The sequence below is a fragment of the Martes martes genome (genome assembly GCF_963455335.1).
Source record: "Martes martes genome assembly, chromosome: 7".
Lineage (NCBI taxonomy): Eukaryota > Metazoa > Chordata > Mammalia > Carnivora > Mustelidae > Martes > Martes martes.
This window is the reverse complement of record NC_137894.1, coordinates 138,865,959-138,938,047: the sequence shown is the minus strand read 5'-3', so window position 1 is coordinate 138,938,047 and position 72,089 is coordinate 138,865,959.

The window sequence follows — 72,089 nt, the reverse complement described above, 5'->3', positions numbered from 1 at the left end:
TTTGTCCAGTTAAGAGGATTTCCTGAACAGCTACGACAGGCTGCAGGTGGGCTGTGCAGGGGAAACCTTGGAGGAGCACACAGGCTTGGGGAGTGGGCGGCGGGAGAACAGGTGCAAGGGAGGACCAGCCCCCCAAGCTCACGGTGGGAAGGCGGCGTGAATGGGAGGGAAGGTTCCCACACGGTGGGAGACGGGGCTGGGGGCTCAGTGCAGGACGGAGCATATACTCTTGGGGCTCCCACGCAGGTCTGCCGAGGAAGGGAGTCCATGGAGGCTGTGGGCGGGCACGCTGTGCGCCCCGGAGTCCTGGGAAGGTGGACGTGGCAGCCAGTGTGGGCCACAGAGGACAGGCAGCAGGATGGTGAAGGGTGGGAAGTGGGAAGCAGGCTGGGAACGGTGGCGGTAGCTGGGCAGGGGGCCATGGGGCTGTGAGTGGCTGCTGTGCGGAGAAGGACGAGGTCCTAGGAGGTGGATGTTAGGAGGTGAGAGGCAGTATGAGGTTGTACTTGCCAGCTCACGGAGGGACAGCGCGGGGTCCTTCTGAGTCGGGACGTCACAGAACACTGCCCACCAATGGGAATTCAGGCGTGGGAAAGGGTGTGTGCGCCTCTGAACAGGAGCTGTGACAGCTCAGAACAGCCCTCAGAATGCAGGCCACTGGGACAAAGAGCTGGAGACTCATCCTCCTCCAAGAAGCCTTCCTGCATTGCTTTAGTTCCGGGGACGATCCGACCCTTCTTCCCTCACGCCTGCCCCATGCCCTGGATACACATCTGCTCCCTGCACCTGCAGCTCGCCTCAGCCCAGGAGACACAGCAGGTGCCACCCTGTGGACTGTGGGCACCCTGAGGGCAGGGGTGAGTTGCAGTTCTCCTGTGGCTAGGATGCAACCCAGAACCAGGTGGTTACGGCCAGCCTGGTAACTGAGAAAGAAAGGGTTTCAGGGATGGGAGAGAGGGGGCAGGAGGGAAAGGGGGAAGAAAAGGAACAAAAGAAAAGAAGGACAGAGGTGGGGGGTACGGAGGAGAGGGAAGAGCAGAGGCTCAGAGGCTGACTTTGGCCCTAGTCCCCAGTTTGCCAAGGTCATTAGATTAAGAAGTCCCCCAGGGTAAGGGGAGGTGATGCAACGTGAGGAAAGGCCATTTCCCAGGGTGGCGAAGGACACCTTCTCAGGTGCCGTGGCTGCAGCTGCCATCTGTCTCCCCAATAAATGAGGGATCTGGGAGGCCCTATTACTGTCAAACAATGGCTGATAACTTTTTTTTTTCCTCCTGAGAGGGCTGTGGCTCTCTGGGTCGGAAGCACACACCTGTCGTGGAGAGATTGGGGCTGGGACACATCCAGGCCTGGGTAATTCCATTCATTTGCTTGGTCACTTATCCCTCATTCACTCACATGCCCAGCCAGTGCCAGCCGAGCTTGTAGGAGGCGTCAGGCACTGTGCTGGCGGCTGGGGATGCAGGGGTCGCTCTGGCCATGGAGGGAGCTGAGGGCTGGCAATCAGACAGCACCGTACCTGGCGAGCAGTAAATGCTCATCTAACAGGGGCTGTCAGTCATTATTGTAAGATTCCAGTGGAGGATATGGCGAGGGACCTACTCACACATTACACTGCAGAGTGACCGCTATTGTCAGGGGCCCTGAACCGTGTGCTTAGAAAGCAGTGAGAGTCCCACTGCCTGGGAGAGCCAGGGAGAATTCCAGAGAAGAAGTGATCATTGCTGCTTTAGGACATGAGGGTAGGAGAGATAGACAGACAGCCTTCTACATGAAGGCAGGTCAAGGTTCTGTCCAGGGGAAACCATGGAGCTCTGCAGGGGTCAGGCACCTCCCTCCTTGGATCCCCTCAAACTTTTACCCCCTCGAGATCGGGTCCACTTCTGCCCCATCCTGATTGCCAGAACTGGGACAGAGTGATGGATTAAACACAATTTTGGGGGGTGCTGGTATTTGCCATGAAGATTGCTTGCTGTGTTTTTAAGTCAAAACCTGTGATTTTATGTAGCACCTGGGTAGCTCAGTTGGCCAAGCGTCCGACTCTTGACTTTTGGCTCAGGTCATGATCTCACAGTTGTACGATGGAGTCTGGCATTGGGATCTGTGCTCATCAGGGAGTCTGCTTGAAGTTCTCCCTCTCCCTCTGCCTCTCCGCCCTCCCCATATATAAACTCTTAAAAAAAAAAAAACCACCCTTGTGATTTCATTTAATCAAAGTTCGTGTCATCCAATGTTTGAGATTGTGCCTACAAGGTGTGTAGTGGGGAGAGCAGGGCCATGGGTCACAGGGTCCAGTTTCAGGTTTCCCAAGAAAGCTACATGTCACACGCCTTATCTGGACACAACTTTGCATCTACTGCCTCTAAGCATCCTAGTCACACCGTGAGTACCATCATCTCCATTTCATAAGTAAGGAAATCAGCCCTCAGGGACAGCAAGTGGCCAAGGTTGGTCGGTGTCCTCCAAAAGCAGCCACCAGCAAGGTGACTAGGGGAGAGGGAGGCTACTCCTGAAGGATTCTAGAAATGCCACCAGGGCTGAAATCCAGCTGAGGGAATTGGGGCTGCCGAGATCCTGGAGAGGAAGAGTGGGGCTGGTGATCATCTCCCTGAGGCTGTCATGGCGTGGAAGAAAGCAGGCTGATTCCGGCAAGTCTAGGAGACCTCATGAGGACAGACTTCTCCAACCCAAGCAGGAGCTGCTCAGGGAGGCAGGAATCCTCCCCTGTCCTTGGATTTCCCGAGGATGCGGCCCAAGAGAACAATCTAGCATTGGAGTCACTCCCCAAGTGTCACCACGTTTGCAGAGCCGCACCGGGGTTCCACTTGCCCAGCATGGAGAACTGTGGGGCTCAAAGGCAGAGGCCGGAGGGACGCCGGAGACTTGGGGACGGTCCGTCAGCACGCAGGCACCTTTCTGGTGGCCCCGCCACAGGAGATCCTACGTTGGGTTAGCTTTGCCCCTCCCCACGGGCCATTCAGGCAGGTGGCTCCGTGAGAGAGGTAAGCTCTCCAGAGTGAGCATGAATGATGCCGGTAAGTGTTTCCTGCAGCCGTAAGGAGAGGCACAGAGAAGCACTGGGCTGGGGCCCGGGCAGGGGCGAGGTGCCGTCTGAGGCTGAGGGAAGGGAGCCAGCTCTGGGATGCAGAGTTCCAGTAAGGGTCCAGCCTGGCCACTTTCTAGAAGGCAGCTCAAGGGTGTCCCCTTGGCGTCCTTGTCCGTGAACTGGAGAGGCCGTGGAGGCCCCCCTCGTGGATGGATGGGAGGCACATGTGAGATAGAAGTCAGGAAAATGCTTTCTCAGCTCAAAAGGGCTGTCCAGATGCTAGCTATTATGATAGCGTGTTTGCAAAGCACTTAGCATGTTGCTTTGCTAAGTGCCTAATAAATGGGAACTATTATTATTATTATTATGATCATCATTATTATTACTACTACCATATTACAGTTTTGTCCTCAGGGCTGTTCTGCTTTCTGCAAAACTATTTGGCACCACCCGGTGCAGCCAGCAATAATTATATAGGAACTTGTAACCGCAATGCATTTTTTGCTCTCCCCAGTGAGATACTGAATAATGTGCAGATATGAAATTAATTCCGTTTCCTTGAGGGTGGGGGTTTCATGGCAATAGCTATCAGTTATTGAGAGCCCGGTTCATGCTGGGCCCTGTTCGGAAGCGATGTTCCTATAGTAATTCATTTCATGACCACAATGAAGCCATGAAGTAGGTACTATGACTGCCCCCATTTTATAGATAAGAACAGTGAGGCTCAGAGAGGGCCCATTGTGTGGAACTAGGACCTGAAGCAGGTGTTTTGTGCTAGTGCTTGTGTTCCTGTTACGCTGTGTGAGCCTGGGGTACGAGGAACTTGCTAGTGGTTGAACTGTATTTTATATGACTTCATGGCTCCTGTCCGTCATGAGCAATTATGGAGAGGAACGGGTCACGCACCCAAATTGGAAGAGTAACCTGAAACCAATATGGGGGATGGAGGTGTGCCAGGAGGCAAGTTGTGGAGTGAGCACGTACTCCAAAATGTCAGGCTGACCGGCTTCAAATCTTGACTCATCTGCTTGCTAGTGGTGTGAGGATGGGTACATCTCGGGTTGTCAGCTCTAATACACGAGGTTGGGCTGGCACGTGGTCACGCCCACTCACATACGCGTCATGTGTCTGCACGTGGCAAAGGCAGAGTTGAATGTTAGGAACAGCGGCTGTTGGGCCTGCAAAGCCTAAAATATTTACTCTCTCATCCCTTGTTGAAAAAGTTTGTCTATCCCTGGTGGACCGTTACTGCTCCCAAATCTCAGTTCGCTCAGTAAAAAATTAGTGGTGAGCCAATATTCATAGCAACAATGTCCACAATAGCCAAACCATGGAAACAATCCAGATGTCCACTGACAGATGAAAGGATAAAGAAGATGTGGTCCATATTCATAGTATTCAATGGAATACTATGCAGCCGCCAAAAAGAGTGAACACTTACCACTTACAATGACGTGGATGGAACTAGAGGTATTAAGCTAAGTGACGTAAGTCAGTCAGCGAAAGACAATTATCATATGGTTTCACTCATCTGTGGAATTTGAGAAACAAAACAGAGGATCATAGAAGAAGGAAGGGAAAAATAAAATAAGATGAAAACAGAGACGGAGCCAGATCATAAGAGACTCTTAACTACAGGGAAGAAACTGAGGTTGCTGAAGGAGAGGTGGGCGAGGGGATGGAACAATTGGGTGATGGACATCAAGGAGGGCAAGTGGTATAATGAGCACTGGGTGTGATAAAAGACCAATGAATAACTGAGCTCTACATCTGAAACTAATGATACACTATATGAGAACTAATTGAATTTAAATAAAATAAATTAAAAAAAATTAATGGTGAGGCTTGTGTGTGTGTGAGCCCCTGAGGATCTACCAGTGCTGGTTTGTGGCAGGCGCTGGTTAACAGATAGATGACATGGAAAGGCCAGTGGGGTGCCTCACGCCAGATGGGGCAGGCGAGGAGGGTGGTGAGGGGAAGACCTGTCTCAGGGAGGGGCAGACATGGGTCAAACTCTAACACTGCTCCTGGCCAGCCTGGGGACCTTGGGCAGGTTGCTTTACTCTTCCTGAGCCTCGGTTTTCCCATCTGTTGAATGGGAGTGATGACAGCCCATCTCTGGGTATCTGTCAGATTCCACAAGTTTTTCATGAAGCACATCATGTGGTTATCATAGAAGAGAAGACGGAGAAGTGTTGGTCAAAGTGTGGCGAAACCAGAACCTTCACTCATTGCTGGTGGGAATACACAAACGATGGGGCAGCCATTTTGGAAAATATGGTGGAGTTCTTCAAGAGACACATAAGCCCGCAATTTCCCTGCTAGATATCTGTCCAGGAGAAATAAAAACATATGTCTGCACAAAGACGTGCATGAGAGTGTCCATAGTATCATACCTCCAGAGTGGACACAAATGAAATATTCGTCACAAATGACGTACGTTATGTCCATCGGTGGGATATTACTCGGCAATAAAAAGGAACGAAGTCGTGATACGTGCCACAGAAAGCAAAAGCTCCAAGCCCAGGATGCTGAGTGAGAGAACCCACGCACCGAAGACCGCATACGCTTTAATTCCATTTGTGTGAGACAGGCAGAAGAGGGCAATCCAGAGAGAGAGGAAGTGGATCAGTGGTTGCTGGTGGCGGGTGGGGAACAGGGATTGCAAAAGGGCTGAAGAGATCTTTCTGGGGTGATACACATGTTCTAAACTTGGATTGTGGTGGTGGTTGCACAACCCTGAAAATCTACTCGGTATCACTGGATCATACACTGAGATGAGGGTAGAACTAAAGTCCACGAGTGGATTTTATGGTACGTGAGCAGAGTTGTTAAAACAAAGCCACCCTTGGCATTCTACCTGGTGTCCTGAGGCTCATGAAGGACATCCCCTCTCCCCACCGTGGCCCTGATGCCCAGGAGTGCACCTGTGCAGGAGCTCGACGTTGTTACGTGCTGATCGTTTCATGGATGAGGGATGGCGATGAATCCAGGGACAGGGTAGGGGCACATGCGTGAAATGGAAAGGGGACTTGGAGGGGGTCCCTATGAATCAAGACCCAGGGGCAGCCGTCAAAGGGGTGAAAAAGAAATACGGAGCAGTTGCTCTCACCTGAATGTAGGGCATGTGGAGAACAGGAGCAGAGCAAGGGCTGGGACGGGAAGCCTTACCACGGGTTGGCGGGTGGGGGGGGGGTGTCTCCCAGGCTGTAGCTACTAAGACAGGACTGGCCTCTGTGGGGGTCCCCCTAAGACTGTGGAGGGCACATGCTGGGGGAGGTAGGTGCCCTGTTCTTTTCCTCCCCAGGTCTGCCTGATGTGAACCACCTCCTGGGAGCTGGGGCACAGCCAGACTGGCTTCCAGAACCCACCACAGAAAGCACGGTCACTCTGCTCCCTATTTATGGGTCACTTTAAATTGAGCAAATATACTGAGCACGGGTGGCTGGATTGCTTTCTTCCTTGGAAAACGTGCTTGGCAAATACGCGCCTGTGCTGTTGTATCAGGATGGGCAGGGTCCGTCTAAACATTGGCATTTGATAATTGCCCCTGGAAGCAGTCATTCTGGTGCAAAACAGGTCAACAATGCCCTCACTCAGGAGCCCAGCAGCCTCCCAGGAGACCCTGGCTTCCCTCGGCCAGTAGTGTCCGTCCAGGAGCCAACTTTTCCCTGCACTGGAACATTTTTCCTTTGAAAGGGGTATTAGGTAAACCAGTTGCACGTTTCCAAATGACTTTAAAAACAGAGGGCTCTTTCCTCTCTGTGTTACTTTTTTTTCTTCTGCTGCTGAAATGAAAGGCTGGGCGGCCAACCTGGTTATAAATGTGGTGAATCCGGTCGCACGATGAATTCCAAGCTGTACTTTTAATTTAAAAAAAAATTTTTTTTTTCTTCAATAAAGGCTACTCGGGCCAAGAGAATTTTGGACTCAAAGAAGCATGTAAAAAGTGAGTCACCGTGAATAGGGTGAGCTCTTTGCTTTGGGATTAGGCCTAAACGACAGCGCCCCGGTCCCTTTATTCGTTGGGATTGTGCCAGCAGAATGCTTTGTGCCGCTCTGAAAAAGGCAGAATTAGGCTTTCCATTTACTCTATTGATCTTAATAACCTCATCTCATAAATACCTACTTTATGACATCAATAAGAGAGAAGTCGTGGCAACTCAGAACAATAGAAATTGTTACTTTGCCACTGAAGTGTTCCGCGGAGCACCTCAGTGAAATCCCGGAGCCTGGTGCTGGCGGGAGATTTTCCTGCCGGCTTTCTAAAGTATGTGCGGAAGGAGAGATTTCCACGCCATCCCCTGAAAATGCAAACACACCTCAGTGCTTGGGACGGGATGCTGGTCTCTTGCTGCTCAGAGTCCGGTGGTTTTCCTTTCTCGTGCGTCTTGGACTTAAGTTTTCGTTGGCAGTGACACGGGTCTGACTTTAGCCAGTGTCGGTAGACCAAAGGCTTCCCCACCAACAACGTCCTGAGGATAATCCTCTCTCCATGGGCTCAGCACAAAGGATGCTTAACACACGCGTGGTACTTGGAGGTGTCTCAAACACACCACCTCCTTCGTTCGTTCTCTCGGCTTAGAGAAGAGAAGCCTGAGGGTCAGAGAGGTGCCACGACTCTTTTGCACTCTAGCATTTCCTCTGAAACAGTGTTACCTCTACCCCATGCTCCTTCCCCTGGACTTTCCTGCTCTAAACAGCTTACTGCAGGCTGGGCTCAGGGACACCCCAACTGCTGTGCAGTGGGATCATCTCAGGGCCGGGACGCTCTATGGTTGCCTGTCGTGGTGCCTCGGGGACCCTCTCTCGCCCGACACCAGTCCTGTCCCAGAGAGAGAGAGGTCTCCGTTTGCCTGCCAACAACTGGTCACGGCGTAGCTGCGGTGGCGGCACCGTGAGGCTCTGCATTCTGGCACACGGATTGATGCTACTGGGGCAAATGGTCAGAGGGGCCGCACTTGAAGGGCTGCCCCCGGTGTTCCTGAAATCCGCCCTCAAGGACCTGTTTCACTAGAAAGAGCTTCAGATGCAGAGGAGAGTGGAGGGCCAGTGACAGGCGGAAGATTGAGGCTGGTTGTGTGCCAAGGCTGGGGCATCCCGGCCAACACCCCGCCGATGGCCAGACGTGTGAGTGATGCTGCCTTGGCCATCTCAGCCTCACCCATCTCCAGTGGAATGTGACCACAGGTGTGTCTGCAGGTGACACCACCATAGAAACTGCCCAGCCGACCCACAGGGTCGGGAGAAATAGTAGAGCATTGTGGTTTGAAGCCACTAAGCCTTAGGCTGGCTTGTTACGCAGCAGAGGCTGACCGAAGCGTCCTCGGAGAGCATTCCCTGCCCTCGCTCACCGCGCTCCAGCCGCACAGGCCTTACTCATGCCTCGGGGTGTGGGTCCCTGTGTCTTGCGTGCTCTTCCCCGTCTCCGTGTCACTCAGATATCATCTGAAATGTCAAATGCTAGTCTCCTCTGCTGCATGGGAACAGCATCCAAATCACACCCAGAGGGGTGGGCACAGAGGGGTTAAGTAATTTGCCTCAAGTCACACAGCGGTGATTTGAAACCAGGCTATCCAGCTTCCCAGTCCAAAGGCTGATGACAACATGCCTGTCGCTCTGTCTTCCCACTGCATCTAGTGACCCTGTGGGACAGGGGCTAACAGAGGAGCTGGTGCTTGAAATGACGCATGACACTGAAGACAGCGGCTCCCACATCTTCTTCTTCAAGTGCAGATTGCTTTCTTTAACATTTCCAGCCCAGAGGAGGAAAGGGCAGCCCTGCAGGGCACAGTGGCTTGCCTCCCTCACCTGTAGCAGGGCAGGCCCATGGTCCAGGGTCCTGGTCCAGGTCATGGCCTCTCCCATCCCACAGACACTGTGCACCCCTGCCTCCCCCTCCCCCCTCTCACCAGGAGGCATCTGCCCCGGACACCCTCTTGCTCTCACCTCCAGGCCTTGTTTGGGCCTGGCTCACCTGGTCTGTTCCCGTCTTCCAGCTCACTGCCTGGGTCCCCCAACCTCGGCTCCCTGATCACCAGGAAGGGTCCTTTCAGAGCTCAGCCTGCAGCCCACCGCCTCTGGCCAGAGGTCCTTCCTCAGCCTGCCAGCCCCACGGCCTTTCTGGAGCATCTCAGGCCTGGCCGTCCCTGCCCACTGCTGCTGGCTTGTCCTGTCCCGTGTTCTTCATTCTGCCTTTCCTCTCAGGCAGGACCTCTGGCTTCTGTTCTTCTCGTCCCCGCGGGGGACCAAAGCCCACCCATATTTATCTTCTGCCCCCTCTTTCCCTGCTCTGTTCTGTTCCTTCAATTCTCTTTTCTGCCCTGGGATGACATCTGGCCTCCAAGCTTACAGCCCTGGAGTCTGACCCCCACGTCTCCTCTGCCAGCTCCATCAGAGTGCCTGACCCCCTCCCCCCACACTGCTCTAGCACTTACTTCCACGAGAGCACCCGCCGCCAGGGCTTCCCCGTGACTCTCCGCTACTCCGGAGTAGGAACTCCACAGGGGCTTGCTGAAGGAGCCTAATGAGTGTCACGGCACAGCGCAACACCTTGCCCCTATGCTCCCTTTCGGAACGGGGGCTAGTATCTGTCGAACTCTGGGCGCCTGCCAGGCCGGGACTGACTTCTCACTGTGCCCCATGGGACACTATTACAGGGACTCCGTTTTGCACCAGAGGCGAACAGGCCTCAGAAGGTTTAAATATCAGACTTTGCTCTGCGACGCATGGGTCTAGAGTTCACATTTTCTTATTTTATTCTACTTTATTTGGTAAGCACACTTAGCATGAGATCCGCCCTCTTTACAGATCTCCAGGTGCACAATATGGTCTTGCCGCCTGCAGGCACGATGCTGTCAGCTGCTCTCTAGAACTTACACATCTTCGATAACTGACACTTGACACCCATTGAACGACTCCCGCTTTTCCGTGCCCAGCCCCATGGGACTACTGTTCTCCGCTTGCCCTGCGTGAGTTTGACGGTTCTAGTTCCATCGTCTAACTGGTACCATGTCCTCCACGTTCATCCATGTTGTTATCTGAGGCAGGATTGCCTTCGTTTTTAGGGCCAAATAATATTCCATGTTATATATATATACCATATCTTCTTCCCTGTCTTCTTTACTCAGGTCTGTGGATGGACACTTGGGTGGTTCCCAGGTCTCGGGTCCCATGAATAACACTGCGGTGCACATTGGAGTGTGCGTGTCTCTTTGACATTCTGATGTCATGACCTCCCATGTGATCCAGTAACCTCACTTCTGGTTTTTTATCCAAGACAGTGCACATTAAAATAAAACTTCAAACCCTCACAAAAACAGATGAATCTCCCCGTCCCCATTTCTGCTACAATAATTGTTAACTTACAGCCAACCCCTGTGTTGTTGTAGCCCACCCTAACCCCCTTGGGATTATTTGAAGGGAAATAATTTCATCAGCAAATACTTCCATCTGTCTTCCTAACAGATAAGAGCGTAAGGAGAAGCAGAACTTTAATTCAATGATCAAATGTGGCATAAAAGTAACAAGGGATCTTTAATAGTATCAACCGTCCCATGTTCAAGTTTTCCCAATAATCTCACAGTTTTATGAAATACACTTTTTATACTGGATTATTTTTGAATTAATGGAAAATCCAATAAACTACTCACCCCGTTTCCACTCCCTGTGACATTCTCATGTTGCATCATCCTGGTACCTTTGTCATAGCTAGGAAACCGGCAGTACCTTGAATTAAACTACAGCCTTCATTGGGTGTTCTAGTTTCTCCGTCAATGTCCCTTTTCTGTTTCGGGATCCTGTCCTGGGCACCATGTGGCATTTCATTCTCGTAGATTGTGCCCCCTCCTCAAGCATGAGCTCCTTGGGGGAGGTGGGGGATAGCTGCACCATTGTACCTGGCTCATCCGTGATCACCGCCCACACCGTGGAGGACGGAAGTCATGCCCCATTCACTCAGACATGTGTTTTCCCAATAATCCTGTCTTGTGCACTATTTGTCAGGCATGTGCTAGGCTCTGACAGTCCAAGGTAAAATGGAAGGTCCTGTCTATTCTCCCCCACCTCCCCAAAACAAATAAAGAGCTCAGCCATTGGAGGGGAGATGCATGGGCAAACTCACGATACCTCATGGTGCAATGACATGAGAACCAGCAGAGACCCCTCGTTGCTGGGGGTGCAGGATCAGGGGAAAGAGCCCAGAGCATAGTACTTCCTTTCTACATTGGTGCCTGCCACAGGGCCTTTGCTTATGCTTTCCTCTGCCTGGAATGCTCCACCCCGGTTTCTCCCCAGTTAACCTCTCTTCTTTCTGTTCTCTCCTCCAATTTCTATCCTCAGTAAGCCTTTCTGGGTTTGATGAATCCCTGCCCCACTGCTTTGCCTGGGTGAGCCTGGGCAGTAAACTCACTCTGTCTGTGCTTCTGTTCTAAAATGTGAATGAGGCTTAGTTCTTGGGGTGACAGTCAGGAATACACATCAAGCTCTTGAAACCACACCCAGCCTGCAGTGAGGCTGCACACCTCTGACCCTTATTAGTACTGTTCTTGTTCCTTCCCTTAGATTTACCCCCCCCGCCCTGCTTGCTGGCTCTCACCACGGGTGTTCCTGTCTGTTGATTTGCAGCGTTACTTGACTATTGTCTGGCCTGGTCCGTCACTCACATTCCATGAGGGCTGAGAGTATCAGTGCTTCTTGCTGGTACCCCCCGAGCCTGAAACAGGGCTTGGCTCATTCATGTTGTCCGGGGAACAGCGAAAGGGAATTATTTATGGGATCATCCCATTTTGCGGTGTCCTAGGGGCTACTGGGGTTGGGCTGACTAAATATTTATATTGATGAAGGGAGGAAGGAAAGAAAAGAAGGAGGTGCGGCGGGGAGACTCTGTTTCCTGGCACCTCCACCCCCCCAGGGTGTGGGCCGCCGGGGCCTGCTGTCTGATTGAGTCTATGCAGGAATGAGCACTGTAGCTTTGCTGCTTTGGGAGGCAAAACACCGGGGAGGCCGGGCCTGCCTCCACTGGGGTAGCAGTCCTGACACCTGCGTGTTTACTCAAGGCCCTGCAGCCCGCGGTGGCCTCTGTGGTGTGCAGACCTGCTTGAGCCGCCCCCACAGCTGGCCCGTGAGCCCACAAGACCAGCCCTGGGCTGGATGTGCTCAGAGCTGGGTCTGGTTTGGTCAGCCCAGCTCTGGCGGTCACTGGGAGTCAGTGAAGTTTCTTGATCTCATGTTTAGCCAAGGACAGAATCATTTCCTTTCAAAGCCCCAGAGTAGCACTCAGAGAGGTGCCCATTGACTATGTGTCTCTTCTTTTATCCTGCTCCGAAGAGATAGGCTCTCAGCAAGGAAAGGGAAACAATGAAGCCAGAATAAAGAGACAGGTACTATTTCAAAGGCACAGAGACGAGGCCTCTGCTGTGAGTCAAACTTCAGGCTGGAGGCTGGGATTCAGGCAAGGGAGATTGGCTCCTGCAAACACAGAGAGGAACAGGAGACTCTCCAAAATGGTCACAGCAGGGCTTCCCAAATGCTGTGCTAGACAAGGCACAGAGACTGTGGAGGCACAGAGACCATGGGAGCTCCGAGGGCCTTTCTGGAGAAGACAATGCCTGGGACCAGCGAAGAGAGGAAACAAGAAGCGAGAAGGAAGTCCAGACAGAAGGCAAAGCACAGGCAAGCAGTAGGAGGCGTGAAAGAATCAGGGATGGGGGCCACACGTAGCCTGTGCCGTTGGAACCAGAGGCAGGCTTGGCACGGGTGGGGGAGATGAGCTGGAGGGGCAGCCTGGGGCGGGTCAGGGGGACTTCATCCTGCAAACCCGTCAGCAAGTGTGAAGCAAAGGAACGACTGATAATGTACGTGATTTTGAAAGATCTGTCTGGTGGCCCCAAAGTGGAGATGGGGAGGAAGAAGGCAAGGAGACTGGTTAGGACGAGCCAAGACCACGAGGACGGAGCGGGAGCAGGGCATGGAAAAAAGGAAAGAAGGAGGCCAGATGCACGATTCCTGGTGCTGACCGACAGGTCCAGGGTGAGCCCAGTCTTTGATTAATAGTTGGGTTCTGCACATCATCACTGAAGTGAATTCACAGTTGACTCACTCATTATCATTTCACTCCTTTTTTTTTTTTTCTTGTCCTTAGGAATGTTTGGTCTCCTAAGTTTGAGGAGAAGATCTTCTCTGTTGTAATGTATCAAAAAGAAACAGGAGGCAACACACTACGTCACGGGGGCAGACGCCAGAGCCTCCTGGCCTCCACGATGCCTGGCGTGATTGGTGCATCCAGACCCCAGTTCTGGAGAGAGAGCTGGGTGCGGGGTCTGAGCTCTCCAGGGGAGTTACTTATCGGTTGTCTTTCCCTGTCACTGACCCCATAGCAAACTTTTTCACAGATATCTTTGCCTCCTTGTCTCACTTCTCTCTCTTACTGGGTCTGCTCCTGGGGCATCCCGACCTGAGATGCTCCCATTCTGGCAGCCTGGCTCATGTCCAAGATGCTCTGATGCCTCCTGGATTCCACGATTGCCCATCTCTTCCCTCTAAGTCTCTGTAGCTAAAGGGAACTGAAGTACACTTCAGAGACCCTAGAACTGGCCATGGAAATACGCTTTTTAAAAAACTCTGTGCTCAGGCTGATATAAGGAAATGCCACAGACTGTCTGGCTTATATCACAGAAATTAATTTTCTCGCAGTTCTGGAGGCTGAAGTCCGAGTTTAGGGAGCCAACATGCGCGGGTTCTGGTAAGATTGCTCTTTCTGGCTTGTGGAGGACCGACTTCCTGCTGTCCTCTTGTGCAGCGGAGAGAGCTCTCTCTCTCTCTTCTGCTGCTTCTAAGGCCACTAACCCAGTCTTGACAGCCCCACCTCCAAATGCCATCACACCGGGGACTAGGGCTTTAACATAGGATGCTGGGGGGTGGGGGGGGTGGGGCTGGGAGGCACAAATACTGACTCCACACTGAAAAGGAAGCAGGCATATTCTTAAACTGAAACTTCTCTCCTGTGACCGACCTCTTCTTTGAGCTGGATTTTTTTCCCCCTCAAGGAGAAAGGTTCATGGCTGTGCTTTTGCTGATAACAACCAGTGTCTGTGTATGGCCTTCAAGGCTCATCGTAGCTCCTTATGACCACAAAAGGCTATGTCTTGGCAGTTGTGGCAACTCCTTGGTAATTCTCCTGCCTTTTAATTTATTTTTAAGTGTTTTTCTGTCTCCCTTCAGGGAGTCCTTTGCTTTTCAGTTATTGCTAATGTAAGGTCCAGAAAACAGAAAGGACTGAATGCATTTTTACCATACCAAGGGTTCTCATACTTTTTTTTTTTCCCCTTTGCAGGTATTTTTATAAAATACATGTTAGCATAACCTGGCACAGCAGGTTTTATTATTTAATCGAAGAGATTGTATGATACAAAAACCATGTTCTAGATGGGAAAACTGAGGCTCAGAGAGCTAAATCCTTGCCCAGATACATGCAGCCATTAGAAACCTTTGTTGGTCTGACACCAGGTCCTAACCCCTCTGCTACCCTGTGGAAACTGCCAGTTTTAATCTGGCCATGGCCATGTCTCAAAGCGGATGGCATGTTACTGTCAGACTTTACCCAACACAGAGTTGACTTCTCAATTCAATGGACAGCAGTCCCTTCAGGGGTCAGCGGCTACCCCCACCCCGGACAGCTGTGATCCCTCTTACCTGAGGTCTCATCACCTTTCTGTCCTACGGCAAGTAGCTCAAACAGTCACAGGGACTGGCAAATATGGCCCATTTATTTTGTTGTTATTTTTTTAATTGTAAAAAACCCACAATGTAAAATTTACATTTTAGCCATGTTTAGGTGTACAGCTCAGTGGCACTAAGCACACGCACACTGCTGTTCGGCCATTAGCACCATCCATCTCGAGACTCTTTTCATCTCATAAGATTGATATTCTGTGCCCTTTAAATACTAACTCTCAGTTCTCTCCTACACCTGCAGATCTGATGCCTCCCCCTCCAATTCTACTTTCTGTCTCTGAATCTGACTACTCCAGGGACTTCATATAAGGGGGATCCCACAGTATTTGTCCTTCTGTGATGAGCTTATCTCACTCAGCATCATGTCCTCAAGTCTCATCCAAACATGTGTCTGAATGTCCTTCCTCTTTAAGGCTGCATAACACTCCGTTGCATGGATATACCTCATCTTGTTCATCATCCTTCTAGGGACACTCCAAGTGTTTATATCTTTGGCTGTTGTGAATAATGTGGCTATGAATAATGGGTACAGAAATCATTTATTTTTGTAAATAAATTTGTTTGGAAGACAATGATGCTCATTAGTTTATGTACCATTGAACAGATGAACAGAAAAATGAATAGACAAACAGAAAGGAGGGCTCCTGTCATACCATGAAATAAGCCTGGGATCCTGATATAGTTCCCAAACATTCTGGACAATGTGCCCAAACTGACCTTGCAGACAGATGCAATTGGAGTTTTCATGTGTCTTACAGAGTGTTAATTTATTTTAATTTTTTGGAGGCTTGCAGATGTGCAGTGGTGATATTTGTTTTTCTCATCCTGGATTAGGCAAGAGTGTGCCCGTGACTGTACTTGGGGCGTTTATTTGTCAGCTGGGCTCGGAGACTCGGGGCACCCCACGTGGAGCTGACCTTCAAGAGTGTAAACCGTCGGCCACCCCTCGCGATCAGTCCCTTTCGGCTTCAACGTCGCAGCCGGAGGAAGCAGCAGGCCCTGTCTCAAGGTGGACAGTGTATTTATGGGGAGGTAGATACTACTGCAATTCACATCAAAGAGCAAAGCTGTCTCACCTGAGAGAATGCGATAATAAGTCATTATTGTAAGGACATATGTCCAAAAAAAAAAAAAAAGGATATATGTAGATAAATCCATTGCTGCATCACAGACCCTAGAATTGACCGGTTACATTTCCAGTCTTGGTCGACCATGGCTGTTGTGGCCCCTTACCCCAAAGAACTCCTTCTATGTCCTGTGACAGTTTTCACCAGCCCAACAGACCAGTGCTGACGACCCTGGCACTTCTTCTGTGAAGCATAGCTTTAGCTGACGGACTTCTCATCTATGGCTTTGGTGATCCTTCGGTTTAGAATCTCTCCTCTCCCGAAGCGAAATGGATTCTGGTGTCTGCTCACCCCGGAGTTTCTCAAATTATGTGCTACCTCCTGGCTTGGATGGGTGTTGTGGCCTTGGCCATCTGGGGACCGCTGCTCCTGTTGTGACACAGCTCAGCCCCTTTGGTGCCCGGGACACAGTCTTGCCCTGCTGGCTCCCAGGGTTTTGTTTTCTGTTTCCTCTTTTTGGAACATCTTTGACCCAGGGGGTCAAATGAGCACTCCAACATCTCATTAGGGTCTCCAATATTCCCTTCTCAGAAAGGTTTTCTCTCTTCACGTACCTGAAATTGTAGCTTCTGCCAATTGGTATTATTTACCCTGTTCTACTTGGACTCGTGGCATGTCATTACCTGATCCTCTATTACGGGGATTAGCAAACTTTCTATAAAGGGACAGAGAGTAAATACCTTCAGCTTTGCAGGCTATGTGGGCTCTGTTCTAACTACTTATTCCTGGCGGGAAAATATCCTTCTGGCGGGAAAATATCCACAGATGATTTGTAAATGGATGAGCAAAGCTGTGTGTCAATAAAACTTTATTTGCAAAAGAGATAATGGGCTGGTTACTGTATCTCAGAACCTAGAACATAGTAGTCATTCAATGAATGTTGAAGGATAAACAAATGGATGTTTAAATCTATCCCTTCCCTTTTAAAATAGAGGTTTACAGAGTTGTAATTTGCATGTATCAAGTTCACCCATTTGAAGTATACAGTTCAGTGATTTTAGTGTATTTGCAAAGTTGTGCAACCACTGCAATCTAATTTTAGAACATTTTCATCACTCCAAAAAGAAACCCTGTGCTCATTTTGAACAGCTTTCTCCACTCCCCACATACCCTGTCCCCAGCCCCATGCAACTATTAATCTGCTTGTGTTTACATGTGTTTGCCTGTTCTGGCCATTTCAAATCAATGGACTCATACAATGTGTGGTCTTTCATGCCTGGCTTCCTTCACTTGGCATCATGTTTTCAAGGTTCATCTGTGATGTAGTCTCTGTCTGAACTCCATTCCTTTTTTGTTCCCGGATAATATTCCATTTCATGAATAGACCACATTTTATTTATCCATTCGCCAAGCAATAAACATTTGGGTTACTCCACTCTTCATTTATTTGGGAAAGCAGATGATGAAGAGTGCTGCTTGAACATTTGTGCACAAGCTTTGTGAGAACATGTTTTTATTTCTCTTGGGCATACAGATAGGGGTGGCATTGCTGGGTCATCCTGTAACACCATGCTGAACATTTTGAGGGACTGCCGACCTGTTTCCCACAGCAGCCGCACAGTTGCCCATTCCCACTGGGTGGTGGGAGTTCCCTGCAACCTCACCATCGTTGCTATGGTCCACCTTTGTGTTTCTAGCCACCTCGGGGGTGTAAAGTGGGGTCTCACTCTGGTGTTGAGTTGCATCTTCCTGATGATGACTAATGTTGGGCATCTTCTCATGTCCTTATTGGTCATTCATGTATTTTCTTTGTATGTATTTTCTTTGGAGAAAAGTCTATTCAGATCCTGTGCCCATTTTTAAATTAGGTTATGGATATTTTTACTACAGAGTAAAGTGTGTTGTATATTCCGGACACAAATCCCTTACGGGTATATGATTGACAAATATTGTTTTCTATTCTGTGGGTCATCTTTTCAACTTCTTGATGATGTCCTATGAAGCATAAAAGTTTTAAATTTAGACAAAGCACAATTTATCTTTTTTTTCCTTTTGTTGCTTGCACTTTTGTTGTCATACCTATGAAAACACTGCTCATAAGACTCCTACATTTTCTTCCGAGAGGTTTATAATTTAAGTCCTTGTATTTAGGTTCTTGAACATTTTGAGTTGATTTTTTTTTTTTTTTTTTTACGTAAGCTCCATACCCAGCATGGGGTCCAGCGTGGGGCTTGAACTCACAACCCTGAGGTCAAGACATGAGCTGAGATCAAGCGTTGGATGCTTAACCGATGGAGCCAACCACACACCCCTTTTGAGTTGATTTTTGTGTGTGAGAAGCAGGGGCATCCAGCTTCACTCTTTTGCATGTGGATGCCCTGTTGTCCTGGCTGGGAAGACGGCTCTTTCTCAAGTGCATTGTCTTAACGCCCTAGCCCAGAGTCAACTGACCATAAATGTGTGAGTTTATGTCAGGATTCTCATTTCTATTCCACTGATGTACGGTTGGTCCTTACACCAGCACCACACTGCTTGATTGCAGAACAGTGAGTTCTGAAATTGGCAAGTGTGAATCCCTCCACTTTATTCTTTCTCGAGGCTGTTCTGGTACCCACTTCCTTTTGACTCACAAGCCCACGAAAGGGCCGAGTGCCCTGCCCAGAGAACTTTTGAAATGTCTCGAAGGAGTGTTAAACCCTGTGCTTAACTAGGTCACTGCCTTTTCCGGTCATCAGAGATCTGTGATGGCATGTCTGTGGGTTCTAGTCTTGGCTCTGCCACTGACTGGCCACAGGCAGTCTCCACCCCTCGTTGCCTCGACTAGAGATGCTTTACCTCGAAATGAGAGATTCACACTAGATGACACCTTCTGTCCTCACTGGAACTGAGACTCTTTAGTCCTGTGACTTTCGAGATACCATCCAATCAGGAGAAAACATTATCGGGTCCGTTGGAGCTCCTCTACCCTTTAGGAGAAATGTTGAAAATGACAAATTCAGGGTGAGGTAAAGCAGATGATATTCATTTAATTGCCTGAAGAATTATTACATGTTTTTTTACCTCATTAGAAAGTTGTTGTTTTCAGCATTGACCTTAAAAATTAATGTGGGGTCTGTCAGATTCTATGGTAAGGGATTTGTTTGACAATTCGATGATTGTAATCCAGAGTTAATCTTTTTTTTTTTTTTTTGGTCTAAATTTATCCACTTATTTCCTTTCTTTTATTTGAATTCTGACCCAATTATTAAGGGACATTTTTTTTTTCAAATTGGCCTCAAGAAAGGAATTTAAAATCAGAGTAGGAGAGCCGGTGACACGGGTAGAGGCAGGAAGTGTCAGGTGCGTCCTTATCATTGTCCTCTGCTCACAAAGCGCATCTCAAAACAACTGACTCATCTAATCTTCAGGATAACCCTACAAAGTGGGCACGATTAATATTACCCTCACTTTGTAGATGTAAAAGTTGTGGTTGGGAGTTGGCAGACAGCTTGTCTGCCTCTCTTCTCATGGTTGAAATGCCTTTTCTCAGGCCACTCCACCTTGGAGAGAGGTCCCACTACTTATGCCCTCTGAGGACCATGGAGTAAGTAGCATCTTTATCTTATAAATAGTGCGGTGTCAATACCTCCTTTACTGATTCCCCAAGATTCCTTTGTGGTGTGTTCCGGGGCCTGAATTGTCTCCTCTCCTGGGTTTTGGATCAACTGTGGTCATGAGTACAAAGGGCAACGTTTCCATGGACTCGGTGGGAAAAGGGGAGGGACACATACCAAATAAAAACGTTAAAATGGAAGAAAGGCCAAGTGCTGTGCTGTGCAAACATGGATGAAAATGTAGTCTTGTACTTGCGTCTAAAATGAAAAAGGCACAAGAACTCACTCAAGAGGTAGAGCTTAGAGGAGCCAGCGAGAGGACTGTGATGATGTGGGTGCACAGCTGGGAGGATCGGAGTTGAGAGGGGTCACTGGGATGGACCTTGTTTGTGCTCCGCCCACATTCCTCAGCCAGCCCCTTCCCTTGGCTTCCCTGTGCTTTGGCTTCTTACCCGTGGCACCTGCACCTCTTTGAGGACTCTTGGAGGACTGCCTTCGGCTGCTGGGGCTGACTTGCCATCCCAGAAAGAGAAGGAACTGCCATGCAAGTTTATAACCCCTGGGGTTTCCTTGGCCAAAGCAATGACTGATGGGGAAGGAGTCAAGAGCTCCTATGCAGGGTCAGTCTGGATCTGCTTTTCCGGGTGCTTCACAGCCTTGCTGGGTTTCTTTCTTACTAGCTTCCCCTGGGAGAACACCTATAAGAAATCCATAGCCTATACATCTTCACCTCAGGGTCCACTTCTGGGAAACCTGATCTAAGACATCTGCCAAAGCGGTGTATGCTTTGGTTGGATCAACAGTAGTATGGTATTTAGAATGAGGGAGGTGAAAATTTTACTTTGTGCTGCTCAGACCACGACAGGAGAGTTGGGGTTGGTTGGTTAAAATGTTTATTAGAACATTTTAAGGAAGCATACATAGCAGGTTCAGCAAAAGGGGGTCATAGTGGTTCAAGAATTCCAAAGGAAGTTGCATGTGAAGGAGTCAAAGAACCTGAGATAACATCCTTGAGAAAACTTAGGAGGAACCAGACCACTGCCTTCAAATATCTGGAGCGATGTCAGGGAGATAGGGAAGTAGCTTATTCTAGGAGGCCCTAAAGGACAGAGTGAGAACTAGGGATCAAAAGCTGAAGAACGGTAAATCTGGTTCCATATGAGGAAAACCTTCTTAATAAAGTCATTCAAGGATGGGATCACCTGCCTAGGGAAATGTGGGATCCCCATCATGGGAGGCAATAGGACACATGCTACACAGCTGCCTCTTGGGGGCTATAGATGGGCGTCTCATACTTGATGGTGATTTCCTTTTCAGTTCCAAGATTGTTACTATTAATATTCTAACATACCCCTGGAACATAAAATCAGACCTTGTTCCTGCCCTCAAGGAGCTTCTTGTTTAGTGGGGAAGATACACACACACACACACACACACACACACACACACTGGAAAACGTGATGTGTCCTGAAGCTGCTATGATGAATATTTTCCTCATGTTGGTGGCAAGGAAGGCTTCTTGGAGGAGCAGGCAATTGATGGAGGTCTGGTAGATCAGAAGGAGTTAGGGAAATTGGGGAGCTCAGGAAGGGTACCCAAAGCCCAGGCATTGGCCAGTGTAGTGAGAAGACCCAGCAGAGTTGAGGCTTGTTGACAACTGAGCTGGTGAGTAGGGCAGCCATCAGCCTGGTTTGGGAGAGCCATTTTGATGACATGTGTGTAAGGATTTCCATTTTATTCTGAGAGCCTTGGAAGATCACTGAAGGGTTAGACACTGGGGACAAGGCGGTGGGGCTCTGGCTGTTGATGGGAGTAGAAATTTGTTCTGGAATTCTGCTGCGTGCCTGTCTTCCTGCTTGCAAGTGGAAAATGCAAAGCGACGTGGATGTTGGACTTGCTCACCTGCGTGGATGGTGGGGCTGTTTCATGAGATGGCACAACTGGGGAGGACGCTTTTTGGAGAAGTAGTTATTACAGCCTAGTTATGAGTTCTGTAATCCCTAATTTCTGTGCTTTTCTCCTCGCTAGACCAGGAGTGCCTACAGGGAGGGGCTGTATCTTCATCCCCTTGCACCACCTGAACAGCCCAATGGCAGATGAATGATTCCTTCATTCTATCATTGTCCCAGAGAGGAGAGTTTTCTTGAGTTCTGAAGTGACCCTAATGGGCCACGACTTTTCTCTCTGAAATTTTCTCTCCTGCCTACTATGACAGAATGCCTGCACACGTCATGGCCTCAGACCCCCAGGCCCTCGTTACTGTTAAGAGATTCTGTTCAAAGATTTTGCTTTTCCATTTGAAGACATTATCCCTCCTTATCTCTTGATCAAGACCAGATTGGCTTAATGGAAAACAAAAGTCCCTTTGGTGACCCAGGGCTGATGCTTGCCAGGTTATCTCTGGGCTATAGGGACTGGTGATGGTCCAGTGTGTGTTCTAACAAATAAGCCAGAGACCAGAGACAACGGTAGTGTGTGTGTGTGTGTGTGTGTGTGTGTGTGTGTGTGTGTGTGTTTAAGAAATTTGTCCTACATTCTCTACTTTAAAATTGTGGGGTTTTGGACACAAGCTTGTGGAGCAGTTGAAAATCATTTGAGCATCAGCTTGGGCAAGACTTCCAACTTCTAAAAACCATGCTTGAGGTGTTTTGAAGCGGGGAGACCAGTACCTACTCGGTTGAGTCTCTGTGCCATTCTGTTAAATACAAAGTGACTATGGAAAGGAGGTCAAGCCCCTTTGCCTTCCTGGCTACTGTGTTTCCTTCTGTACAATAGGAAGTGGGATTCAGGGATTTCTGGGGTATCTTCCCATAGAATGCTCATGTTAAAAATAACAACAATAAAGAAAAAAGTACCTTCTATATAAAACAAACAGTTACTGGTTAATGAAATTGGATTTTTTTTTTTTAAAGTAGGCTCCATGCTCAGTATGGAGCCCAGTGTGGGGTCTGAAGTCATGACCCTAGATCAAGACCTAAGCTGAGATCAAGAGTTGGACACCCAAACAACTGAGCCAACCAGGTGCCCCATGAAATCTGATTCTTAATGATGAGCACTTCAAAGAATTGTAAACACTCTGCAAAACCAGATGAAGGCTGTCGGTGGCCTGGGTCTGGCCTGCTCATTGAAATGCTGCTTCTCCTTGGAAAGCACCATGGGTGGAGTCTCCTGCAATGAGACATTCTTAGAGGATGATAGTAGGCCTTTCTCAGGTGGCAATGCCCAAGATGGCTCTTTACGAGGAGCGGAAGTAAAGGAGCAGAGAGCAAAGGGAGACCAGGTGGAGGGCAGGACACAGACCAGGGGTGTGTGTCCTATGGAGACGGAATGTTTGTGTCCCTGCAAAGTTCCTATGTTGAAACTCTAATCCCTGGTGTGTTGATTTTCAGCGATGGGGTCTTTGGCAGGTAACTGGGATTAGATGAGGTCATTCGGGTGGAGCCTTCAGGATGGGATTAGTGCCCTTACGAGGGACAGGAGAGCTTTCTCATTCTCCCCTCCCACCCCCACCCACGCCTCTTTCTCTGCCATGTGAGGACACAGCAAGCTGGAGGCGTGTACATACCAGGAGAGGATCTCTCGTCAGACTCTGGATCTGCCAGTACCTTCCCAGCCTCCAAACTGTGAGAAATAAATGTCTGTTGTTGAGTTCCCTGGTCTCTGCGGCCTGAGCAGACTAAGACAGTGCGGGAGTCAGTGAGCTGGGAGTTGAGGCACCAGAAGCTTATGAAATGTAGGTGGGGGACCCCGGATGCTTTCAAAGACAAGGGTGGGATACCTTCTCACCTTCCCCAAGGCTGGTGTGAGCCAGCCGGCCCCAGAGGTGACATCTGTGAGATTCTGGGAGAGGTGGGGGGACGCAGTGGGCCCCATGTGGCACTCAGCCAAACCTGCCTCAGGGGAAGTGGTGCCTCGTTTTGAGTTCCCAGAGACCCCTGAGCTTTCTGCACCCTTCATGATATTCAGGAGACCTTGCCTTAGGGTTCCCATCCCCTTGGGTACATGCGTCATTCCAGAGATAGCAGGAAGGGCTGTTGGAGGTGGACGCTGAGACTCAGAGAGGACAATGGCTGCTGCGTGACTCTGGGTTTGAAGGTACAATTCCAGAGGCACTTTCCACACCCACCCTCCCTTCTTCAGCTCAGCCCCGTGGTGGTTGTGGGCCCTGAGGATTCCTCCACCAGACGCTATTACTAAAGCCTTTCCAGGGAGCATGATCTCTGTCTTCTCCTTTTTGATCCCCCCTGCTTTTTAAACATCGGCAATTGTAATAGTTATTATTGGGTAATGTGAGAAGTAGTTTTCCCCTTTGGGGTATACTTTATATTTTCCTGGCATTCCATCAAGGCGACGCTGATAAACACAGGGAAGATGCTTTTTCAAGACACTCCCCTGTGAACTCGGGCCTTTTGTGAACACCGGTGACAGCCTGGTCCTCTCAGGGGGTTGAGGATGAAGTTCCAGTGCATTAAGGAAGAGTGTCTGTGGATCCCGGGCCCAGGGTCCAGGCAGAGCAGGTCAGCGCTCCCAGCTGCCCGGGGTGGTGACCGGGCCACCTCTCGCCCTGACTGGCAGGCAGAAGAAGAAAAGGGCCACCTGCAGTCATGAAGTCCCTGGGTGGGAGGTGGATGTGGCGGGCCTGTGTGCCCCAGGCCCCCATGGGCTGAGGAGCCGTGTCGCACAGCCTGGATGGCTACGTCTCTCCTCAGCTGTGTCACAGCAGCACAAGCAGGAACCCCTGAGCCTTCTCTGTCTGGAGCCTTGCACAGTACATGCAGGTTTGTGCATGTTATTGTGGGCTGACCTGGAACCTGTTGTGTGTGCAGCCTCAGCCCAAGGGTGACCCAGCTGGCACGGGCCAGAGTGGGCTGGGACCTAACTCCATCTGACCCCAAAACCCACATTCTCGCTACTGCAAGACAAGCTACTGCAGGCAGCAGGCCCCCGTCTAGTGCTCTTCTGCAGTGACAATGACAAAGGTAAGAGGGACAGCTAACATTAGTGACTCGCGCTGTGTGTGGGGCTCTACTCTGAGTGCTTCCCCTGGTTAATGCACTGGAACTTTATATATGAGGGGAATACCATCATCAACCCCATCTTACAGATGAGGAAGCTGAGTCACAGAAAGGTTGTGTAAGCCACCCAAGCTGGGCCTCAGACCCAAACTCTCTTATTCTAGGACTCATGTTCTTAGAGGGTCAGTTACATTCTGCATCTGGAGACTCTCTGTAGTTCCCTAAAGGCCCTTCCCAGCTTGTGAGCAGCTCGCACTGCGGGCCAGCCTTGTCCCCCGCTAGAATCACTGCTTGTCTTTCCAGCAGAGATGCTGCAAGCGTGTTGATGTGAGCCCAGCCAGATGGGAAGCTGGCTGGCGTGTCTGCGTTAGGCCCTCCGTAGGCAGAAGTTCCAACGTATTTGTCCTGTGACTCACCCTCCTAGCAACTCTCCAAGGTGACTATGTTCCGTCCATGTCATTGAGGGAGAAATGGAAGCACAGGGAGGAGAGTGACGTAGCCAGGATCACACAGCTGGAACACAGCACAGACGGTGTCAAACTGGATCTATGTAGGACACAAATCTGTCCCTCAGAACAACGCTCTCTGGCCAAGGGGAGGAGGAGGGAGTGAAATGCCCCAGCGAAGAAAAATCAGAACAAAAAGATGAAGCTCCGAGTCAGAAGGATGGGTGGGGGTGGCGGGGGCAGGGGTGCCTGTGACTGGCCATGCTCGCCACCCTGGCAGGGCCTCCCGTGTGTGGATTCTGGGGGTGCTCTGGGGCCCACCTGGGGAGCTCAGGGGCCGTGGTTGAGTCACACTGTGACTGCATGGAGAGAAAGCATGGCTGGGCCTGGGTACAAGGCGCTGGGATCCCAGGGCGGGCGGGCACGGCAGCCGTGCCTCTGGCTTTCTTTGTGGGAAATTATCGTGCAGTGGTGCGTTTATCCCACATTCCTTCTAGGGCATGTCTGGGAGGAGAAAGTGGGGGAAGAGGAAACTTTCCAGGACAGGATACAGGGCAGTGAGGACAGAGAGCTTGGGGGAGGTCCGGTGTCTGGCCTGGGGCCGGGGGGTTCTCTATAGGCTGAGGAAGTCTGGGGGGCACTCCAGTCCCTTCCTGGAGGTGGCAAAACCTGGGGGACGCACGGGAGAGGCCAGGCCAGGGTCTTTCTCTAGGTGCTTTGTCCAGCAAATGGGAATGAGAAGCGCTATACGGGGCCTCAATATGAGAAGTGGGTACAGAAAACCAGCTGTGGGATCAGGAGTGACCTGCAGTCCACAGAGGAACTGACCAGTAAGGAAGGACTGGTTCCCCAGGGTAGAGCGGCTGGCCATGGTGGTGTCCTCTTCACCTCACCCACCATCTCTGTGACAGTCCTGACCCTGTGTCTCCACCCACGAGATGCCCGCCAACCCTCGGGCTCCGCCGGGGTGGGTTTCTTTGGTCTTGTTCTCTCACTCCATGAGGTCATGAGCTCTATTTGGAGTCACAGGGTGGCCTGAGCCCTGGCCTCCTGCGTGTAGTTACAGAGGCGCGGGATGCAGGGGGAGTCTGTCTGCATCCTCACAGGGTGACCCACAGGGGCAGACCTTGGAGAGGGCGATACAAACTGGTGGACTCTCCCCTTGACGGGAGACACCTTTTATGTGTCATCCTGAAGCAGTTCTGGGATCTTTACAGCTGAGGGAGGTCCTGTAACGGAGTTGAGAGCTCCTGCCATCATTCGGACACGTGGGTTTCAGGCTGTCCCGCATCTGGTTCTGCCCTCCTGCATTTTTAAATTTGCGGCTCGAAGATTGGTGTCGGATACTGCACCCCCCACGTCGGTGTGGCGTGCGTGGCGCGTACGTGCGTGAGTGCAGGCATGTGCTTAGAACTCCACGGCTTTCTCAGAGACTGTAGACCCGTGTGGACACATTTTACCTTCTCTGCCCATTCAGGCGAGACACAGTTGGGTTTTCGCCAGGAGTATTTTGAGAACATCACTTCATGACGCCTGGACCCACCCTGAGACAACTCCGGCCATGTTGCAAAACCAGGGTGATAGGAGACTGAGGTCTTGGGGGTTTGTCTAAAGGGTAGACTATTTCTGCATAATACTTACAACCCCTCCTCCCCAAACACACACACACACACATCCGTTCAATCTATGCAAAACAGTGCAAAAACAAGACAAAACCCACTCGATTGGTAATCTGGAGAAGTAAGGTTGCGTTCATCTCCGCTGTTTATGTGAGCTTTGGCACGCGGCCTTCACACCTTCTCCCACAAAATGGGGACGAGTCTGTTGGCTCCACCCGACATGTCATGGGATGCAGCTCCAACTGACACTTGTCGTGGATGTAGGGCCCACTGGGCTAATCCAGATAACAAGTACGTTATCTGGAGATCCTTAACTTGATTATATCTGCAAAGACCCTTTTTCCAAATGAGATTCTATTTTTAGGTTCTGAATGGACTCACCTTCTGGGGAGGAGGTGCTGCCGTTCAACCCAGTCCAGGCAGGAACTGAGCACCCTCCCACTGCACAGACAGGATACCTGAGTTCGACAAAAGCAAAATAAGTTGTTCTAGACTTAATGCTTAGGGCAGAGCTGGAAGTTACTTTGGGTCCATCTGACTTCAAAACCCAGGCTCTAGGTGTCAAAGGGATGCTTTCCTCTCATTCCACATTCCTAGTAATAACAGCCACTGTTTATAGTATCTGGTATTTTCCTCAGACTTTTTCTGACCTTCATGTCAACCCTGGATGGTGGTATTACCATCCTCTTTGTGCAGCTGAGATCCATGAGATTGTAAAGGGCAATATATCAGCTTTAACACAGCTGGTAAGAGTTTGGACCCTCCCTAGGCCAACTCCAGACTTTGGACTCTTTCTTCCGACCTCTATGTAGTTTGCTGTCCAGTTGGGGTGTCAGCATTTGTCACTGCTCAACAAGGTGGTTGACCTGCTGGCTGACCCCCAGTGTAGACCACCCTGCCACCCAGTTCCACTTCCCCTTCATGATACCTCCTGATCCACTGGGACATGACAAGCGGGGATACGGGGTGTACATTTCATTGCCTCTGTCTTTATGGCTGTGTGCAGTAACTGAACGTGATTATTAAATTTGAGCCTCCTCCTGCGTCTGCTTGCTCCCAGGCTATGTTCTCTGGCCAAGTCCTCTGGGCAGGCCATGAACCAGATGTGAGGCTTCACATCTTTAGGACTGGAGTCTGTCACTTGGTTTGGATCACAGGAACAATTTCAGCCCATGGTCTTTGATGTTGGCTCTTTGGTTTCATAAAAATTATATGGAAAGTTATAAAAGAGTGATAAAGCCTTCCAGTTTTACCACCAAATGGAAAAGTTGTCCACACAAAGACTTTATAACCATCTTGTAGCAATTTCGAGGCTCTGCCATCATTTTAGCCGATTATGCATTAAAGACGTCTCTAACAGAAGGACTAACCTTTAGTGGACGAGATGGAAAGGAAGCTCCAAAGCTTCTGGGTTTCCAAGTTTGGACTCGGAAACTGGATTTTCTTGGAAGGAGTGGACATTCATCTTGGTGGATAAGACCGATTTCCACTGACCAGATACTGTATCTCTCGGCTAGGGCATCTTTGGGAAGTACGGCTATTTACAACCACTGTAACAGTCATACTGGTTGGGGGCAGCTCCTGTAGTGTTGAAAGACACCTCTGAGTTGGGAGGCTTGGGAATCCAACATTCACTAGCTGCTCCTGGGCTGTGGGGCTGCAGAACTTCACCTTCTAGGGCCTCAGTGTCTCTGCATGACAACACAGCCGCGATACCTTTGCAGTTCTGAGTGGAGGCAGCATGGGAGACATTGCTCTATCATTTTTGTGGGACAACCCAGATTTTTGTTAACACTGACTTCAACCGATACCGTCTGATAAAGTCCTTGGGCACTTATGTCCTATAAAACACTTGAGCTCATCTCCCTGGGATTAGGGTTCATAACGGTTTTTATTTAAAACCCTCACTGGTCTTGCTTTCTCAACCTAAGGTCTATTCACACAACCTATGTGGATGAACTGCTAGGCTGCCGTGACACATGACGGCAAACCGGGAGCCTTCATGCAACAAAAATTTATTCTCACAGGTCTGGAGGCCAGAAGTCGATCGAGGTGCAGGACTGTGCTCCCTTTGAAGGCTCTAGAGAAGACTCCATTTCTGTGTTCTCCTGGCGTCTGGTGGCCCTGGGATTTCATTGGCTTGTGGCTCTAGTGCTCTGATCTCTGTCTCTGTTTTCGCCTGTGTCTCAAAGCTCCTTGTGCCTTTCTTTTACGAGGACACTTGTTATGAAATCGGGTCTGCCCAGTCGATCAAGGATCTCATTTAAAGATCCTTAATTTAATTTTATCGGTAGAGACCCTTTTTCCAAATAAGGTCACATTCACAGCTTCCCAGTGGACCTGTCTTCTGAGGGGCCACAGTTCAACCGACGACACTGGGTATCTGTGAAAAATTAAGACCTCACTGTGACTGAAGGTAGCGTACCTCTGAAGAATGACCTTCTGAGCCACCCTGCTGTATCATTTCAAGGGGACACAAGCTTGCAGGAAACACGCACTTTTCTTTTTTGTTATGTTTCACCACAGAGCTTTCTGTTAGACAATTAGCCAGCAGAGTGGGAATTTAATGGAAGAAACCTTAATGTGCAGACAAAAATGCCCCTTCCTCCAGGGTTTGATAGGACAGTGCTGCTTTGAAAATAGGGACACTGCATTTCCTTATACCCACCAGCTCGGGACCTGTCAGCTGCAGGGTCCCCTTCACCTAACGACAGCCAGGTAGAGGTGAGAACAAAGCACCCTCCCAGTGTGGAAATGCAGCTCCATGTGTGTCTGAGTGTGAGCACACATGTTCTGAATGCTGGGGTTTCTCAAAGAGGCAAAGGCCCTGAAGACTACGGGGCAAGCATTGTGGGGTTTGGGGACATCACCCGTGTGAGAAATGTGTGGGATGCAAGACGGGAGGTGGACACAGAGGCCGGAAAAGCCTGGAGACTGTGACTTTCCCCAGGTCCCCAGGGGGCTCCTATGTGTGAGGTGCACGGGACGGCAGGCGCGTGGAAGTCTCTCCAGATGTGTCCTTTAGGACATCGAATGGCTCAGAGCTGAGGCTCAAATGCACATTTGAAAGCCGATGGACTCCCTGCCCAGGCATCACTGAGTACTCAAGACTGCCTCATACACGGCTCTCCCATGGGCTCTGTCAGGTGGGTATTACCCCCTTGTTCGCCCAGAAGCCGGAGCCATCCGGGCCCTCTGTGTCTCTCAGCCGGCATTCAGCTCACCAGGCCAGCTACCGTGCTCCCTGGCTGGTCTCTGGCATGCTTCTCCTTGATCCTCTGCAAACTCGCTGGGGCAGGCATTCCCTGGGAGTCCCTAAGGCTACCTGCCTCTGTCTCCCATCCTGGCCATCCTGTAATTCATGCACTCTCCTCTCTCTAGAAGGCACTCGTGATTGCGTTTCTCCTCCAGTACCTGTCCCTGGTGCGTCCCTACCCCTGTGGTCCTGGGGTCATCCTCCAAGGAAGCCCTTTGTGACCTGAGGTCTGGAGTTGTCAGCCTGGGTGCCCAGCATGTGGGTAGGACTTGGCCCATGGGAAGCTGAGCACATGTTTTGTGGGTGGACAGAGACACTCTCCCTGGTTTCAGAGCTCACTTGGTCTGTGTCCTGAGGCAGCACTGGCTCCTCCCCGATCCCCCTTTAAGGCTCAGGCCCAGGTGTGGCCCAGTGACCCCGTCTAATCTGCACACAACTGAGGTCAGTCTCCTTGGGTTTCAGCATGATTTATGGAGACCTGGGAGGGGTAGATGGAAATACTCCCAGGATCTCAGAACCCTGCAGCCTGTGGTCCCCCCAGAGGGTCTGTGTATTTCCGGTTCCCTGTCCACCCACACCCAGTGGACCTCATCCAGGTGACACCACTTCAGGCTGTGTCCCCTCCAGGTCTGAATTGAGACTCAGAAACCCAGGGGTCATGCAGTCCACTTCCCAGGTGGGGCCTTTTGCCCTCCTCAGCCCCACCCCTGCCCCTTGCTGATCAGGATCTATAATTTTACTACTTTCCTTCCTTCCATCCCTCTCCCCACCCCCAAAGGTACCATAACTTCCTGTAAGCTGAGACCTAGTTATAATTCTTCCATTGTAATCGGGAGCCGTATTGCAATCATGGGTCTCTAAGAGCTGAGAGGTGAAGACAGACAAACCATGAGCCAGCTGACATGCAGCATCTGAGTCCACACATGTGAGTCGTTCCTCCTCCTCAGAAGGGAGGTGGCCATTTCTCCCGTCTGGCCTGGCAGGACAAAGTAGGAAACTACAAGGTGGATTCTGGGTCTTGGTGGAGTAACATTGGCTCAGATCAAGAGTGGCCGACTACAAGCCCGGTGAGGACCAAGAACAGCCTGGCATGTACGGGGAGCTCAGGGGATCAGAGGCCTGGACCTGTGTCTGCACGAGGTCCTGGGGTGAGGCCGAGGAAGGCCGTCCAGGTCACAGCACTAGGTGGTCTTGCACTTGGGCAATCCGGCTCAGAGCATCTCTAATACGTAGGCGTGAGTGATTCCTGGGACTCACAGAGTCTGACCTTGACATCTGCCCCGTTCCAGGCTGTCACCTTTTTCCTGGGCACTTGTCACGGTTTTTTTAGGGTCAGCCACACCTGCTCTTGCCTGTGTCAATTTCTTTTCCATACTGTGCAGAACAAGCTTTTAAGAATACAGACCTGAGCATGTGTTCCCAAGCTTGGAACCTCAGTGTTTCCTGTGGCTCACGGGGTCAAGTCCCCTGACCTTAACTTATCTGTGAGCCTGGTGCTTCAGGAACCTGACTTGTACCTACCAAACCCCTTCCATCCCCTGACGGCATCCCTCTTTCAGTTCCCGGAAACCCTCCACCAGTCCCACCCCAGGGCCTTTGCTTATGCTGGTTGCTTCACCTGGAGTGCCCTTCCCCCCTCCTTTGCATGACTCATCTCTGTTCATTCTCTGGATCTCTGCAGACTTCCAGCTTGTTACCGGCCCTCACAGCCCACTGTGCTTTCCCTTCACAGATTTCGATTATATAGTCATTGGATTATTTTATTTGCAATTAGCTCACATGGTTATTTGGTTAATATCTGGCACTCTGGTCATCCCGGATTAAGTAATCCAACCATGTTTGTTGGGTACCTACTACGGGCTCGTGACGGTGCCAGCTCCAGCTGTTGCTGTGCAAACTTCATGCACGTGGGGACACTGCCTGCCCCGCTCACCGTACGCGGTGCCAGGTGGGACCTTGGAGCTCGGTAGATGTTTGCTGAATGAGTAAATGAACAGCGGAGCACATGGATGATCTCAGCACCCTGGGGAGGCCCCACAGGGCTTCCTGATCCAGGCGCAGCATCTTTCCCCAAGTTGCCTCCTCCGTGAGGTTCTCAAGAGGATTAATTTCTTTTCTTTTCTTTCTTTCTTTCTTTCTTTTATTTTTGTTTCAAATTTTTATTTAAATTCTAGTTAGTTAACATTTAGAGTAATACTGGTTTCAGGAGTAGAATTTAGTGATTCATCCCTCACATACAATCCCCACTGCTCATCACAGCAAGTGCCTTCCTTAATGCCCATCCCCCACCTAGCCCATCCCCCACCCACCTCCCTCCATCAACCCCCAGTTTGCTCTCTAGAGTCAGGGGGATTGATTTCCTGAGGGCAGCTGTATTTTGGTATTCACCACTTTGACAAAAGTGATCATGTTTGATGTCTCACGCCATGCTGTGACTCAGGTAAGCCTTCTCTGTTTTGTACACAATGAACTAGATGTCCACAAAGGTCAGACGCCAACAGAGCGGACCCTTGACGTTTCAAAGCACACATCCTCTCCACCAGGCATGATCGATAACCCCGCGGCCAAGCCGTTGACACTCCTGCGTCAATGGCTACTTTTGGTACACATTTACCTCAATGTTCCCTTAAAATTTAACACAGTGGTCAATGGGGGAAAGCCTCATGGTCAGAGTCATGAAGCCATACGCCCATGTCAGTCTGTGGTGCGGACATTTTGCTGTGAACTGCGGGCAACTGTTCTTGGCAGGAGCTCTTCTGGGTAACCATGCATGGGTCCCCTGCTCCCTCGGCCAGGATGAAGCTGTAGGAGCTAATATATTCTGAGTCAGACCAACTGCCGCTCATGAAGGGGGAAAAAAAAAGACTTGCTTGAGTAACCGTAATAATTGGAAAATTATTTTGATAGCCTGAAACAATCTAATATATTACAGAATTTTATTAAAATAATATCAAATCAAATTAACTGCTATTCCATAATGAATTAGGTAACAAGGTAGGCAGATATTAATCGGCCTTGGCTTCTAGGCAGGGGAGCCCGGAATTTATTAGTTCTTGCGGCTGGCATGAGGGTGTAGGCAGAAACCACTCTCGCCGCTGCCGAGAGGGAACCCCCTGAGACGGGCGGGCTTTTACTTTTTCTCTCCCCCCACCACTTCCACTTTCTAATCCATCATTAAACACTTGTATTTCTTTTATGTAGGGTCTTATGAAATTTTTAATTTTTTAATTGCTTTGTGATTTAATAATGAGGACTTTTCATTTTGCCCGAATAAGGAACGAGATGGGGATATTGAAATCCTTTCACCTTCTCCACCTCGATAACCTTCTTCCCCTCTCCCGGTCGTTTTCATTTCCCACGTCTAGATGGAAGTCGTCTAATCTTGGAGGGGACCGTTTGCAGGGGACGGTCTGCCGTGGAAGCAGGCGTGGGCTGCCTGGACGTTTGCTCTTTTGAAAAGCAGGTGGGAGCCCCCCACGTGGCATGCGGGGACAGTCTCGTAGAAGCCGTGGGTGAGCACCGGCGGGCAGGCTTCCTGCGGACTCAGTAAGCTGGAGCCCCTAAGTGATTCAGCCCCCATTTCACCTTGCGGGACTTTCTCAGCATTCCGGCTTGGTGCTTTCCTGCCGTTAACATGTCTTAACACCACGGAGAACGGTCGTGGCAACACTTTCAGGGCACACTGGGTGACTGGCTGGGGTTCCGCTTCCTCCAGGCTCTCCCTGGTTGCGGGAAGCCACACCTCTGGCCCTTTGAGGTCCACCGGTGGTGCACATGTTGGACAGCCCGCTGTGGCTGATGTTATCTCCAATGGTTTAGGCAGCCCGTGGGAACTGGAGGAGATTGCCAGCATTACAGATATCGGGGGTTGCCACGATTTCTCAGAACCTCAGTTTGCTCATCTGTTAAATGGACAATAAACAACCATGAAAAGTCATTATAAGGCATAGAAATATTGCCCTAGAAGCATAGTGCATAGCGTTCAGTCAGCTAGTGGCAGCTGGTTAAGTGCCACTGAGGTGGGACTTGGTGGGTGAGGACCTCTAGGTGCTACCGGGTGGAACCCGGAATCCTTGCTCAACATTGTGGAGCCAGAAGACGGTGCAGCAGCATCCAGAAACCAGTTCTGTCTGAGAGGAAGGCTCTTCCGCCACACTAAGCATCGAATGTTTCCTGCTTTTGATTTGGATTCTTTCTGATTTGGGTATGCCCCTTAAAGGAAGTTTGGTTCTAGATCAAAGTTGAAGCCGAAGATTAAACATTGAAGAGCCTCATAAATTCCGAGTAATAAGGAAAAAGTATTTCACTTCAAGAGAAACGTTGAGTGGAAAGAAAAACACGTGTTGTCACCACCCCCCCCCCCCCCCCGCAATACGGTATGGTCACATGTTCTGCATTTTTTGTCTTTATTGACAAGGACCTGTCAAAGCTCTTTGACAAATGTCCTGATTTAAGGAAACAGCATCTGCTCACCTGCAATATTTCACAGCGAGGGCGCATCTCGTTTTTGATGACGAGGTTGTGGCCATGGAGGAGGCGGCACGTTCTCTCAACAGCAGGGTAGGTTGGAATTATGAGCGCAGCTCAAACGCCCATGACAGCCCCCGGGGCTTGAGGATCTTCCTCACCCCCATGTTGGAGGGATTTGTCATTAATTTCTTTGGCACGGGCACCCTGACTTCTTTTGGGGGTAGGACTCTGCTGGATGTGTTATCAGACGGTCGACAATTAAGTGGCCCCTCTCGCCTTAGCCAAGGGTCAGACGAGTGACCTTCAATGGGTCATTTGGACTAATTACCCCCGACTTGTATCCCCAGGGGAAATGGGATAATGCAAGAGAAATAATATGAAAAAGCCAACCAACACTGAAAGGACAGTGGGGGCCCATTCGCCCCTGTCATCCCCTAAGGGGGCCTTGAGGAGGACCCGGGTTTAGGTCAGAAATGTTAAGAAAATGTTTACAAACCCAGTTGCGTGCAAAGATGATAGCACCACTCTTTACATGGAAGAGAGGCAAATACTGTCTGAAAAGTGGAAACCACCTTTGGCCAATGCCAAGTCCAGGACTGTAACTGAAATCCTTTTGTAGCGAATCCTGTGTTCCTCCTGCCAGCCCCTCTGTTCAAGGGGAGTGAGCCAGCCTCGGGCTAAGTGTGAGTGGACATACACACCACATGCACACGTGTGCACACGCACATGCATACACATACACACACACTCAGACACACACAAACATAGCAGATGAACACAGGGAACGTCACAGTCTACTGGCGGGAGGTAATTTAAGATGATTTAAGTCAGGAGGTGACCAGGGTCTCCCTCCCCATGTTTTTTTTTTCGCGGGGTGCTGGTGGATGGCTCTTTCTGGATTCATTGGGAGGATGGAGGGTGTTCTGGAGGAGGGGGAAAGCGGGTGAAGGCCCACGAGAGGCAGGAGGCGCCAGATTGAAAGGCAGAGGGGGCCGCTCCCAGTGCGGCGCCAAGTCCTGGGGGTGGGATCCTGCCTATTCACCAGGAAGTTTCCAGAAGCCTTGACTCTTTTACAAGCAGTCACCTTCCAAGAGGTGGTAGAAGGGGGCGGGCGGGGGCGGGGCACGCAGCAACAGATTTAATGAGCCACGGAGACCTGACAACTCACTTTTCTGTTTGTGATGGAGCGGAAAGTGTTTTCAAACCTCGGTCTCTCCACCACGGCAGCAGGTGGCCTCCCTGGGCAGAGGGTGCGGTCAGGGGGTGCACGACTGTTTTTCCTCATGGAGGGAAAAAGTGCCAGGACAAAAGGTAAAACTCAAATAAATCAGATAAAGAATGGTTCTCACGAATCATGAGTGTAGCTCATGGAGTTTGTTTATTTAGAAGCTATTTTCTCCTGTGTCTGAGCATTCACGGCCACCACTGCGGGGGGCGGGGGGCGCTGCATCTGCTTTCATGTTAAAAGGTGCCCAGTAAGACGGCCTCACGATAGGTGATGTGCCAGGACGGGTGGAGAGAGCGAAGGGCTCGGCGAGTCCTCCGAGAGGAGCTGATTTACTTGGGATGCAATTATGGCATCATTGGGAAGATAAGGCATAGCACCAGTCACTTCCCTAGTTGAGGAGCATTTTCCTGAGACAGTAAATATTTTGGCTAACAAGTCAGAAGGCAGACACAGGCAACTTTCGCACTCAGTGAGGAGACAAAATCGTGGTCTCCAAGAGTCACCAGCAGGGACGAACCTCGCCACCCTTTCTTGTATCTGGTTCCATCCTTCTGGCCAGTGCTTGAAGGGAGCTTGTGAAGCAGCCGAAGAGTTGATGACGTTTCTACCCACATGTGCACATGGTTGGGGTTTTTATTTCTTTATTTGAAAGAGAGAGAGAAGATAGCACACAAGGGGAGGAGGAGAGAAAAGGGTGGGAGGCGCAGAGAGAGAGGAGGAAGCAGGCTCCCCGCTGAATGTGGAGCCCAATGTGGGGCTCGATCCCAGGACCCCGAGATCATGACCCGAGCCAAAGGCAGACACCCAACTGACAGGAGCCACCCAGGTGTCCCTGGTTGGGATTTTTAGACAGTGTGGGACTGAAGCAGACAGAGGAGAAGTTCCCTAGATGCCAATAGGGGTGCACAAAAGGACACGAATTCTCATAGATTTAGCCACATTTCATAAAATTGATACAAATTATTTCAGTTGTGTCTTCCTTAATAACTACAAGACAGGAACTTTTTTTGTTTTGTTTCATTTTTTGAGTTTTTTTTTCAATACGGACGGTAATTGATTTAAAACATCATTACATTAAAGTCAAACACAGACATGTTATACAGTGGAATGCAATATTCACATGACATTTTAAGATACATGAGACTTTGTGCAGAAATTTTGTGTTTGTAATAGATTCTGTGGGGCTGGGTTAAGAAATGATCCTGAATCCACTCCTACCCTAGACATGAGGGACTCATATTTGAAAAAACAGGAAGGCATGAGGTAAGAAGATTTTGCAAATGTACGGGTAAGAGAGATTCTTTATAAAGGTTTTATCTATTTATTTTGGGGACAGAGAGAGAGAGAGAGAGAGAGAGAAGTGGGGGGGAGGAGCAGAGGGAGAGGGAAAAGCAGACTTTGCAATGAGTGTGAAGCCCGATGCAGGACTTGATCCCATGACCCTCCGATCATGACCTAAACCGAAACCAAGAGTCAGATACTTAACCCACTGAGCCACCCAGGTGCCCCAAGAGATATTCTTTTTTAGACCAAGTGATAATACTCTCTTTTCAAATTTGCAGACAGCGTGGGGTCTACAAGTTCTAAATTAATGGACAATTGAATAAAAACGTTGTATTTGGTCCATCAGGCTGCAAGAGAGCATGTGATGTAACAGATCTCCACTCTCCTAGTCTTCTTTCCAAGGCGGGCTCGGTCAACAAGCAGCCGAATCGAAATTCACGGCGAAGGACTTCCCAGTGTCTGAGCTACACAGGCAAAGTCAATTTTGTGCCTTTTTATCATGGTTTAGATATAAAATGCAGCCCAAATGAAGTGAACGCCTCTCTTGTGGATAATTGCTTCCAAAAGAATGAGTCCCAAACAACTCCCTTGGTGCTTACATGGGAAAAAATAATAATAAAAAGGATTTAAAATTAAGGACAAAAAGAATAAAAGGGTAGATAAAATCTGAAATGCATCGGAGGGAAGATAAAGTGACTTTTTGGCAGTGACTTTAATAGAAGCTTTGCTTCAAAAGTCATCTGACTGTGGTGTTAATCTGTGCCTTCTTTACTAAGCCTCCTGGATGCACGCGTCTTTGTTATCTCCACTAAAAAGGAGATATATCGCAAATCAGCATCGGCCGAAACTAGTTATTCCACATTTCCCATTCCTATCAGTGGGTAATGAAACATCATGCTGTTTAGCCCACCTTGGAATAGTTTATGAAGCAGCCTTTGGTTTTCTAAACCTGGCTCTGGGCCACCCCTGGGCGGAGGCCGCTTGGCATCTTCCAGGGGCGAGGCTGCGGAGAGGTTGGACGCTGGGACGGGGGAGACTTCGGGAGATCACAGCAAAGGAACAGCTTCCATTGCTTGTGCCTCGAGGGGGACATTATCCCCTGGACCTCACTGGAGCCTGTGGCTTAAGGGGTTGTGACAGCTTGCAGAGAAAAAATAGTTGGCCTGGTGAGTGACCAGCAGGGTAGGAATCCCCACACCGTTGGGCTTGCCCCATCCTTGGTTCCAGAATCATGTCTGGGGAGCAGGTGCTCATGGTACTAGCTCCCCGTCTTCCCTCCTTCCCACCAGGATGAGCCCCGGTTCAGCAGCCAGGAGTGGCCCCGGGGAACCTAGAAGAAAGATGGTCAGATGCAGCTACGGAGACGGAGCTGCATATGCCAAGGGCCACCGCTGTCTGATTTACCCCATCTGCAAAATGGGAGCAATGAATCTAGCTTCTAGACTTTGCAGATAAGGTGAACACATTCACCGGAACATCCTTTGTTTATGCTGCTGACAGGTCAGGGGGCCTTATCGTTTGTACACTTCTTCACAGACGTGAGGGCCGCAGCTCCTGTCACAATAGATGCCAGGGTCCCTTTGAAAAAAAAAATCCTAAGTAAAGGAGTTATTTCCTAGAACAAGGGACATTATCTTGAATCTTTTACTATAGACATGCCAAGGGAAAAAGAAATGGTTCCCTGGCGGTACAGTTTGCTTGGGTCTCATTCAACAACAAAGTATAACAAATCAAGTGGCTTTAACAACAGGACATTTGTTCTGTCATGGTTCTGGAGACTGGAAGCCTGGACCGAGGTGTCTGTAGGGCCATGCTCGCTCTGAGGGCTGTAAGCTCTAGGAAAGGGTGTGTTCCCGGTCTCCTTCTTAGCTTCTGGTGGTCTCTTTGCTCATGACGGCTTACCTCCAGTCTTCCATGGTGTTCTCCTTGTGTGCGTGTCGGTGTCCAAATTTCCTCTTTCTATAAGGACCCCGGTCATCTTGGTTCAGGGTCCGCTCTATTCCAATATGACTTCATCTTAACTAATTCTATTTGCAATAACCCTATTTCCAAATAAGATCACTCTTCAAGGTGTGTGTGGGGGGGTTAGGGCGTCAACATCAGAATTTTGGGAGACAGAGTTCAACCCAGAACAATGCCCAAAAATGAAACTCGGAGCAGTCTGCAGACTTTAGCTCCTTCTGGGGATTCACAGCTTGCTTTAGTGTACCTGAACGCGATGCGAGAGGAGACAAACCCGTATCATATTTTCCCCTGTTCATTTTAAATGTCTTCAACTTTCATTTTATTCTGATTTTTTTATTGTGGTAAAATGCAGAGCTTGATAATTTCTTACCGATGCAAAATCTGCGTAACCCATATTTCCTGAAGATTCCAGCCTCTCAGGGAGTTCTTCCTGCTCCTGGCCAGTTATCCCTCCTAAGAAACAGCCACTTGTCAATAATATTTCTTTCACCATAGATTAACCTGGCCCATTCTAGAACTTTCTATAATGGAGTTGTATAGGCACTCTGTTGTGTCTGTTTTCTTTCACACAGCGGGATGGCTTTGAGGTTCACCATGGTGCGGTGTTTATCCATAATTTGTTCCTTCTTATTAAGGGATAGAATTCTATTGTATGGGCTTAGCACAGTTTATCCATTTACCTGGTGAGGGACCTTTGGGTTGTTTCCAGATCTGCTATTAAAAATGAAGCAGCGGGGAAAATTCACGAGCCCACAATTTTATTTCTATATCTAGGAGTAGAAATGCTGGGTCATGAGGAGACTGTAACCTTAACTTTATATGCAACTACCACACAGTTTTCTAAAGTGGTTTGGCCAATTTACCTTCCCACCAGCAATGACTATGAGTTCTGTTACTCAACATATTTGCCAGCATTTGGTATTGTCAGTTTTTTTAGTTTTAGCCATTCTCATAGATGGGTAGCTGGATCTCCTCATGGTATTAATGTTAATATCTTTGATGACCAGTAAAAGCTACAGCAACCGAAACAGTGTAGTATTGATATAAAGACAGACACATGTAAGGGGGAACAGAATAGGAACTCAGAAATAGATGCACACTGATAAGGTCAACTGACTTGCAACAGAGACACCAAAGCAATTCCAAAGAGAAAAGTCTTTTCAAAAAAATGGTGCTGGAACTGTTGGATACCCACATGGAAAATAATGTGTCTTGGCCCATGCCTTACACTATATATGGGAAGTAAGTCAAGGTGGATCATAGTCCTAAACGTAAAAGGTTGAACTATAAAGAAAATATAGAAGGTTATTTTTCTGACCTCTAGACCAGGGAGACATATTTTTAAGGGGACACAGAAAGTATAAACTACTTTAAAAATTGATAAGTTGGTCTTCTTCAAAATGAAATACTTCTGCTCATCAAGGAAATGAACAGACAAGCCACCAACGGGAAAAAAAATATTTGGAGTACCTATAATATCTGCAAAGGGATGGTTACCACAGCATATATAAAGATTCCCTGTGAATGAATAGTAAGAAGACAAACAACCCAACCAAAAATGTGCAAAATATTTCAGCAGATTATTTACAAAAGAAGACTATCAAATGGTCAGTAAGCACTTGAAAATATGCCTAGCAGGGGCACGCGGGATGTGACTTCTTGTTTTTTAAAACCAAATATTTGTTTTCTTTGTTTTCCTGGCTCCTTTGGCCAGGGTAGAACTGGCGATGCATAGTGGTGAAGGCTCACATTCAATCTCGATCCCTGATGCTCTGTCACTGAGGTTTAGGAACAGGTTACCCCTCTAGCCCTCAGTCTCCCCATGTAGAAAGAAAGTATCGTGCCATTTGTCAGGATCCTGTGGGTCAATGTCGGCATGGGCTTGGAACAGCGCCTGGCATATCATGAGAGCTACATACACGTTTTCTACTATCACGGAGCCTCCTCTTTGAAGGTCTGACCTTTACTCATACCCCACAGAAAGAGGGTTCCGTAGAACCCACTTTGGAAAACAATGAAGACCCCTCTGTCTTGTTCAGTGCAGTAGCCCTGGGCCTGGAACAGTGCCGGACATTCCATGTGCGCTCCGCCGATGCTCGCTGAGTGAATGCAGTCCTGAGCGCCAAGCCTTGCGACGCCGTCAGTCTCCAGGGGCAGGGTTCCGGAACTGGCTGCCTAGACTAGCAGCTCGCGGTGGGAGGGCCACCCCTGTTCTGGGTTCCTTGACACTGTTCTACTCCATTACCTCTGAAGTTGAACATGGTGGCAACTGTAGGTCTGAAATTGCTGAACAGGCCCTGTCCCACCAGCAAGGATTATCGGGGTTTAACAGTTTCCTCTGTAAATGGCCTCCATGTGGAGAGGATTGTCCGTTCTGGAAATTTGGAGTCTGTACAATTGGCTCCTCCAGCACGGAGGGAGCCAAAGTCAACACGCAAAGTCCCAGAGGCCCAGTTAGCAGGACGTTGCAGGTCACTGAAGACCCAGCTTGCAGGACTCAGCTCACTGAAACAGCTTCCTATCATCCCACCACCTCCCTCCCTCCTTCTCTCCCTCCCTCCCTCTTTCTTCCCTTCCCCTTCCCTTCCATTCTCACCTCTTCTGTTTCTCTTTCCTTGACTGCTTACATCTGGCCCATCATCAGATTTTGCCAGGGCTCCTCCCTACCCCGCCCTTGTCTACAGTTCTCTCCAGCTCACGGCCGTGTCCCCATGCGGACGTGCAGACTGCTGTCCTTGTCGTGGTCTTCCAGCTGAGCCCAGACTGTGGTGTCCAGCCCCTCTCCCTCCAGCACGCCATCCCGTAGACTGCCTTTGGGCTAATCCTGAGGGAAATAAACATTCTTGTATCATTCTTGCATTGACTTCTTGTGGGGTGTGGGGTGATGAGGAAGAGGTCCCCGGTCCCGTGCTGTGGATTGGTTGCACAAGACTCGCCGAGGCATTCATGTTAGAGCTGCGGGTACCTCTGCCCTGTTCCAAATGAGGTGAGGAAGGCTCTTTGGGGGTGGGGGGTGGGGCGGAAGTTAGGATCCACACAGCTTCTAGGGTGGATTAGAGGTGACGAAACTCTGGGCTTGAGGTTAATGTGTTAATTTCTCTTCTTTGAGTTTCTCTCTTATCTTCTGACTCTCACCCACATTCCCACGCTAAGATGTCCGAATCCATATGTTTCTTGGAGGAAAAGACATATGTCATTGCTCTATGGTATTAGGATGCTCTATTCCCTTTGAAATTTCCTCCACCTCCTATAATATGCAAATTCCTACCCCTTTGCCAGCACCCCTGTGTTAGTGCTCCTCTGTTCTGCAAGAAAGAACTAGAGGAATGGTGGCTTCCGGCAACACGCTACGTATTGATTATTGCACAGCTTTGGCGAGTCGGGAGACAGCACAGCTGGGCTGAGGGTCTCTCCAGGGTCGGGTGAGGCGTGGATCAGGGCAGGGGTCTCACAGTAGCTGGAGTCTGCCTCTCCGCCCGTGCACGGCTGGTGACACTCAGTTCCTTGCAGCTGTAGGGCTGAGAGCTTCCGTGTTCTGCTGACTCTCAGCTGGAGGTTGCCTTTGGTTTCTGGAAGCTGCCAGTAGAACTTTTCTAGAGGAGCTCCCGACGTGGCTGTTTGCGTCCTCAGCCAGCGAGTGAGGGAGAAAGACTCCAGGGAGAAGGGACTGCGGTCTTACGAACAGAATCGTGACGTTTCTCTCTCTCTCTCTCTCTCTCACACACACACACACATCACTGCTTCCCATCAGCTCAGCCACATTCTCTCCTCTAGAAGCAAGCCACGGTCCCAGCAGCACTCAGGGTGTGAATGGCAGGAGGTGGGCATCACACAGGCCCCTTGAAGTGTCCATCGACCACAGTCCTGTGTGCCTCCTCTCCGAAACCATCCCGGAGGACCCTGGGGAGCGTGAGTTCCCCCATCTTGCAGGGTTTCCCGTGGCAATGTGTTGTTCATTAGCGTGAACCGGCCGCGCTCGGTTCATGTCTGAGAAAGGTATGTGGAAGGAGTTCAGAGAGAGCTTTCCCCGTGTGGATTCATTTATTTCAACTCTCACATCTCAAATTTGGCTTTGTAATTTTAAACGAGGCCTTCTGCAATCAGCATTCATGGTCACCTTCTGCTATAAATAGTTCATCATCAAGGAGAAGTATTTGTCAACAGGACCTCCCGCCTGTCACACCTTTCTGCTGTCCTTTTCCAGGCTCTGGGTCCTGGTGAGCCTTGATGCATGAGTCACCTGCAAAACGGGCTCTGCCAGGGGCGGGATGTCTCGGACAACGGATGAGCAATAAAACCACAGGCTGCGATGCTTCTGAGCATGAAAGAGAAGGTCAAGGTCAAAGCACCTCGCCTTCTCTACCCTTTTGTCTCACTCTGCCTCCCTCACACTCCCTGAAGCCTGTCTCCCACTCTTCAAACATTTCTTAATAATCTGTAATTTTGTGAAAGGGATAAAGGATACGAGGAACCCAGAAGGTAACTGGATTTACATATGAATGTTGCGTTTTCATTTTAATTTTGACAAAGTGTAAAGGTTGCTAATAAAAGCATCATTACTGCCTCACCATTTCTTTGATGGACCGTGGAACAGATTGCCGAGATATGGAGACAGATCCAGGGGTTACTAGGTTCACCAGGAGCTATCGTTCATCCTTTAACAAAAAACAAAACATCATGACAATTAAAAAAAAAAAAGGATTTAAAAAAAGAAATGACATTATTTTCAAGGAAGTTATGGCCATTGTGAGTGCTTCACAGAGGGACTGAATCGGCTGTTGGCTTCAGGGAAGAGTCTGTGTTTCCCGAGACTCATGAGTGGTCACATGGCTGGGTCTTTGGGAGCCACCAAGAGCCTGTGCCTCCCTTTAACAAAGAGACCTTGGATCAGCCCTGGAGGTGGACAGAGCAGAGAGGGCTGAGCGGTCTTGAAGTATAGGCTTAAGTTTCGCCTTCACTTAAAGCCAATATTGATGGAGGAGACAGAGTCAGTACAATGTGGATGCAAAGGTTGAGCCGGCCCTGGGAAGCTGGCCCTGGGGTGGCCAGTCCAGGACCGTTCTCTTTCAGGCATGAGAGGGAGGGAGTTCTGACACTGTGGGAGACGAGGGTGAACCCATAGAGCTGACCTCAGGTCAGACCCCTTGGGTTTAGAGGTAGCAAGATGAAGGAGCCTGGGCCAGTTCTTGATCTGCCCCCAGATGGCTGTGTGACATCAGACAAGTCAGATCGCCTCTCTGGCGCCCGGTTTCTCAACTGGGTGAGACCAGTGGTCTTCCAACGAGGCTCTGTGGAGCCCCAGACATTTTTTTTTTCATCATTTAAAAATTTTTTTCCTATTTTATTTATTTCTTTTCAGTGTTCCAAGATTCATTATTTATGCACCACATAAACAATGCCCCAGTGGTCCATGCAACACGTGCCCTCCATAACACCCACCCCCAGTCGCACCCAACCCCCCACCCCCACCCCTCCAAACCCTGTTTGTTTCTCAGAGTCCACAGCAGACATTCTGCGGGCGAACGAGGTGTCCCCGTGGGTGCCACCCACAGGCGACTATCTCTGCACACCTGTGTTCTGCCGGAAGAGCTGTGCTTTCCATGATTCTGTGTAAGGCTTCACTTGGAGAAGGGGTTTTGTGGATTAAAAGAAACACTGCTTAGCAGTGAGGGACTGGATCATCTCTGAAGACCCTTGTACGCTAGGATTTTCAACTCTTATTGAATAATTAGATGCTATGTCTCAGTAGATGACGCTTCCTGTGCCATACTTGAGTGGGGTGTGTGTGTATGAGTGGGTGCCCATTTTTTTACAATTTCAAGTCTACTTTTCTGGCTCTTATTAACATTTATTAATAATATTAACATTAATAACCTTTCAGGGCTGTCTCGTCTTTGTTTTTATCTGATATTCTGGGGGCAATGGTTCTGAAATGTTAGGGTTACCTACTGTGTTCACCCATTTCAGTTTTCATATATGTTCATTTCTTTCTGTTTTGTTTTGTTTTTGTTTTGGGGATGCTTAGCCTAGATGTTTGGATCTGTGCATGGGGATTCCTGGGGGTGGGATGCCCAGTTGTCAAAAGCTTGGCTGTTTGAAGATTGACTTTTAAAAATGTCTTTCCTCTGGTCACCCCTAAGATGCAGACAGGTCCTTTAGGAACTGTGTCGTCTAACTTAATCTCCTTATGTGGGGAAACTGAGGCACCAACTGGTGAAGTGACCAGCCACCAAAGCCGTGCACTTAGCCACTGTTCTGGTCCTACCAAGCCCTAGCTTTCTCCTTCATTGATCTGTGACCACCTACCCCCTGTGCCAACTTAATGGACCTCTGACAATTCCTTATATCAAGAATCCCTCCGTGTTGAGAAGGGTCACCCTTAATTGTGTGTTGAAGCTTACAAGCTAATTATATTTTCATCAGCTTGGCGGAGCCTAGGTAGCTCACAACACCTTCCATCTAACATCTATCTTACCTTTTATTGACAAAAGCGTGGGGCTAGCAATCAAGAAACCTGGGTTTTAGGAGGGTGTTTAGCTGTATCTACTTGATGCAAGCAATAGCTTCTTTTGATTAATGCTTTTTTTTCTCTTGATTATAAAAGTAAATAGAAATTCATTCTGGAAAAATTGGAAAATATGGCAAAGATCAAGTAGCTTATAATTATCCCTCACTAGTTGAAAATGCCCTATTTCTGTATATCATTGTAGTCACTTTGCTATGTATATACGCTCTGCTGATAGCAGTGAATATTAATTTTAATAGGCAATTTTTACTCAGCTTACCATCCTGTCTGAAACATTTGCTCCTATCTCTCCCAACTAAGTGCCAGCTATAATGGCCACCAGTCCAAAGATGGAGTGACTTACTGAGAGATAGTGAGACCCCCACCAACTGAGTGTGCAAGCAGAGGCCATATTAATCTTAGGGAGGGAATCAAGAGGATTCATGTAGGTGAGGGAGGCTTGGAGCAGGTGTCAGGATGTGCCCTGGGACCATGGCATCTCCTAGGGCTCATGCAGCCTTTGTCACCATCCCTTCCTCAAGAAGCTTACACCTGGATCCTACATCTGGGGTCTTGCCTACCAGATGGAAGAAATAACATTCATTCTCCCATTTCTCAAAAGCAATGAGAGAATCAGGGGAATCCTCTAGGTGTTACTAGAAAGCACTCAAAATCCCTCAAAAGTGATCTATACATGACCAGCCTTGGAATGGGGTGTCTGAAATCCAGTCCTCTAAACCTTAAGCACTTACTGCCTGTCTTCTCTGTTCCTACTGGGGGGCACTGCCTAGATACTAAGTGCCTCTGAGTCAGATGAAATAGTGTCCTGAAGACGGGGACTGGCATTTACTGGGCACATGCAGTGTGCCAGGCATGTTACGTGGGACTGTCCCCACCCCACGACACCTCTGCCAGGTGGAATGACCACCCTGTGACGGATAAGAGGCTGAGGTTAACAGGTTAAGGAACTAGCCCAGAGTGACCCCACTGGACCCTGGTGGAGCTGAGATCTCACCCTGCCTCTGTGTGGCTCTGACCTGTCCCTTGGTCTCTGAGCTGGTGGGACTGGAGTTAGCAGAGGTCAACCCCTGGCTCTGAATTCCCTAGACGCCCACACTGGACTCATACCAAGGTGAAGGACAGTAGCCTTGCTACTAATTTTTTTCTTCAGCTTTGCTCATGGATTTGGTCAGATCACTAACCTCCAGAGACTGTCTTCTTACTGCGTGGCATGGGTGGGGGACAGTCCTAGGCGTACATTGGGACCTATAGTGGATTTGCTGGGCAGGGGAAGGACGGGGAGACAGCTGTACCATCTTTAGTATGCACCTGGTTTTGAATCACACCTACTGTCCCAGTGACGCTAAGGTTTGGCAGCCTGGAATAGTAACTTGGGGGCACACAAATGCCTAAGGTTTGGGGAACTGGGCATAGCCACTCTGAGGTTTAGATAATGAATGTGCGATGGATGATAGAAGACCCCGGTTCTGGCTCCCGTCTTCCCACCAGGGCCACCGAACATCTGGAGATGTTTCCACGAGGTGAGCAGCTCTGGGAAGCAGAGGACAGAGTCTTGCTGTCACCCCCACAGGATTGACTGTGCCCGGGTGCACACTCTCTGGACCGGCAGCCCCTCTCCTCTCCCTAAGTCACGGACAGTGGGAGATCTTAGTTTGGACTCAGAAGGCTGGGGTTCACATCCCTGCTCCGTCACTCTGTCCCTGTGGCTCTGGGCAGTTCAGTTCCCCTCCCCACGAGCCGGTTAAGTTCCTCGGTCCACACTGGGGCAAATGCCACCGTGCAGAACTGATGTGAGGATGACCCGTGACGACCACATAAAGCGCTTTGTAGACCTCAGAGCTGACTGCGCTGCGTGGCTCATAGTATCTTTCCTGGTCCTGTCAGAGGGAAGACACATACGCTTCACACACACACACACACACACACACACACATCCCACACACACCACACACACACTACACAACACTACACACATACCACACACACACTATATACCACACACACCCCACACAAAAACATCACACACACTACACACTACATACCACATATACACCACACACACAACACACATACCACATGCACCCACCACATATACACTACACATCATACACTACACATCACACCACATGCACACAACACATATTTCACATACACATGACAAACCACACACACCACATACACACAATACACATACCACACAGACACTACATACCACACACACCACATACCACTATACTCATACCACACACACACTACACACCACACACACACACCACGCATACCACACACTACACACACACATACACACCACACACTACACACCACATATACACTACAGACATACCACACATATGCACTACACACCACACACACCACATATACACCACATACACAACACACATACTTCATGCACGCACAACACATACACTACACACCACACACTACACATCATACCACATGCACACAATACACATACCACATACACACACACTACACACACACACATCACACATACCGCATACCATACACTACACACTACACACATCCCATATATACCACACACATATCACACACACACTACATACCACACACACATCATACATACCACACACTATACACCACACATACTACACACATACACATACTACATACACATACACTACATACTACATCCACCACACATACCACACACTATACACCACACATACTACATGCTACACACACACACCATACATACTACACATGACACACATACATCACACATCACACACTACACACACCATATAAACACTACACACATTACCACACACATACACTACACACCACACACATCACACATGTACACACACCGTGCACACCTCACACACACAACATACACATGCACCACATACACACTGTGTACCACACATCACACACACCACACACATGCATACCAAACACACCACACCATACTGCATACACATACCACACATACACATATACCACACACATCACATGCATCACACATACCAACACATGCACACTCAGACCGTATGTACACCACATGCAGACACAGCACACACACAGCACACACACAGCACACACATCACAGCCCCCACATACATACGCACATACACACCCCACCCTAACACACACACACCAAAACATGCACATACACACCACATACCCCAAACACAGATATACACTTCCTAACACACACATCACACACCCCCCCAAACATACACACACCCCTGACACACACACATTTCCACACACATACACATACCTCCTCACACACCACATTACCTACCTCTCACTCTCCCACCTTTGCCTGCAACTTTCCTTCTTTCAAATCTCAGCATCTGTTGACTCTTCGGCTGGAATACACTTCTCTCCTTCAAAAGCTGCCTATTTTTAGGTGCTGCTTCCTCTGTGAAGCCTACTTCACAGGGCTTCACAGGGCTGCTGGCTGTACTTGGAGTTCTGGACAAACTTTGGACTAGGCATCGGGACTTTGGGCTCCTGGTCCTGCCTCTGCTTGCTCTGTGTGCTGGGTGAGCTGCTTCCTTTATACTCTGTTTCTCATTGTTCGTGAATTCACTCATCCATTCATGTGTCTACTCGTGCGCTCACGCACTGCCCTGTGGTATGGACAAGATGTCTGTAACCAGAGCTTCTGATGGAGCTGCCAGGGACACATGAGCAGGAAAGCATCCCCTGTCCTTTGAGGGTGGACTGATGCACATCTGGGGAGCACTCCAGCCCTAGAACTCCCCAGTTACCCTGGGACTCCCGTCTCCTCTGTGCGGTGTCTCTACCCCTGGGGCCAGCCTTGAACATCCCCACATTCCTGGATTTGATCATAACAACCAACTTGAAAACATTTGGCCACCAGGGCTGCTTGATGTGTTGGGTCTGAGGCAATTGAAGGATTAGATCTGCACATTTACTCAGAGGGTGTGTGCCTGTGTGTGTTTACTCTTCTCACTGCAAGTAACAAGTTCAATATTAATCTCCATTTCCAGGGAAATAATTAGTGTTAAGTGAACTGTGATTTCTATCTCTAGTTATTTCTCATGTGCTAATTTAAGCAGCAAGGAAAATGTTCTGTGTTGGCTGGATCCAGGGCTGCAAAGACATATTCCAACATAGGAAGACAGGGGGAGAGGGGAGGGAGAAGCAGACCACCCATTCAACAGGGGATTGAATTCCAGCATGCCAAAAGTCTCCAGCTGTGGGGAAAATTGTCCTTCCTGTCACAGGCCCCTCTAAGAGGGACCAGCCCACCCATGCACTTGTGTACTGGAGCTCAAAAAAGAAAAAGAAATAGAAAAAGAAAGAAAAAGAAACAGCCCAGCTTTGGGCATGACCTCTCATCTCTGGAATCTGTAGCCTTCTTCGCCCACACTCTCTGGCTCTGACTTTCTTTCCTGGCTCTCCAGACCCATTCGACTCCAAACCTCGGAACTGAATCTTGTCTCCTGTATCCCAGGCTGGAAACGTGCCAGGGACCCACCCTCCTGCCTTGATCTCAGTCTTATCTCCAGCACACGTCTTTGTTTGCCATCCCTTCTTGATGGCTCAAGGGAATGGGCAGCCAATGCACAAGCCCTGGGAACACCATTTCCATCCCCACCAGCTATAAGCATGGCCACATATTGCCAGTTGTCGGTGTGTAAAGAACCTTAGGTGTGTGGCGTCTTCTGATCCTCATTCATCAGTATTTGACAGATGAAGAAACGGAGCCTTTAAGAAGTTGACTTGGCCCAGCAAGTGGGAAGACCAGGGTTGTAGTTTAGATTTGTGTGGCTCTAAACTTCATACTGCTAATCGTCATCTTTGTATTGGATACAAGTGAAGGCAGTTTATGATGGGAGCCCAATGTAATGGTCAGAGATGTGTGAGGCACAGAGCGCTATGTCCTCCAATGGGAGCTACAAAGAATTTGTTCATTCACTTGTTCACCCAGAAGCCATGAGGGAATAAATGACCCCAACCTTAAGACACTTGTTTTTGTTGATGATCATGATGAGAAAATAGCTATGTAGAGTCTGGTGTGGTGAGTGGAATGATGGGGATGAGAAGGAGGGAGGTCCAGGCAGCACCTGGAGGAAACTGCTCTGTTGAACAAGAGAAGGGACGGCATTTCTGGAAGAGGGAACCACCCGAGTCAGTATGTGGCTGAGGGAGACAACACGGCACCTTGGAGTTATGGCATCACGTTATGTGAGTTGATGCTGGAGTCCCCACCTGAGTTCTTATGCACAGTTTGTCATTCCTCGTGTAAAGGCTTTGGACAGATGGTGCTGGGTGAGGGTGAAGGATCCCACTCTCTCTTTTGCAACCTCTTGGTTCTTACCTCTGGGGGGAGGGCACTTCCACCCACCACCTCTCTCATGGAAGAAATGTTGTCCCTCTGACTGGTCCTTGCTTTACTACCTGGCAGACCCACTCTGTGTTAGCAGACATTGCCCCCCCTTTTTTAAAAGAAAATCTTTTGGGGGCATCTGGGTGGCACAGTCTGTTAAGCATCTGCTTTGGTTCATGTCATGGTCTAGGGGTCCTGGGATCAAGCCCCATGTTGGGCTCCTTGCTCAGTGAGGAGACTGCTTTTCCCTCTCCCTCTGCCCCTCCCCACCGCTCATTCTCTTTCTCTCTCTCTGTCTCAAGTAAAAAAATAAAGTCTTTAAAAAAAAATAAAACCTTTTCTGTGGTAAAATAAACATAGCATAAAATTTACCATAGTAACCATTTTTCGTGTACAATTCAATGGCATTAAGAACATTCACATTGTTGTGAAACCATTACCACCATCCAAACCCAGAGTTGTTTTCTTTATTGTAAACAGACATGATGTGCTCATCAAACCATAACTCCCTCCTTCCCCTGCCCAAGTTCCTGGTTCCTTTCTGTTTCTGTGAATTGTTCTATTCTAGATGCCCATATATGTGGAATCATACAGCACTTATCTTTGTGTCTGCCTTATTTCACGTATAACAATGTTCTCAAGGTGTATCCGTGTTGTAGCATGACAGAATTTCCTTCCTTTTTAAGGCTGAGTAGTATTCCCATGCATGGCTGTCTCACATCTTGTCGATCTAGTCATCTGTCCATGGACGTTTGGGTTGTTTCTGTCTCTGGGTTACTGTGAATAATGCTGGGAACAGGCTGTTTTCGAGTCTCTGATGCAATTTCTTTGGGTATATGCCTAGGAGTGGACTTCTTGGATTTTACGGTGATTCTATTTTTAACTTCCTGGAGGACTGCCACGCTGTGTCCACAGTGGCTGCCCACGCCCAGCCCCCAACCGGACACTCGGGATTCTAGCTTCCCATCACCTGTCATGAGTGGTCGTTCACATTATACCCAACTGTGCGAATGCAAGCCCCTCCATTGTGGGCAAGTCAGAGGTGTCTTTGAACCATTAAAATGCGTGAAGTTCATGATAACTGTATGAATCAGAGGCCACAATGAGGAGACTGATGCTCAGAGAGGTTAAGTAACTTGCCTCACATCCCAAAGACAGCACGTGACAGAGCTGAGTGTTCACTCTAGATTTTCTGGACTCCTGAGTCCTCTGGCCCTCCCCTGCCTAGACTGCATCTTCTTGGGCAGGACCACCTGCATCCTGGCACGGGTCCCTTCTGTGTCATGACAGAACTGTGATGCTTTGGGGAGGGTGGGGGTGTACCACGGCCATACCGTCCTCAGCTCTGAGGCCCCAGTGCTGTCCACCACCTTCCATGGAGCAGGTCCTCAGTAAAGAGTCACTGGACAGGTGTATGCGGGGATGGGCGTGTGGAGACATGGAAACCATCTCCAGCCCACGACATGAAGGTACTTCTTACCTGACTTCAGAGAATCTTCGAGTGCAAAAAAAAGTGGGAACACGCAATCTAGTACAGAGAAGACCCCACTGGGAGCGGGGGACACTGAGTTCTGGCTCTGTCTACACTACAGTGGCAGACTCTCAGTTTTCTCATCTATACAATGGGACGGTCTGACAATCTGGTTGCTCAGAGCCCTTTGTCCCGATAAACTGTGTCACAAGCACAAGCCGCCCATTAACCCCAGGGCCCTGAGACCCTCAGCACGGCCGTCTCTTCCTGGGAGAGGCAACAGTAGGAAATTGGGATATTTGGAGATGAGTTTGCACAGATGGGCTCCAGGGTGTTCAGACATGAGACTTCTGTCTTTTTAGCCTGATCAGTCTTTGTCTGCTTCCTCGGATTCCCTCCCCTCTGCATTCCCCAGGCTTCAAGTGCATCCCCATTGTGCAGAATCTGCCTGTGGACGCCCCAGAAACCGGCAGTTCCAGACTCCTCTCCCGCTGGCTCTGACGCTCGGTGGAGCCCTGTCACGCTGCCAGGCCGGTGTAGACCACAGGGGCATGTTTTTCCGATGCTACTGTTGATTGCATCCCTGAAAAGAAAGAGAATTGATTGTGGATGGGAGGGTGTGGTGGTGCGTGGGTCAGATGTCACCATTTATGGCCAAATGCTTTGGGATGAGCAAAACCCAAAAGAAACCCATCCAAGTGTTTGGCTTTTCATTTTTTGAAAGAGTGTGTGAGTGAATGTGGCGTGTGACTGAGTGTGGTTTGTATGAGTGTGATGTGAGCATGGTGTGTGTGCATGTGTGAGTGCAGTGTGTGGTGTGTTGAGTGAGTGTGGTGGGTGAGTATGGTGCGTGTGCATGAGTGAGTGAGTGGAATGTGTGTATTGTGTGTGAATGTGGTGTGTGTGCATGTGTGAGTGAGTGTGGTGTGTATGGTGTGAGTATGGTGTGTGCATGTGTGTGGTAAGTGTGCATGTGTAAGTGTGCTGTGTGTGAGTGAGTGTGGGGTGTTTGTATGTGCGGTCGGCAGAGTAATGGCCCTGCAGACTCCACACCCTAATCCCCGGACGCTATGAGGTTGTCCCATGCTCCTGGCAGGGGGGACGAAGACTGCAGAGGTCCCGACCCCGACCCTAAATTCGGGATGCTATCCTGGTGGACCCACATGATCACAAGGGCCCTTGCAATGAAAGGTGGAGAAGAGGAGGTAGGAAGACCCCCTGTGAGAGGGACCTGCCTGCCCCTGGAAGGGCTGAGAGCCAAGGAGAGCAGGTGCCTCCAGAAGCTGAAAGAGACACAACTTGGCCCTGCTAGAGCCTCCAGAAGACACACAGTCCTGCGGACACCTTGACTTCAGCCCGGTGAGGCCCATGTTGGACTTTCTCCTTCCAGGACTGGGAGAGGATAAATTTGTGTTGGAATAAGTCACAAAGTTTGTGGCAATTTGTCACAACAGTAATAGGAAACTCAGGCAGTGAGTGTGTGTGAGTGTGCGAGGGAGTGTACGTGAATGGCCCAGTGAGTATGAATGAGCGTGGATGTGTGGTATGGATGTGTATGATTGAGTGTGAAGGAATGTGTGTGTGAGTGTGTGTGTGTGTGCATGCTTCTTCTGGGGGAAATGTGACTGGCGTATGTCTGATTCATTTATACTCAGACCATTACAACTCTTCCTACTAAGAGTACTTTGATGGGGTTCCTTGGATGACACCTGACACTTCCCTCCCATCAGAGTTCTTTGCCCTGGATGGCACCTGGCCCAGGAGATGAAATGGAGCTGAATTTCAGTCTCAGAGTGTTGAGGCTCTGCTGGCCTGGGCTGTGTCCCTGCACTTTGGAATCTGGGGATTCAGTGCTCTATGGAGGTTTGGGTTCCTGAGTCACTTAAGGTACTCCTAACACCTACCCCATAAAAATAGGGCTGAATCTCAGTTGTTGGGCAGAGCTAACTCTATCCTGGCTGCTAAAATACCTAAATACTTATCAACAAAACTACTTGCCAAGTAGCCACTTTCCGAAATCCCAGAGGGCTGACCTGTCCACCTCAGCCTCCTCTCTGGGTCCACTGTCCAGCTACCCCAGGGTCAGTGTTCAGCTCCACAGGGCATCTCTGGGGCTCTGCTTCTGTCTTGTGGCCACTGCCCATTCTGATTAGCAGGGCGTTTGCCTTCCCTGTGTTGGCCACTTTGGACATTACCCCTGACTGTCAGGACATCTGTTGAGCCACAGTTAAATACTGCATGTTAGGTAGAAGTGCATGGAGTCATTATTGTTGACATTTTCTGGGATTACTTGCTGAGAAAATCAACTAGTATCTGCAGTTGGACAGCTGAAGGTCTGTAGTAGGTTGAATGAAAGTCCCGGTGACATCCAGTTCCTATCTTCCTGAACCCATGAACGCTGCTCTTATGGCTAGGTGTATTTTGCATGTGTGGTTAAGTCAATGGTCTTGAGGATGGTGAGATGATCCTGAATTATCTGTGTAGCCCTAGATGTAACCACGAGCATCCTTATGGAGGGAGATGGCGGTTGGGGAGAGATCTAATGACAGAGGAGGAAGCAGGAGTGATGATGGCAGAAGCTCGAGTTTGAAATGATGCATGGATGGGGTCACGAGCCAAGGGATGCAGGTGGCCCCAAGTACCAGAAGTGAATGCATGGTGTTTTGTTGAGATGACCTCCACCACAGTGTGACAGGTCTGCAAACCACAGTGTGACAGGATCCTGGAAATGGAGGCTCATCAGGGGTACTCATGGCATAGAGAAGATTGTATGGTGGGCTTTGGCTGAGTTATGGTTCCCTATTTCATTGGAACAAGAAATGGATGATATGGAGCCACACACTGGGACTTCGGAGGCAGAGATAAACTCTAGTTCTTCCCTAATTTGCTTTGTGTCCTTGGCCAAGTTTCTTCTCCATGGTGGTCCCCCAGTCTTCCTTGTCAGGTGGGGAACCGAGCCTGTGAACCTGGCTGATTGTCCCAGCCCGATGTGTTAAGGTCACCACAGTGAAAGTAGCTCTAGCCCCCAGGTGCTGAGTACTTCCTGTGCACCCCGCCCTGTGTAAGGTGAACTTGCAAGGTCATTACACATTGACTCACATGAGTGGTTTTTATGGAGGGCTTTCTTTGCATCAGGCGTGATGTTTGACCCTGAGGACATGGTCTTGAGGGAGGCTGATCCATTCCCTGCCTCCTTGGAAGTGCTCTTCACCAACCTGGTCTTGGCAACCACCTTTCCCTGTTAGAAAGGACTGTTTTTTCCTATTTTACTTGTCAAGAAAGTAAGTCTTAGAGAAGTTAGTCTATCTAAATTGGCAGTACTTTTAAATGTTACAACCAGAATTTTTAAAAAAATTATTTATTTATTATTATTATTTTTTTAATAAACATATAATGTATTTTTATCCCCAGGGGTACAGGTTTGTGAATCGCCAGGTTTACACACTTCACAGCACTCACCATAGCACATACCCTCCCCCATGTCCATAACCCCACCCCCCTCTCCCGACCCCCCTCCCCCCAGCAACCCTCAGTTTGTTTTGTGAGATTAAGAGTCACTTATGGTTTGTCTCCCTCCTGATCCCATCTTGTTTCATTTATTCTTCTCCTACCCCCCCAACCCCCCATGTTGCATCTCCACTTCCTCGTATCAGGGAGATCATATGATAGTTGTCTTTCTCTGATTGACTTATTTCGTTAAGCATGATACCCTCTAGTTCCATCCACATTGTCGCAAATGGCAAGATTTCATTTCTTTTGATAGCTGCATAGTATTTCGTTGTATATATATACCACATCTTCCTTATCAATTCATCTGTTGATGGACATCTAGGTTCTTTCCATAGTTTGGCTATTGTAGACATTGCTGCTATAAACATTTGGGTGCACGTGCCCCTTTGGATCACTATGTTTGTATCTTTAGGGTAAATACCCAGTAGTGTAATTGCTGGGTCACAGGGTAGTTCTATTTTCAACTTTTTGAGGAACTTCCATGCTGTTTTCCAGAGTGGTACAACCGGAATTTTTAATTCAGGCTCCATCTGAATGCAAAGAACGTGTACTTTCTATGATGCTGCAAGAGCTCAGTACATTGAACAGAATCTCACTTTCCAGGAATAGAAAAAGATGCTTTTACTTCCTAAAAATTATTTTAATATGCAGAAGGATTGAGAGCAGAAACTTTTCCCACCCATGTTTAAGCAGCATTACTCATAAAAACCAAAAGGGAAGCAACTCAGGTATTTGTCAGCAGATGAATGGAAAACAAAATGTGCTATTTATGCACAATGGAATATGATTTAACCATAAAAAGGAAGGACATCCTGACACCTGCTACAACATGAATGAACCTTTAGGACATGATGCTGACTGAAATACGCCATATAAAATGGAAAATACTGTGGGACTCTGCTTATAGGAGGTTCCCAGAGGCGTCAAACTCACAGAGACACAGAGGAGAAGGGTGCCTGCCAGGAGTGGAGGGGAAGGAGAGGGGGTTAGAATGTCATGGGACAAAGCTTCAGTTTTGCAAGATGAAAACAGTCCTGGGGATGGACGGTAGGGATGGTCGTACAACAACATGAATGCATTTAAAGCCACTGAAGCATGCACTTGGAAACCGTGAAGATGTAAATTTCATGTGTGCATTTTACCACACTTTAAAAAGATAAACAAATTTCAAAAAGCAATTTTGAAGGACTGTTTGGGGCATAGTTTTATGTCATGCTTTTGAACTGGCATGGGGTGAACTTTTAGAGCAAACGACGGAGGTCCTTATCACAAAGAAGCAGGTCTGGTGTTCCAAGCATCCTTGGAGAAATGGATCACTTGACAGGTGAATACAAATATACAGAACAAACAAACAAAACATCTCCCAGATGGCATTGATACTTTATAGTTGCAGGCTTCCGAATCACAGACTGGAATGGAAACATTAGTGTGCTGGAGACAGTGTGGCACGTTGGACGAGGGAAGTCAGATGCTGGGTTGGGAGGTTGAAATACGGTAGCTTCCGTACTACCCACAGCCACCCGCTCAGGGGGATGGCTACCATTTGTGGCTACAAGCCCAGGGGCTTGAGAGAGAGGGGAGCAACCCACCCAGAGGCTCAGAAGTGGCCCTGTCTTTCCGCTTGCTCTCTTCGTCATATGAGCCAGTGTATCTGTGCATGCTTTTGACCAGACAGCTTTATTCTTGTGTTGTCTATAACTCTGCCACCCGGTAACACAACCTCAATAGATACTGATCAAGGGCCTACATCCCTCTTGCGAACTGAAGAGCGCTAGGGGATGTTCTCACCTACATCTCTCTCTCTCTCTCTCCTCTGTAAGGGGTGCCAGGGAGGGTGGGAGGCAGGGACTGCACTCCCGGGTGGGTTTACCTGGTCGCCCAGGACAACAGACTTGCAGGCAGCCAAAGAGATCGTCAAGCATCGGAGCGTGACAGTCAACATCAAAGTGGGAATGCCACTCCTTGATCCGGACTTGGCCGTACCTGCCGGGGCAGAGCCGCGGATGTGACCACCCCGGGAATTCAAAGGCGTTCTTAGAGCAAGTGGGGAGACACACACGCACACACACACACGCACACACACACACACACATGCACACACACACAGCCCAAATGCAAAACCCTCCTCCTACTTTCAAATGAAAATAAAAGTCTAGACATCCTTTCTTCACAATTCTTCACTGACCTAATTATTCAGATCTCTGCTTTCTTTTGGTCTTTTCAAAGAACGAGAAGAATGGTTAATTTCACTTAATGGAATAATTGAATGTCATAATTGTTTTTTACATTTCCAGCACGAATGTTGGAGTTAAGCTGCACACACTCTCTCTCCCCGACTAGAGCTCTTAATAACCAGCCTGCTCAAAGGGGCTTTTCTGTTCCACCTTTTTGTTTCCTGACTGGACTGTCTGGGCCGGCTTCTGGCAGCCGGCGGGTTCTGGGAGGGGTCGGGGGGGGAGTGGTGGCTAATGACTGTTTTGGTCTTGGATGTTCTGATCTCTCTCTAAGTCATCATTTGTCAGGCCCGAGAGGCACCCTGAACAGGAGGGTGAGCACGCCCTTTCACTCTCACTCTCTCTTCTCTTCCGCTTCCATTTTGGATTAGGGAGTAGAATGGTACGGCAGTGCTGGGCCCAAGGCATCCCCATCCTCAAGATGGTTTGCCATCACCTCACTGGTTTCTCTGGATGGTTAAAATTCCACGTAATGTGCCCATTCCTTTATTCAGTCATTCACTGAGGATATTTTGAGAGATCGCTATGTCCTGAGACTTTTCCTAGGTGTTGGGGGTCTAGGGGATACAGTCAAAACACAAGCATGCACACAAAAATGTAGTTTTAGAGGTAACTTTTGCAAAGATTCTAGGACAGGTGATATAACGTAGTGTTACTGTATCACTGTATGGGGAGAGGACGGTTGGTGTAACAAAGGGAGATCAGGGAAGGCCTTTTTGTGAAAGTGGCAGATTATCTGAGAAGAGAGAGTAAGTTGCTAAGTGTGGAAAAGCTGGGGGAAAGCGTGATGCTAATAGGAGTGGCTGGTGCAAAAGCCCTGAGGCCAAGGGACATTAAGCAGGCAAGGATGCTGAGACAGAGTCAGAAAAAGGCCTAATGGTCGCAGCTGGATTAGAGAAAGAACATGGGCCAGAGTCCTACAGGACTTTGTAAGCCCCACTATGGCATTTGGATGTATTTCCAAGAAAGTGGGTCTTTGTAAGCAAAGAAATAATAGTAATGGTAAGTCTCTCTTGCTTCTGTGGGGAGAAGACAAGATGGAAATGACATAGCTCAGTGAGGCAGCTGCTACATTCCTTCCAAGGTTTCTGGTGGTTTGAACAAAGTGAATGGAACAGAGGTGGTGATAAGCTATCACTTCCTGAAATATTTTAGAGGTAGACTTCACGGGATTTAGCAACGGATTACATGTGTATGTGTAGGAGCGTAAAAAAGAAAAGAAGAGAAAAAAAATCATAGGTTTTTGGTTTAGGCAAGCGGTATTATTAATTAAGGTCAGAGAGACTGGTGTTTGAGTCCATGGGAGAAGGTTATAATGTGGAAACATGCCCCCCCCCCGCAACCCCACCACATCATGAGTACAATGCATGAGTACAACAAGAGTTAAATTTTTGTTCATGGCATGTATCCTATGCTGGTGGGTACAAAGCCACCACCTCAGAGCTACACCATCTTGGAGTCTGGGCCCTCCTCCATCATGGCCACAGGGCAAGGGAGAGGGCAAGGAAGCCACGCCTTCTCTCCTGTGTTCTAGCTGAGAAGGTGCACATGTCGCCTCTGTTCCAGCATCTCCCAGCCCCCCTGCAGGGGACCTGGAAAGGGGAGGCAATCCAGGTGGCAAGGTGTGGTGGGGACCCAGCTCCCTGTGGGTTCCTGCAGTATCACTACTGCAGGAGAAGAGCATGTCTGGGATGGGACACGGAGGGTTTCCCCTTGTACGTGTTGGATATTCAGCGTCCAAGGGGACAGGTGGACAAGGATACGAGAGCTTGGCCTCAGGGAGGGAGGCTGAGCTGAGCATAGAAGAGCTTGGCCGTTATGAGTATCTTTGACCCTACTCCAGGCCCTACTTCTGCGTTTTGAACTCAAGGGTGACAAGCATGCAATTCTTGCCCCCCAGGGATTTGTTAAAGGACACATCACGCTCACCATAATAACCACGTTAGCACCTTCTCAGTGCTTCCAGGAGACATCCATGGTGCCCCACGCTGTCCTCACAGCCTGGCCTTCAGTCACTCCTACACCGATCGTTCTTTTATGTGACAAGTATTTACTGAGCACCTACTGTGTTCCAGGTACAGAAGACTTTCATGAGTTCATGAATGTCATACACACTTCTGGTCTCTGAGCACTTGCTAATGCTGACCTTTCCTTGTGTGACCTTGGTCTCCCCAACTGCATGGAAAACTCCTATGCATCCTTCAATGCCCAGCTCAGTATCACTGCCATTGTGAAGCCTTTGCTTGCATCCCGTTCACCTCCCCAGAAAAAGTTCTTCTTTCCTCTGGGACCCTTGGTGTAACTCTGTCACAATGGCCATCTCATAGTGTCTCAGGTGTTGCCCTGTTAGGCTCTTCACCAGACCTGGAACAGCACAAGGGGTCACTCCTTCCTTCACTGACAAACACTTAGCAAAGGAAACTACTCTGAACCATTTGGAGGCCCTGGTGGGGCTGGGTCTTCTCTGTGTTACTGTGTCTGGCACGGGGCTGAGTGTGAGCTCAGTTGTAATGTCCCCCTCTGAGGGCCCCCACTCTGGGCCCTACACGATGCTTTTACTTTATAAAGGCTGCTAACTGGCTTCCCAGTTACTGCCCTCACCCTCGTTCTCCTGCTGCAAGTCTGTTCACAACACAGCAAAGGAATCCTTTAAAAAAAGTTCAGATGTTTAAGTGTATGTACACCAATCCCTTTAAAGTATAGATAAAATGATGTCACTTTTCTTGTCCGGTGCTCTCAGGGGCTTCCTGTCTGGCTCAGGGTCATTGCCAGAGTCCTTGCACAGACCTGGCAGTTTCCACCATGAGGACTGAGCCCCTGCTATGGCTCGGACCCGCCCACTCTCCATATATGCTCCGAGCCTCTGCGCTCACGCCTGCTCCTGCCTGGGATCTCCTCTCAGATGCTGGAAGGGTCGTCCCTGACTTCATCCGGCTGCTATCCAGGCGTGGGGCAGCTCATGCTCCCTCCACGTTGCTGTGAGCATCCAGTACAGTGATGCAGGCAGGACTTCGCATTGTACCTGGCACTCAGCCGTGGGCGGAGCTATCAGTACACTATGCGGAGTGAGGGGTCGTGGCACTCTGGGGGTCTCAATGAATGTGCTCCTCCTTCCCCTCCCTATCCCAATGAAGACCTGGAGTTTGTGACGTGATCTACCAACCAAAGAACGCAGTGGTGTGGGCTATGGAGACCGGGGAGAGCAAAGCGAAGACAGAAGCCTCTCTGTGCTTCTTGGAGATCCCCCGGCTCTGCTCCCCCAGCACTGCAGGAGAGGCGCTGCCTCCTGGTGCCTCCTCATGCTGCACTGACTGTCCCTTCTTTTCAACTTTCGCAGGTCTTTCTCCTCTCCTCTCTGGTCGAGCTGACCATTCCTAGCATCTCCTAGTGGAGCCCAGGGCCATGCCTGTCTGCTTCACTGGGATAGAAACTTCTAATGGCTGGGATCATGTCTGGACCTCCTGAACCACGGAGCCCGGCCTGAGACCTGGCACCAAGAAGACCAGGAATGTGTGTGTTCAATGCACGTATGCATGCGTGAGACAGTCTTTACTCTCCCAGCAGTGGGGTTTATGGCTTGAAAGAGCAGAGATATTTCTCCTGATGGTTAGACTGAGACCCAGTGCACAGATTTTTGATCCATCAAAATCCAGAGTAACCCAGCCGTGTGGACGTCACCCACTTCCACTTTATTACTCTTCCCCTCTCCTGACCCCTCTCTCAAGGACCCCTTCCCACGAGCATCTCAGGAAGCCACATTTCTGCTCCTTAGTTTCTTAAACTACTCCTCTCTGTCCCATGTCCCCCATACTGCAGCTCACTCAGGCTCTCCTGCTGATCCTGGTGTCCCCGTGGTGGGACCCACATATTTGCAGCATTTTTAGTAAAGTCGTGCACATCCAATTACATGGAGACCCCAACCCATTCATTTCCTGGTTTTCCCTCACACAGATGATAGATAAATTTTGGGACACTTAACCCTAAAAGATCATGGAACACGTTGCCCACCTCTTGGGATGGATTAGATATGGGACCAGCAGAAAGGGAAAATGTCCCTTTCTGCTTTCCTCTAGTGTTGGGGAAGAACACACTCTCCTTCCTTGACTTTGCAGTGATTCTGGATTCCTCCTGAAACCCTTTGGTCAAATTCCACCATTAGAAGGGCCTGGAACTCCTTCAGAAATCCCTGATGATTCTCAGAATTTTGTCTGTTTAGAAATTTTTTTAAGGGAACTAGATGAAATAGTTTATGAAAATGAGCTTTGTAAGTAAGAACATGCTCATTCAGTAAACAATTTATCAATACCTGTTGTGGGCTACTTTCAGAGGTCTTTGGAGAGGAAGAACTTAGCAAACAGGATCCCTACAATTAGCTCCCCTGCCAGTCTGTGTGTGAATTAGAAAAAAAAAGAGATCCTTCTGAGCAGATGTATCCTTGTGCCAGGACACAGAGCTTGACAAAAGGAGCATGAACTGGTTTTTCCTTCCCACTTGGCTCCTCATCCAGATGCTTTTGTGCAGTCAACAACCTCTACAACCTGTGGGGCCTGCCATCTATGAGCAGGGGAGAGTGTTGATTAGAGAAGCTTGTCAAATGTTGTGGGGCAAGCAGACAGATGTGGCCTGGTGAGGACTTTGCTGCCCACCAACTGCATGACTTGGGATGAGATATTCGGTACATGTACATCTCCCTTTCCTCATCTGTAAAGTTGGATTGAAAAGATCAGCTTCCCCAGGTTGTTCTGAGGATCACATGGGACAACAAATAAGAAGGCACTTTGACAACTGAATGGCACTTAAGGATGGCTGTCAGTTGGCAACATTGTTATCACCTGCGTTATTGAGAAGATCATGCTATAAACAAATGGGCTATCTGGGCCAGCTAGAAATCTAATTGCCACTCAGAATGCCTTGTTTTGACGGTGTTCATCATGATGGGATTTGTTGGGGCTCCAAGCCTTCTGCTTGAGCTCTACTTCACATCCCTTCGTGCTTTCCGTAATTCACATTGACATAAGGTGGGCCATTTTCACTGAGTACCATTTTGACTCATTTAACAAACATGAACCGAGCTTGTGCCCTGTTCTTTTCCTCACTACACACAAAGGGCATAGGCATGAATAACATACAGACCAGGCCATCATGGAGACTATAGTGCAGTGAGGGAGACCATGGTGGACACGGGAAAATCTAGTGTGAGGTGGTAAATGGTGAGTGGTGAAAGACGGGAGCAGATAGTGAGGCAATTCAGGGAAGGGAGAGGGCATTTTTTTGCAGAGTAAAAGGAAGATGTCGTGTAGGAATGAATGTCATTTGATTCGAGTATGAAGGAGTGGCTGGGATTTGACTGTTGGGAGATGGGAGAAAGGGGGTTGTTGACAACAGGACCTCTGTTGGAAAATGCAGAGAGGGAAGAGGGGTCTATTTCACTTTACTGAAGTTTGGGGTTAAGAAAGGTGTTAAACCTCTGAACATGTTCAATGAGGTAAAAATGGATCATGGAATCTTCCTTCTGTAACACCTACTAAAATGGGTAAAAATGAATAAAAACACGCCAAAAATGAATAGCTGCTGCACAGAACTTGACGGAACAGAGCCTCGTGCTATTCACATGCGAAGATGGAAGCCAAAGAAAGAACATGTGATTCTGAAATGACCACCTGCATATGGTCCCAACCCCCCCAAATAATACATGGATGAAATAGGGAGGTAAACCACGCATATTTTGTATGTATGTATGTATGTGTTTCTTGGCCAATTGCCCCCTTTTCTAATTTTGAAGTGGGTTACTGAGGGGGCGAGTAGAAACCTTTAGGAAAAGTCAAGGAAAATTCACTGAGTCGTCCTCATGCACCACCCGCCTGTGTCTGTCGAGGCAGATGTGGGACAGACTGGAGTTGGGCTTGCCGCTCCCTGAGCTCTTTCTGGCATTATGAAGCGTGTTTCTGCCTGGGGTAGACAGTCTTTTCATCCAAACAGAACACAGCTCCTGCAGCGTGGACTCACCCTGTGGTACAGAACGTGTGCCAGGATCTTGGAGTTCAGGCTGATCCCAATCTCACAGCAAGTTCTCTATCAGAGAAAGCAGGTCTGGACAGAGCTGCCCCTGTCTAGGGTAAGGTAGATGGAAAGAAATGGCTTGATGGCCATGCAAATATACCACATCAAGAGCTGAGGCTACAGAATTTAAAGAACATTCTGTACAAAACCCAGATGAAGAACCTAGTCCTGAAGAAGATAGAACCCCAGGAACTGAAGAAAATCCCCAGCTCTGTGCTGTAGAAGAAGACAGTATGACCATGAGTTTGGTGAACCAGGAACTCAGAGGAGAGTTGGGAACATCCAAAGATGAGAAGTGGTGTTCCAAGTGAAAATAACCTGAAGCCTGGAATGGCAGCAGATTCTGAGTTGCTGGTGTTAAGAAAGTGCTTATGATAGTCAAGAAATAAAGAAATTCGTGCAGAGGAGAAAGACCAGAGAGCAAATCAGCCGGAGGATAACAGATACGGAGGATAGACTGCGATGACACACTACAGGACGAAACCATGGTCCCCAAACACTGGAACCCACAGAGAGGGCTTCTGCTCATTGACACAGCTGAAGAGAAGAAAGAGATCTTTTCATATGAAAAGTTCACGCTGTTTCATAGAAAGTTGATGAAGAGCATTTCATACCAAGACACATCCTTGTTTAATTTACTGACCATCAATTTGAGCAGAAAACACGAGTGTCCTGAAAGGAAGGAACATCAAGTTTCAGGTTTTCCCTCCAGCAGCACATCCCACCCCAAGACAGGAGCAGCGGCTGTGAGGTCCTGGCGGAGGTAAGGCGTGACTCTTGTGCCTGGTTGTGTTTCAGGTATGAGTACAGTCGACATGGGTGCTGACGCAAGGAGGAAGTTAGGCAGCGGGGTCTGCGGGATGCTGGGGAGAATGGTACCCTAAGTCTGAGTCCAGCAGATCCAGAGGAAGAGTGGGAGGTGGGAGGGGGTGGTAAGAACGTGTGTGTGGCAGCCCACACCCGAACACAGAGGGAGGTGCATCATGCTCTGGGGGCAGGACTTCCATGCCTAGATTCCCCATCCAGACCAGGCACTTGTGGGGAAAGGCTGAGTCTGACTTTCCTTCTTCAGTATATAGACACAAGCAGACAAAACGTGGACTATTAATCACGTAGAATCTCAGATAACAGAGCATGTACATGACTTTCTTGAAACAAAATTGACAACGAACTTCAGCTAACCAAGCAATGACTCAAACGAAGATCTCAGAGATGGAGAAGCCATGGGGAAGGGACTGATGGTGAGCGCTGAAAGTACAGAGAAAGTAAGTGAGTAGTAAAAACTTGCAGGAGTTGTGGTTACAGAATGGAATCTAAATGCCATAAACCCTGTTCACTTAAAAAAAAATAAAAGAACTAACTAGACCAGGGATCAGCAAATATTTTCTGTAAAAGCTTTGCAGACCCTCTGCCGTTGCTATTACCTACTCCTCTTATTTGTTTTTTTGTGGGTTTATTACCTTTGAAAATGTAGAGACTATTCATAGCTTACACACTGAATTAAAACGGACCGACTGATTTGGGCCCATGGTTATAGTTTGCTGAGCCTTGAACCTCATTGGCTTCTTACCTACCATTCGGTCTATGAAATCACATGCCCTGGCCATGCACATTTGCTCTGCTGGGAAATACTGAGCAGCAGAGAAAATGTGACCTGAAATGGAGATGGAAAAATCCAAGGCAAGACCTTACAACTTTAAGTCAGGGCTCACAGCTGCCCTGGGCAATCTGGTGGTCACTACCACGTGTGACTGCTTCAAACTGAGGTGTGTTATAAGTATAAACTATACCCAAATTGTGATGATTCCATAAAAACAAAATAACGTAAATATCTCATTCATGATGAAGGATTTTTTTATATTGATTACATGATGAAATGATCTTATTTTGGGTATATTGAGTTAAATAAATTATGTCATTGAAATTAATCGCATTTGTTTCATTTTACTTTTTTAAAGGTGTGTTACCACAAAATTTATATGTACCTGTGTGTGTGTGTGTGTGTGTGTGTGTGTGTGTGTGTGTGTGTGTCCTTATATTTGTAGTGGACAGTGGAATTTGAAGCTCTTGACAAAAAGATAAAAAGATTTTTCATAAAGATGGAACCATGCCACTAACGGAACCAGGTTTGTTAGGCGAGTGGACTCCACATCTGTCTGTCCTCAGTTTTCTCGGTTGAAAGGAGGGTGGTTAGAATCTCTTCAAGAGTAAGCGAGGCTCCCATTAAAATCCCAGATGTTCTACCTGCCCTCCGTATGGACTCAGAAAAGACCCTTTTATATTTTGATCGTTCTTTATCCTCCGGTAAAGGAAGGACAATCGGGAGGAAGAGTTCGTGGTGAAGATATCACATGAATCTCTACGTTATAGCCCCTTGTCAGTGGTTGTATAAGTGAAAGGGGTTGGTAATGTCCACCTCACTCAGAGATGGGCTGGTTTCGTGAACACTAGGATTTGGAACTTGGTAGAAGGATGACACTCTGGGAAGTGGGTAGGTTGTGTCTCCAAATGGGCATTCCCTCTTCAGCTCTGTCTTCCTTTCCAGTGCATCCCCTTCTGAAATTCCCTGATGTGTCCACTCTCCACCCAACGTCTATGCATGGCTCAGCAGGCCCCCAGATGTGTTCTCTTGGTCATTCTCATGACTCTTTCTACTCTGTGCCTTGGGTTTAAATAACCCCTTTTTGTTCAACTTCACCTGCACTCAATCTTTCAGACCATTTTCAGGCAAATTTTCTCTGCTGCTTGGTCTCCTCAACTCCCCTTCCTTTGATGTCGACTGCTTCTTGGGTGTGGGGGTGGGGGGACATATCTGATTTACCCCGGCACACTGAGCCAATGACCCAGGGTCTGGTCATGTTGAGCCTCAGCAGCCCTTGATCAATGAAGGCATAAATGAATGCATGCGTGATGGTGTAGAAAGAGCCGGGACTTACACCTGTGTAAGAAGTCTTGTCTCTGCGGAGAAGTTTCCTCGTAAAGGACATGTTGGGAGTGGGTATTGGGACTCTCTGTTTCTGAATGAGATTGGGGCGGGAACAAAATGAAAAACTGTCTCACTGGCAGTTGTAATTTGGGTCTCCCTGAAGAGACCAGGAATTGTGTGTGTGCAGATTATTTGGGACGTGACACAGGAGGACATGTAGGAGCAGCAGGGACTTGAGGCATCCTGTGGAGATGACCGAGAAAGATTCCACTGCTAAACCATTACCACTGTGGGCAGTTGGAGCCCGGCCTTGCAAGGGATCCATGGGAGATGGTGTAGAGCACACCTCAGGCTAATCTCATGTGAGGAGGGAAGGAGGCTGGGGATTTATTTGCCATCTCCCATCTATCGCTGGCGGGGCACTGCTGGGGCTGGGTGTTAATGCCTCAGCGCCTCCAGCTTCTCCCTGCCTCAGGCAAAGGAAAATAAGCAGAGGCAGAAGCCAGGAACCAGCAGCTGGAGGTTGGGCTGCTGTGCATTGAGGGGAGAGGGGCTACCACAGAGGCAAGGATGTTCCTGCTCTACTGGCCCACCCAACACCTTGTTTTCCCTGTGAAGGTAACCTGGTTTTGTTTGCAACACCAGCATGTCAAGGCAATGGACCATATTTGACCCAAGCAAACAACTACAATTCTGTTCCCGAATCTCCCTGTATCCCTTGAAGACCAGGGCGGGTTGTGGGACCCAATTCTAGCAATGACCCCAAAAGGTAAGACAGCTCTGGAGGCTTCTGGGAAAACTTTCACTTTTACGATAAAAGGGACTGACCCTGTTGGCATTGTGCTCAATCTCTTCTTTTAGACAGGGTGTAAGTATGATTTGTGGAATCACAGGATGGCAGCCTCCTTGGCACCTGGAGTGAAAAGTTCACAGAACCACCATCATGTCACATCTGCCGTGACCTCCACCCTCTGGTTACTTGGGGAAGATAAGGTATCAGGGGCCAGATATTGCCTTACCTGCCACCAAAAACACTTCCATCTGATGCCTTTGGGAAAAGTGGGGAAGGGGAGGGTCGGGGGGGGGAGGGTGCTTGCAAAAACCCAAGTGCCCAGGATGTGATACTGTAGCATAGCTCCTCACATCCTGGAGATGAGTTCATAGTCTATAACATGTTACCACAGACCTGGTGGCTTAAAACAACACACATTTATTCTCTCACAGTCCTGGGGGTCAGAAGTCTAACATCAGAGTGTCTACAGGGCAGGTTCCTTAGGGAAGCTTCAGGCAAGAATCCTTCTCCTCGCCCTCCTCCGCTTCTAGAAGCACCCACATTCCTTGGCCACCTCCGTCTCCCCTTGCTCCCAGTCTTTGCACCTGTCGTCACATCTCCTACTGTCAGACTTGATTCCACTTGCATCCCTCCTAGAAGGGCTCAGGTGGTGCATTGGGTTCCCCCAGGAACCCCTTGTTAGGACCCTTAACTTGATCCTATCTGCAAAGACCCTTTTACCAAATAAAGTAAAGTTTGCAAGTTATAGGGGTCAAGACCTGGATATCTTAGGGAAGGGCATCACCCAGCCTGCCACAGGAGAGGTTAGTGCATTACTGAAAAAAGGCAGGGAGCCGCTGGACCTCCTGGATGTTGGGGCTGGGGGTGGGGCAGAGGTAAGCACTGTGTTTGGATGTAGGTGCTTAAAGGCATATGCAGAAACAAAAAGAGGTCATGAGTCCAGGACTGTGACCCACATGCCTGGAAACATGCTTTGGGTCTAGTTGGGTCAAGTTCAACCTTCAGGTCTTTCAGTGACTGGTGTGTGGGGGGAGGGGCCCCTGGGTCACAAAGGGTGTAGAAAGGAATGAATACCCAAATTAGGACTCCTACCAGGTGCCCCTCCTTCCTGGTGAGAGGGAAAACCAGTTGTCTGCCTCCTCCCCTCTGCACCTCCCTGTGAGGGGAGGCTAGGGGTTCAGGGGTTGGGGGTGCTTCTCTCTGTTCCAACGGGTTTAGACAAGGACACTGAGCCTGTGCTTGCGGTTGGTGGGAGACGGGAGCAGGGAGATAAGGGCCGGGACTTTCACTTTGAGAGTAGGCCTGGGAATGTGGGTCTGGAACAAAGCCGGCTTCCTGGGGTGCCAAGAATGTCGCTCCACTGGTTCCGCGCCTGGCCCTCAGAGCCCTGCCCTGAGCCCCGCGGAACAGCATCAGTGGAGGGAGAACATAAATCAGGCTCAGGAAGGCCACCCTCCGCTGTCACATCCTGGCCTCCAACTCCCTTTCCGCTCCTCCACTCGGTCATGGCTGCTCAGTCTGCTCCATTAATTTCAGGCCTTGGTTCATTTTTGTTTGGTTTCTGGAAAGGGCAGGCATTCCGCAGAAGGGAAGGAATGCCAAGGAACAGAGCATTCAGCTGGAATGATCTTGTAGAATAACCACCGTGGTCCTCATTTTTGGGAGGATGCTCAGAGATGTTAGGTCAACGGCCAAGGTCACGTGGGGAGGTAGGTGAGGAAGGAAGAGAGGATTCAGGCTCTGTGTGGTACACTCCCAAACCCTGTGTTCTTCGCAGCGGATGATCATCTCTTTCTACCTCTCAGCCTGGCCGTGGACGCAGGCTAGTGCCACAGGCCCGTTTTCTCCACCCTAAATAATGGAAATCCAAGGGTTTAGCATAAAATAGAATGGAGTTTGTGAGAGCAAAGCCATGCCAAGACAATTTAAGTCGGACTCCGTGATAAACGGAGATTTGATATTTCTGGATAATTCCCACTGAGCACCCTTTCTCTTTAATTATCTTGTGGTCACCCTTTTAAAGGTGATTAAAGCTATTCTTCAGTAGATGTGGTTATAGATTGAGTGGGAACCTGGTCTTTCTTGTGGTTTCTACTGCAGCAATTAAATCTGGCCGGCTCGTAGACCCTGTAGGGCAGGAGGGGTTTTACCAAGCAAAATGATTTTCCCCTCTGGGCAATGTTAAATTTAGGAAAAATACAATTAATTATATCGGACAGGTACCTATTATATATCACACACACTGTAGAAACTCATGGGCTTCTTTCACTGCTCCGCGCCTGGCCTGGGTCCAGGGCCCCAGCCCGTCACCGAGGGCTTGAGCGGGTCCTTCCATGACGCCTCCCCCGGGCCCCTCCTTCCACGGCTCCCTCCCAACCCCCCATCTGTCTGCCCTTCCGGCACCTGACACCCAGAGCTCTCTTTGGAAGTAAAAATAGAAGGACTTGCATTTACCAGAACTTTCTCTAATGCTCTCAGACGTGTTGTTTGGGTGCTTGTGTTGAGAAATGCGAGAGTTCTGGGGAAGCGGAGCAAAGGCGATCCACACCGCCCTGCCTTCCGCCTACTGTGGGACCCGGGGAGAAAGCTGCAGCCTCCCGGTGCCTCCTTCTTCCCACCTGCAAAAGGATAGGGTTGAACCAAACACCTTCAAAATCTTGTTCAGTTCCAAGCGAGGAATGTCAACGGTGGCTCAGTGGGATGAGAGTCCCAATTCCTCGGTAAAAGACATAATTAATATTTTTTCTCAGGTGCTGTTTTGTGTTCCTGATGTTGAAAGAGGCTTGGGTTTCATACATGATTATACTCTTTCCTCTCTGCTGGGAGCATCACAGACTCTCAGGTGGATTTGGAAAGAAGGACTCACAAACACTATTGATAAGCCTCGTTCAGCTGGATCACCAGCGAGGGTCGGCGGTGAGGAGGTGCTCAGAAGGTATTTGCTGGCAAACAAAGAGGTGACTTTTCCAAGATGTCCATGATTGTGTATCATTAATGAGATACTGATGCGACGTCAGGCATATCCATATTCTCCCACATGGCGAGATACGTTTCGTGGACCAGGCGTGTGTGGCGTGTCCGCTGGTGGTGTTTAGGGTCCTGCTGCCTGGGGCGCGGGATCCAGAGTGCTTCCTTCTCTGTGTTTGATCTGGTCCCTTCCCTGGGCACCATCTTTCTGTCTTCATTCCCTTCCTGATAAACTGGGATCGGCTTACCTGCCAGCTGTCTCACGAGGGTGTTGTGAGGATTAATGAGATAATATTTTTTAAGTACTCAGAGATCTTCTGATGAAAGAGGCTATAAAAGTACAAAGTGTCACTATTATTATAATTAATGGCATTTCTGAGAGCTTTCAAAGTGTACATTGGGTTATACAGAAGACAGAGGAGGTCCCTGCTTCAGGAACCAGCTTCCCTTCGGGGAAAAACCAGGCCAAAGAACCCGTGTGTGGCCAAGATGGCCGTGAGGAGTCGGTGGTCACATGCAGCAGTGGGAGGAAGGGCGTGGAGAGGGGGACTCCGAGCTGGGGCGCCGGGGGGAAACTTGTGATGCTAAGAGATACAAGAAGGTCTGCAGAGATCATTTAATTCCCTTCTGGGGCAAGGAGAGGTCCGCTAACAACCAGACCTCCGAGCAAAGTGCATCTCTGTGTGGTTCTCTCTCTTGTTATGGCCTTTACTCCGGGGCCTCCCGGAGTCCTGCCTGCTCCTTTACTCCACGACGACTGAACTCTCCACGTATACCAGCCTCCTGGCTGGGCACCAGGGTTCACACAAGAAAAGACACAGTCCCCATGTGCAGAAGGGGAGGACAGGGACATCCCCCTAGTGCGCGTGCAGGAAATGGAAGTGCGGTGAACCCGGGGAAAGCCGGTGGCTTGGTGGGAGACCAGAAAGGAGCGATTTCAGCAGACTGCAGGGTCGTGGAAGGTGTCCTGGAGGACATGGGCCATCGAGCTGGCTCCCGAAGTCCCCAAAGTGTAGCCGGCTGACGGGGGAGGGGTGTGGCTGTGGGGGCGGAGGGGCTCATCCAAGCAGAGGGGACCCCATGCATGAGGCCGAGAAAGCCAAGAGCACGTGCTTGATTGTCAGGAGGTGGACATGGAAATGAGCTGACACACTTAGGAAGCCGCTCCAGCCTGGGACCGGCTGGGAGGACGTCTGACCTGAATCAGTGGCCACAGGGAGGGCGTGAGGAGGGACGTCAAAGAAGTAGCATCTGTAGGACCAGCTGAGGGGAACGAAGGGGAGAGAGGGTTCAACTTCAGCTTCTGTACTATCAGTTCGTGTGTTGGAGTCACAGACCAGACGGTGGGGTCTTTGAGAGAAGCCCCCGTGTCTGTTCTGTCTTTGGGCCGAGAACACCAAGGATAACGACAGGGCCCGGACCGGCTGCACCACCTGCCGCACCCAGCGCATAGTGAGGAGGGGAGGGCACCTGCTCAAAAACAGAGAACACGAAACCGAGTGTGGGGCCTCTGAGCACGGGGCCCTGTCCAGCTCT